Below are 72,089 nucleotides of genomic sequence, written 5' to 3'. Positions count from 1 at the left end.
TCGGCTCAGGTCATGATACCAGGGTCCTGGGATCGAGCCCTGCATTGGGCTCCCTGCTCAGCCAGGAGCCTGCTTCTAACCCTCTCCCGCTCCCCCTGCTTGTGTTCCCTCTCTCTCCGTGTCTCTCTCTGTCAAATAAATAAAATCTTTAAACAAAAAAAAGAAAAAGAAAAAGAAAACCTCGACTGTTATACAACTACATTACCCCAGCCTAAAAACCATTAAGTTCTAAAATTATCTTACCATACACAAAATCTTCAGAGAAAAGAAGAAACCAGAACTACCAAACTTTTTTTTTTTTTTAAGATTTTATTTATTTTTTGACAGAGACAGAGACAGTGAGAGAGGGAACACAAAGCAGGGGGAGCCCGAGAGGGAGAAGCAGGCTCCCCGCTGATCAGAGAGCCCGAAGCAGGGCTCAATCCCAGGACCCTGGGAACATGACCTGAGCCAAAGGCAGACGCTTAATGACTGAGCCACCCAGGTCCCCCCCCAACTTGTTTTATAAGGCCAAAGCATATTATATAAATGACAAGAGGGGAAAAAAAAGTAAAAGACAAGCTTATGTCATTAATAAGCCAAAAAACTGGCTTAAAGCTACACTGAACTTCTTTCTTTATTAATATTTATTGATCATCCCCAAAAGACTATTTCAGATTAAAAGATACACAGCTGTAGTCCCTACCTTCAAAGACTTAATGTAGTAAGAAAAATGGTGGAAAAGGATGCTCAAATATCCTAAGAAGCAAGGTCTACAAAATCCTGCCTATGCCAGGCCTAAGAACAACACAACAGCAAGGATAAGCCTGTGTTATGACAAAGGCTAGCCGTGATGACAGTGAGCTGACTAGAAATTTGCATAATTCTAAATATGAAACATAGTAAATGTTTCGATGAAAGCACCACCAATTGGCTTTTCTAAATTGCAGTATATCAAATGCTCACAAATGCTTTCAGTTTCTCCCCTTATCTGCTAGAATTTACTTGAGAAGTTGCTATGCCAATGTCCCAGTACTATTTTATTATTGAAATGATCATACTGGTCCCTAACAGTGTCAAGAAAGAATTGAAAGCTTATAGTTAATTTTCCCTAATATGTGCCTAGACCCTCTTTTATGTCTATAAACATAACAGTCATTTTAGCATTTTTTTTTATCTGAAGCTACTCTTCAGTATCATTTCCATTTTGCCTACATAATAAGTAATATTCTTGTTCTCAAAAATCAGAATTAAAATTAGCCTTTACAGAAAACCCTCTGAAACAGTCTTAGGAAAATCAACTTAAGAGACATCAAATGTCACCAGAACAACAATGATCATGAGAGGCCTTATATCAGGGCTCTTAACCCGTTACCAAGCATTGGCTTCTGGGAGTCCAAAAACATCCTGAAATAGTATGCTAAACTTAGTTGTGTTTTCTTTGCAGCAAATCCTTAATTCTAAATATGAAACATAGTAAATGTTTCGATGAAAGCACCACCAATTGGCTTTAATTTTCATCAGATGCTCACAGGTAAATGATGCCAAAAAAAAAAAAAACAACAACAAACACAACAACAACAACAACAAAAAACCTTTCCCCTTACCTGGTTATGAAGGTTAAGTATGATGGAAAACATACATTTAATGATAATGCAAACAATTCTGATGAAACATCTCAAGTTGTTTGTACACACGATTAGGGAAGGAAAGAGGAAAGAGGAAATAATAAAACAAGAACTTACTTGCTAAACACACATCCCTTTTCTACAAGGCAATGATCCCTTGAAGTAAATACTTGATTCCCTTCTATTACTCAGATCAATACATCTCTCTGCCAATCTCTTTCAGGTCAATACATCTCTTTGCCAAACAAGGTTGAAAAGCTGCCAGCAGGTTCCCTGTGTATGGGCAGTTTTCCCTGTAATTATTAGCATCTAAGAACCTGAAACCATGAGTATCACTGGACTCAAGCTATAAGGAAATTCCAATACATGAAAATGAAATCAAGTCACAGAGGCTACAGAACATAGCTCCTGGGAAGTGATACTAGACAGAAAGTGCAAGGAAAGACGCATAATTTTGGGGTACCGGCATACAACATGAACCTATATGATTAAAGGCATTCACTTGCTTTCCCAGCCACCACACACTCCAAAAAGCACCAGTGTCTGAACTGTGCCACCTGCCCATGCTAGTCACTCACTAAGTACAGCAAGCATCAGAAAACTCAAGTCAGTTTCACAGCAGTTTATCAGTACCGACTCCTGGACCCTCAGAGACAAGGGAAGACTAAGCAGGAATGTACTTGTGCCAAATTAGGTTAGCATCAGGGTCCACAGGAGAAGGAAACAGGGGATAAAGAGTCTAAGTTTCCTTGGGTAAACATCCCTCAAAAGTTCTAGCTCTAAGCGCATAAAATTAGCAACTTTAATTTTTAGTGAATAACTGACAGGGATCACCTATACATTCTGGCCAATCATTCATGCCAAAAATATTGAGAACTAATAACAGCTAATATTTATTGAGAACTTACTAGGTGCAAGGTTGCAGTAACCCTCACAATCCTCTGTGGTAAATACTATTATTAATTCAGAGATATTATGTAACTTGCCCAAAGTTATGTAGGTAATAAAAGGTGGGAACTGGGATTCCGAGCATGCTCACCTAATCACTATGCTATAATGCTTCAACCTGCCAGGTTATTTTTTCTATCCTATAAACCAAGGCGAGCCAATGAAAAAATTTAAGGACAGCAGTAATTATATTTACATGTTAGATCACACTGATCAACATTGTGGACAGCAGACCAATGGTGAAGTAAGCGAGGGTCCCAAAAGACAAGTCAAAATCTAAGTCAAAATGCTAAGGAAATGAACCAGAGAGATGCAGAGAATAAAAACCTAAAAACTTTGCCCAGTAAAATTAGCTAGACTTAGGAATGTACTGGATGTTGTAAGCATGGCAAGGAATGAAGGAGGCTACCTCTCATGTTACTGGTGTGGCCTCTGGTTAGTAATTATGGTCTATCAATTCAAAGACAGAAGGAGGACCTGGCAGTTTGGTTTAGTTTAGAGGAGGAGGAAGATGACAAGTCTACTTTTTAAATAATCAAAAACAAAACGAGAAAAACTTACTCTCTTACCTTCCCCACTGAAGATAAAATTCCCTTTATGGAAATCTTATCTTTGAAATGAGGAATTCCTGGGGCACCTGGGTTGCTCAGATGGTTAAGCGTCTGCCTTCGGCTCAGCTCATGACCCCACAGCCCTGGGATCAAGCCCCCACATCGGGCTCCTGGCTCAGCGCGGAGCCTGCTTCTCCCTCTCCCTCTCTCCCTCTCTCCCTGCTCATGCTCTCTGTGTGTCTCAAATGAATAAACAAAATCTTAAAAAAAAAAAAAAAAAAAAGAAATGAACTCCTAATGCTTTTTAAAAAATTAGAACTCACTTGAGCAAGGAGGGTCCTTCAACATTACTAAGCTCTCCTGCTACAGGTGAGGCACTGAGTGGCAGGGTTGTGTCGGGACCTTGCCTAGCAAAGAACCTGAAGGTTCTTCAGTGGAGAACCTTCCTTGGTTCTCAGAGAACCAAGACTAGAAACCAGCTCTTCTGGCTCCATTCTACTTACTGCTCCTTCTACTTCACTCACCCTCCAAATTCTACTAATGGGGACTCACATCACCAAGGAATAACCATGTAGTATTTTTAAAAAGCAACATAGACACGTAAGCTAAAATGTGAAGCTGACTGCATACACTTAATTTTCCTAAAATTTCTAGTTTTCTTTGCGTTAGTTTCTACTCACTGTAACGTTTCTGTATTTCCTGTCCTAAACAGACCAAAAAAAACCGCTTTAAGAAATGACTGGCTCTCTCTGCTTAGTGTTCCACCACAACAAACCAAAGCGCCACTGACAAGGCCCGTTCTGCCGAATCCGTGCCAATTAAGTCAGGGCTTCGGAAGCCACCTGAGCCTGGCGTAAAGCCGGAGCGCGAGACCGGCCTATACACGTTCCGCAGCCGGGCCCTGGCATCCCCAGCTTGCTCCGAGATCCTGCTCTCCAACGGCACGGCCGCCGGGAGAAGGAAGAAGCAGCTGAGGTGCTGCCCAGCCTCCACCGCCAACTTCCCGGTTGAGGCCCCCACACATCCATGTAGGCTCGGCCAGAAACTGCACCACGGAAATGGTATCGCCAGTCACACGTCTGGAAATTCTGAAAAACTGAATTACTTATACTCGGGGCCCGGTGTCTGGCGCTGTTTGAAACAATAAGCCCCTCGAGTTCTGTCTGGAGAGCAGCGGCGCTAGCAAAGCCCAGGGAGGAATCCAATGGCTGACCCCGGAAAGGACCGGCTTCCCGAGAGCCGGAGCCAATGCTCCACGTCTCCCCAAACCCCCGGGGCCGCAGGCGCCGGCCCAGCACCGCGCGGCTCCGCGCTCCGGCCCCGGCCAGCCTCCCCTGACCCCGGGCCTCGGGCGGAGCACCGCGGCCGGGACCCGCACCCGCGCTCACCGAGATGCAGCCGGAGGCCTGCGCGCCCGGGCGCTTCTCTGGCATGGCTCCCGCCGCGGGCTCCGACACCGCCTTGTTCTCTGGCTCCGGCGGCGGCTCCGCGCTCATGCCGCGGCCATGCCCGCGCCGGCTCGGGACGCTCCGGGACGACGGCGACGCCGCTGACGCGGCGGCGGGGCCCGCGCCCTCATGGGCTCCGCGGCCCGCGGCGGCCTGCGGGTCGGGCGGCGGCGCCAGCGGCGACGCCGAGAGCTGGAAGGGCGGCTGGGGCTGGAGTCGCTGACGAGGCGAAGAAGGGAGCGCAGGTGCAGAAGCCACCGGCCGCACCCGCCGCAACGACCGCGGCTCTCGCGGCTGCCAGCGGCGTCAGCGGCTGCCCCGGACGGTCAAGAGGCTCCGCCCGCCCCGCGCCTCAGCTCCCGCCTCAAGCTCCCCGCCCGCGCCCGAGGCCTCCAGCAGCGCCCCGCCCACCTCGGGCCCCGCCTCCACGTCTCCGGAGCCGCCGGGACGGCAGGCCCTCGCCGCGCGCCGGAAGTACGTCATCTCCCAGGACCTCCCCGGCCGTTCTGTTTCCTGAGACACCGCCCACTGTGGCAAACCGATGAATCTGAACCGGTTACTCAGAAGCGGAACTTCGTGTGTGAAATAGGAATAATAGCCTGCTCTGGGTAAGGTGATGAGGTACAGAAGTAAACTACCCTAATCTGGGCTTCATGAATGCTGCTATCGTGATTACTGGCCCTAAAGGACCTTGTGAGATACCACATCCTATTTTGCAGTTGCCAACCCAAGCTTCAAAAGGAAAGTGATAAGGTCACAAACAGGTAGGACTGTTGCACCAATTTGGAGTACAAATATAGTCATAATTTTTTTTTCTGCTAGATGGTTGAGCATTCAATGCCTCCTTGAAAGAAGAGGAATACCTTGAAAACCTGAAGACCTTATGTCTTTCTCCTTATTGGGGAGACCCAGATGGACTTAACTAACAATGAAAAAAGTCCAATCAGTCCACCACTGATTTACAACTGATTTACAACCATTGATTTACTATAAGAATTAGTAAATCAGAAGGGCGAGCTCTCATGCCCTTCACTTCCCGTCATCTGTAGGCCCAGCAGGAAGAGACTCACCTTGTAAGTGCATGGCGCTTTAGCTACTATATTATTCCAGCAGGAGGAAGAACGGTTCTCTCCCCAGGTCCACCAGCCCAACCAATGAAAAGCTATTATACTTTAAACCCCTGGTTTACTCCAGTGGACTTTTTGCTTGTAACAGCCCTCCCAACTTCCTCTGTAAGAGAACCTTCCTCTCCTTGGTTCTTGGGACTTGTCTATGGTTTTGACACTAGATTGCTTTCTTGCCCTGGATTGCAGTTCTCCGATATTTTGCTGGTAAGATAACTGGCAGTTTTATTTTTAAAGTTAACATTCCAGGGGCGCCTGGGTGGCTCAGCCGTTAAGCGTCTGCCTTCGGCTCGGGTCATGATCTCAGGGTTCTGGGATCGAGCCCCACATCGGGCTCCCTGCTCAGCGGGAAGCCTGCATCTTCCTCTCCCACTCTCCCTGCTTGTGTTCCCTCTCTCACTGTGTCTCTCGCTGTTAAAAAATAAATAAAATCTTGGGGCGCCTGGGTGGCTCAGTTGGTTAAGCGACTGCCTTCGGCTCAGGTCATGATCCTGGAGTCCCGGGATCGAGTCCCGCATCGGGCTCCCTGCTCGGCGAGGAGCCTGCTTCTCCCTCTGACCCTCCCCCCTCTCATGTGCTCTCTCTCATTCTCGCTCTCTCAAATAAATAAATAAAATCTTTAAAAAAAAATAAATAAATAAAATCTTAAAAAAAAAAAATAAAAAAAAAATAAAAAAAATAAAGTTAACATTCCAAACAGTTCATGCACAATTCTAAAGATTTTTGTGTGCTCCGACTTGGTCTACCCACTGGCTTAGGTCCCTCCCAGGACTTGAGCTAGTATAACTTTGGTGTTTTAGTGCAGGCTGTCCTAACAAAATACCATAGACTGGATGGCTTAAACAACAGAAATTTATTTCTTACAGTTCCAGTGGCTGGAAGTCTGAGCTCAGGGCGCCAGTAATCAGGTTCTGATGAGAGCTTTTTTTCCTGGCTTACAGATGGCCACCTTACTGTGTCCTCACAAGGACAAGCTCTCTGTTGGCACAAACCCATCATGAGCACTCCTGCCTACATGATCTTATCTAAACCTAACTACCTCTCCAAATAGCATCACACTGGGGGTTAAGGCTTCAACATCTAAATTTTGGGGAAGGATACAATTTAGTTCATAGCCCTTGATGTACAGAGCTATAGCTTAATTTATACTTACTGTTCAGACATTGTCTCCCAGAGTACATGGATCTCCAAAACTGGCTTTTCTTCCTGAAAGAACACCGTTCTTTTCTTGATCTCAAGTAACCAACCTGGATTGCCCCTTAATGCAGGGACTTTACTGCTACTTGGCCTTTCTTGAAGACCCTTTAGTTCACAATAGGAGACTGATTGGATTTTAGAAGTCAACAGCATTGAATTGAGAGTAGGAAATTTCCCAACAATATCTCAAGCAGGTTGTCATCTAACCTCTACTTAAATATAGCCAGAGAAGAGGTAATGTTAAATACACCCAGTTCACTTATGGATAGCTGTCATTTTTTTGAATTATGTTCTTTTTTGAGCTAAAGACTGCTTGATTCTTTCAGCTGTGCTTTGATCCTGCTTCTGCCTTCTATGTCTAATTGCAGTTGTTTAAAATGTCAAGATAAACCTGCCATCTTTCCTGATTATCCTCCAAACGCATACCAGTTTATGAAAATCCCACTTAAAATGCATTGCCAAAAATATAACACTATAAATAGCATTTGATGATGATACTGTAAGGTCAGGTGTCTTGATCTGGAGACTCATAAAAGTAATTTTAAAGAGGTGAATTGTATAATTACATTATGTTGACAGCTATACCATAGGAATTAAATAGACCATTATCCTTACCTTTTAATTAATTCTGTACTAATCAAGGTCAAAGACTTGGGAGTCCACATAATTTAATTCAACATCTTAGATTCTAGGAAAGTAATGGTGCTCACTGAAAGATACATGTGATACCTTGTTTCATCCAAGAGGGTTTAGATATCTCCATTGTTTGAAATCATATTGTTAAGGAAAAGATGCTCCTCTGTTAATAGGTATGCAAGAGCTGGTAGGAAATAACTTTGTGTGTTAAATAATAACAAATTTAAAATATTTTCTTTTTTATTGCCAGATTTCCTCTAGTTTTAATATGCTGATGGGTATCATGATTTTCCAAAGAGAAAATATAGTAAGCAGTGTTTCTCAAAGATTTTTATTCTTGAAACACTGATTAATATCTTGTAGATGTGTAGGACACAGTTTGGGAAGTGCTGCCTTTTTATCTTTATTGATTTTTAAAGATATACATGAACATGAAATACAGAAAGATATGCATACAATACTGTAGCACAGAAAGATTGCAAAACAATAATGTCTGATCTTTTTAAAAACATTAATCAAAAAAAGAACGAAAGTGTTTTTTTAATAATGATTGGCTCTAGAATCAAGAATATTTTTCATATAAATTTCTGATTTAGGGCTATGAATATGTAATAGTATACTTTTATAATAAGAAAAAGAAAACAGACCAATTTCCCAATCTAAAAAAATACAATGAATTATACACTTTTTATTAGTTTCCTATTGTTACAAAGCAAATTACCACAAACTTAGGGGCTTAAGTCAGCACCCAGGTATTATCTCAGTGTCTGTGGGGCAAGAATCTGGCAGATTTTAACTGGCTCTGCTGAGGGTCTCACAAGGGTAAAATCAAGATGTCAGCTGACTACATACTCATCTGGAAGCTCAGCTAAGTAAGGATCTGCTTCCAAGCTCTCTCAAGATGTTGCTGGAATTCATTTCCCTGTGGTCTTATGACTAACGGCCCCATATGCTTGCTGGCTGTTAGTCAGCCACTCCTCTCAGCATCTGGAGGCTGTTCTACTACTTGCTAAGTGGCCCTCCACCAACAGTTTGCTCCTTCTCACTTCTGAGACTTCACCTTCCTTTAAAGAGCTCATTGGAGTAGATCAAGTCCACCCAGGATTATCTCCCTTTTGATTAACCCAAAGTCAACTGATTAGTATCCTAATCACAGAAGTGATAACCTGTTATATTCACTGGTCTTGCCTGCAGTCAAGTGGAGGGATAATGCAGGGTATGCACACTAGAGTACAGCAATCATAAGGACCATCTTAGAATTCTGCCTATCATGCCATACACTTCTTTAGAACAAGGGACTTTTCTGACTTATCTTTGTAGTCCCATGGCCTGGCTCGGTGCCCAGAACGTAGGAGATGGTCAGTAAATGCTTGTAGAAGAAATTAAACCAGGTTAATACTGTTTCAAACAGGGTGTATTTGGGAAGGAAGGCCCCATAGTATGTATTGGAAGTCTTTCCTACTTCATTTTATTGGACTCATACAGTATATTGTGTGTTGCTGATCCTGTTTTGGAAGGCAGAAATGTTCATAGGTACAAGGGGAACAAGTGACAACCCAAAGAATTTTGAACAAGTGCATTCCTCTTGTTCTCACCTGGTATGTCTATGACAAGTTTTAGAACTTTAGCTGGAGGGGCGCCTGGTGGCTCAGTTGGTTAGGCGACTGCCTTCGGCTCAGGTCATGATCCTGGAGTCTCTGGATCGAGTCCCGCATCGGGCTCCCTGCTTGGCAGGGAGTCTGCTTCTCCCTCTGACCCTCCCGACCCTCCCCCCTCTCATTTGCTCTCTCTCTCAGTCTCTCTCTCAAATAAATAAATAAAATCTTTAAAAAAAAAAAAAAAAAGAACTTTAGCTGGAATTGTTAGTTGAGGCTCGTGTAGATCAGATATTTAATATTTTTTTAAAAAACCCTGTGGTTCTTTAATTGGAAACTCTTAAGAAATAGACAAAAGGAAGTGGTAGCAGTAGTAGTTGAAAGACTGACTTGAGCTGGGATCTGTTTCACCAGTTATTGCTTGTGTAACCTTGAAAAAGTGGTTTAACCTCTGTAATCCTCATTCTCCCCTTTTACAAATTTGGGGTGTTAATACCCACCTTATTGTTACTGTTGTGGTGATTACAGAAAGCACATTATATGATTCTATATACGTAGAGATAATTGCGATGTAAAGCTCTCAGTTATTTTCTCTTTCTGGATATTCTCTCTCTCCATTCAGTGACTCTGGGAAGAGTTGAGTAACATATGAAAATATTATACACGCACACTTTGCAGAAGCCTTTGACTTTGTTGCCTCTTTTAATGTGCTATTTACACTTCCTCCCTTGTTGAAATAGTATTGGGTTGTCAAAAATGTATTCCTGGGGCACCTGGGTGGCTCAGTCATTAGGCGTCTGCCTTCGGCTCAGGTCATGATCCCAGGGTCCTGGGATCGAGCCCCGCATCCGGCTCCCTGCTCAGCAGGGAGCCTGCTTCTCCCTCTCCCACTCCCCCTGCTTGTGTTCGCTCTCTCGCTGTCTCTCTCTCTGTGTCAAATAAATTAAAAAAAATCTTTAATAAAAAAAGGTACTCCTTAATCCCCATCACCTGTTTAACCCATCCCCCACCCACCTCCATTCTGGTAACCATCAGTGTGTTCTCTAGAGTTAAGAGTCTGTTTCATGAGGATTAAGGAGGGGGAATTGTGATGAGTACCAGGTGTTGTATTCACTATATGGTACTCCTGAAACTAATACTACACTGGATGTTAACTAGCTGGAATTTAAATAAAAACAACCCTGCCCAAAAAAACCCAAATTAAAATGCATTTTATTTATTTATTTTTTTATAACTTTATCCTTAGTCCCTGACAACAAAGGAGACTTTTTTTTTTTAAGATTTTATTTATTTATTTGAGAGAGAATGAGAGAGAGCAAGAGAGGGAGGAGGGTCAGAGGGAGAAGCAGACTCCCCACTGAGCAGGGAGCCCGATGCGGGGCTCGATCCCGGGACTCCAGGATCATGACCTGAGCCAAAGGCAGTCGCTTAACCAACTGAGCCACCCAGGTGCCCAAAATGAATTTTAAAGAAATAAATAGTTTTGGGTTTTGCTGTTTGTTGCATTACTTATGAGTAGGCTACATTTGCTCACATGCAAAAACAAGAGGAAATTTTTTTTTTAAGTAGACTTTCTCTAATGGCACATATACAAGTCCCAAGGTTCTATAAAATTGTCCCATTCTTCAAACCAATGGTCCTCAACCTGGGGTAATTTTGCTTCCTAGGGGGCGTTTGGCAATTTCTGGAAATGTTCTTTATTGTCATGATCATCAGAGAGGGGAGGTTGCTAAGAGGCCAGGGATGCTAATAAACATCCTACAATGCATAGGATAGTCCCTAACAGCAAAGAATTATGTAGTCCAAAATGTCAATGGTGCTAAGGTTGAGATGTCCTGTTTTACACAAAGGAATTAGTACAGTGAAATGGAGTCAATGTATTATTTTGGAAAGAAAATATATACATTATCTCCTAAATCATGGTGGCTTACATAGTGGAATACCATTCAGCAATGAAAACGAATGAATTTTAACTATTCGAATAGCATCACTGAATTTCAAGATGATGAACAAAAGAAGTCAAACATAACATAAAAGAATATAGATAATATGATTCCTTTTACATGATTCAAAAATACAAAAAATTAATTTGTGTTGTTCAAAGTCAGGGTAATCAGTATTGTAGAGGTTTCTACAGGGCCGATCATGTTCTCTTTCTGGATCTGGGTTCCGAGTACACAGATGTGTACATTTGGTGAAAATTCATCAGTTATATACTTAATGATTTGCCTACTTTTCTGTGAGTATTTAATTTCAACAAATAGTTTCCTAAACAAGAAGGAAAATATATGCACGATGTCATGCTATTTGATTATAACGATTATATCACTTATGAGCTAGATTATCATTTCCTGACTCCTGGGACCAAAAACCAGAAAAATTTGTAAGCCATTTTCTTAAGAGACTCTCACAATAGAGTTTTTCTAGAGGGAGCAATGGAGATTTTTGAAGTTTATTTTTTTCTTTACCATAGCATCCACTGAAATTTGCTATAACATTGGCAGGGTATATAGAACAAGGTATGATTCTACTAAGGCTAATCTTAAAATCAGTACAAATAAGGGTGCCATTATAATGCTGGTATGAGTGCCAACAGTGCTGACTGCATCTTTGGCCCTACATCTTGTTTATGCTTGTGCAGTGACCTCCCTCAGGGCTATGTGTTCCAAGCCCTTGGAAGGTTAATGTATGCCATGACCAGAATGAGGAAGGCTTGTTCTGATGTTCCCTAAAGTTCTTTAGATAACTAGTAGAGATAACATAGTTTCTTACCCTCCCTCCCCTCTGGTACACAGATGGCACCACTTTAATTTACTCTCTAAAATCTGTGGATTAAGGTCTGGACTTTTTTTTTTTTTTAAAGATTTTATTTATTTGATAGAGACAGCCAGAGAGGGAACACAAGCAGGGGGAGTGGGAGAGGGAGAACCAGGCTTCCTGCTGAGCAGGGAGCCCGACGCGGGGCTCGATCCCAGGTCCCTGGGATCATGACCTGAGCTGAAGGCAGACGCTTAACGACTGAGCCACCCAGGCGCCCCAAGGTCTGGACTTTTCAGAGAATAGCTGCACAGCACCTGGATGGTCATCTGCCTGATGTCCCCCCCCCCCCCCCCCACTGCCATTAAGTTACCCTGAATAAAACTGTGTAAACGGTATGGAGTGGCTTTCTTCATTTTTTTGGTCTTAAAGTGCCTTCTCAGTCTGGAGAATACTTGACTACCCCTCTTCCACCTTCTAACAATTGTTGATGATCAATATTACCATGTCAGAGCAAAATGTGCTAATACAGTTCTTTTTTTAAAAGATTTTATTTAGGGCGCCTGGGTGGCTCAGTTGGTTAAGCAACTGCCTTCAGCTCAGGTCATGATCCTGGAGTCCTGGGATCGAGTCCGGCATCGGGCTCCGTGCTCAGCGGAGAGTCTGCTTCTCCCTCTGACCCTCCCCTCTCTCATGCTCTCTGTCTCATTCTCTCTCTCAAATACATAAATAAAATCTTTAAAAAAATTTTTAAAAAAGATTTTATTTATTTGACAGAGTGAGAGAGAAAGAGAGAGAACAAGCAGGGGGAGTGGCAGGCAGAGGGAGAAGCAGGCTCCCTGCTGCGGGGCTCAATCCCAGGACCCTGAGATCATGACCAGGGCCTGAGGCAGACACTTAACTGACTGAGCCACCCAGGTGCCCCTGCTAATACAGTATGTTTTTCCTAGGAGGAGGAATATAAGAGTTTATTCATTTTGGTTATATATTTTTGTTGATTTTTTTCCACTTAAATGAATTAATCATGCTGTCTTACAGCTGAATTTTAAAAGCGAGGTAAGTTTAATACTGCATTACACTAAAATCAAGGAGTTTAATGATTCAGCCTGTGGTTGGGGTACTAAAGACCACCCTCAGGTTCAGTGTTTTACTAGAAGGACTTGAATTCAGAAAAGTGTTACAGGGGAGTAGTGTCAGCAAGATGGTAGACTACAAGATCCCAACCTTTGTCCTCCAATGAAAACAAATGTAACAACTACTTACCAAGGAAAACAGCTCAGAGAGTTCTGGAACACAGTGAAGCCACAGGAACCTAGTGGAGCAAAACAAAATAAAACAATAACCTGGGGATGTCTGCATAGAAAAGAATAGGAAGCATTTTAACTGTGTCACCCTGGACCTCAGTACTAAGAGGGATCCCCTCAGCTATAATTAACCCTGCTGGGGAAAAGAAGTGCAGGAGAACCCCAGCATTCTTTGTCACTGAGGACTCCAGCAGTCCTTGCTGCTACCATGTTCATCTGCAGCCTTGGCTGCCAACGACCTCTACAGTATTCACTGATGCTAACCTCAGCTGACAGAGCTACTGAGAGTCCACACTGCTGCACTCTCACAGAGCTGGAGCTGCCAAATCCCACCTCACCCAGCACCCTCACACCCAACTGTAGGTGAACATCTTTGCCCAGTAAAGGTAGTCTCTAAAGTCTGGAAAGGGGACTTCTCCTTCAAATGCAAGGTGATCAATGTAAGGCTATAAGAAACACACACGCACACAAGAAAATCAAGGAAATGGGATGCCTGGGTGGCTCAGTCGGTTAAGCGTCTGCCTTCGGCTCAGGTCATGATCTCAGGGTCCTGGGATTGAGTCCCACTTTGGGCTCCCTGCGTGGCAAGGAGCCTGCTTCTCCCTCTGCCTGCCACGCCCCCTGCTTGTGCTTTCTCTCTCTCTCCCTAATAAAGAAAATCTTTAAAAAAAAAATGAAGAAATAAGAAACCACCAACAAAAAAAGAATATTTTTCCAGTTACAGTCTCCAGTGGAAATCTGTGAATTTCCTGGGAAAGAATTAAAAATAATTATTTTAAAGAAGTTCAGTGAACACACAAAAGAACACAGACAACAAAATCAGGAAAACAATACATGTGTAAAATGAGTTCCACAGAGGGACAGAATTTGTAAAAGAGAACTAAAATTCTGGTGCTGAAGAAAACAATGAATGAAATGAAAAACACAAGAGAGACCTTCAACAACAGACTCATTCAAGAAGAAAGAATCTGCACCCTCAAAGGTCATTTGAAAGTATCCATTCAGAGGGGATAAAATGAAAATTAGTGAAGAAAGTCTGTGATATTAATGGGAAAGCATCAACAAAATAAAAATGTTTGAATATGGGATATGCAATATATCCTAGAAGGAGAAGAGAGAAAAGGGGGTAGAAAGTGTATTTAAAGAAATAATGGCTGAAATTTTCCCAAATCTTGGGAGGGAAATAGACATCCAAATTAATTAGGCTGAAAAGTTTCCAAATAGGATAAATCCAAAGAATAGACCAAGATACATTATAAAATCATATTGCCAAAAATTAAGGACAAAAATAGTATTTTGAAAACAACAAGAGAAAAGCCATTCATCACATATAAAGGAACTCCTTTAATATTATCAGTGGATTTCTCAGCACAAACCTTGCAAGCCAGGAGAGAATGGGAAGATATATTCAAAGTACTAAGAGAAAAAGCTGCCAACCAAGAATAACTATACCTTTGAAATGAAGCAAAATTTTCCTTTGAAAATGAAGGAGTGATAAAGACGTTCCAAGACAAACAAAACCTGAGGGAGTTCATCACCACTAGCCTTACAAGAAATGCTTAAAGGAGCCCCACATCGGGCTCCCTGCTCTGCGGGAAGCCTGCTTCTCCCTCTCCCGCTACCCCTGCTTGTGTTCCCTCTCTGGCTGTCTCTCTGTGTCAAAAAAAAAAAATCTTAAAAAAAAAAAAAAAGAAATGCTTAAAGGAGTCATCAAATTGAAATGAAAACATGCTCAACAGGAGCATGAAATCCTAAATCTCACTGGTAAAGGTAAATATACAACAAATGGTACACTGTAATGGTTATTTATAAATTACTTTTAACCCTAACTTAAGGGTTAAGAGAAAAATTTGTTCATGGATACACAATATAAAATGAAGTAAACTCTGAGTACAAGAACACAAAGTATGTGGGGGAGGATAAAAGTGTAGAGTTTTTGTATGCAATTGAAATTTAAAACCGGGGGTTATAACTACAGGATATTCTATGCAAGCCTCAAGTTAAGTGCCAGAGTCCAGCTCCAGCTGGGGTGGGTCTCTCGTAGGAAAGGACGGCGTCAGCGAATGAGGAGACACAGACACAGGATCAGGTTGCAAGCATCTCCTCCTGACAGCCTCGGAGGAACTTTATTTATATGTTAGGATATTTTTGTTTTTCCAAATCTTAGATCATTTTCTGGATTACAGCCATAGCCTTCTTTCATTTTTCCTTTGTAATGATTAACATGACCTTTATTGATTTCCGCTTATTGGCTTTCGCTAAAACTAAAAAACAGTACGCAAAGAGAAAGGTGCTAGACAGAGCGTGACCATCTTGTTATTTTGTTCTATAGAAACTAATTCTTCGTGGAATTAGTTTCATTATGATTGCTTAGATAGACGTAACTAAGATGAGTAGTCATTTTATCATGAAACCCCAGAAATATTCCCACAATTATAAAGATTGCCATAAACAAAATGAAAGAGAATATCAGGAGCCAGCTGTGGAGTCTCCTGTTTTCAGGATCGTCCCCCATACTTGGACTTTATCAAACAGCATGAGTAGCTTGGCTTGCGCCAGTTAACTACAAAAAAAACCTATAGTAAATACACAAAAGAAAATCACTAAAATCATCAAATAACAAAGGAAGATAGCAAGAGTGGAAGAGAGAGACAAAACAACTGAGAAACAAAACAAAAGAGGGGCGCCTGGGTGGCTCAGTCGGTTGAGTGGCCTTCTTGATTTTGGCTCAGGTCATGATCTCAGGGTCCTGGGATTGAGTCTCATGTCTGGCTCCGTGCTCAGCGGGGAGTCCGCTTGAGGATTCTCTCCCTGTCCCTCTGTCCCTCCCGCTCACCCTCTCTCTATAAAATAAATAATCTTTAAAAAAAAAATTTTTTTTTTAAATAAAAGGGATGGGGATCCAGGGTTGCTCAGTTGTTAAGCGTCTGCCTTAGGCCTCAAGTCATGATCCCAGGGTCCTAGGATCGGGCCCCACATTGGGCTCCCTGATCAGTGGTGAGCCTGCTTCTTCCTCTCCCTCCGCCGCTCCCCCTGCTTGTGCTCTCTCGCTCGTTCTCTCCTTCTCTCTCTTAAATAAAATCTTAATAAGTAAATAAATGGGCTATATTAAGTCCTAATTTATCAATAATTAAATATACTTGAATTAAGCACACCAGTCAAAAGGCATAGAGTGATTGAATGGTTAAAAAAATATGATGTAGTGGTATGCTGTCTACAAGGGACCCCCCCTTTAGATTTAAAGACACATAGGCTAAGAGCGAAAGGATGGGAGGGGCGCCTAGTTGGCTCAGTCAGAAGAGCGTGCAACTCTTGATGTTGGGATTATGAATTCATGGGGCTTGAATGTGAAGATTACTTAAAAAATAAATCTTTAAACAAAACTTTTTAAAAGAGAAAGAAAAAAAGAAAAGATGGGGAAAATATTATATACAAACGGTAACCAATGGAAAGTAGGGGTGGTATAATTATATTATACAAAATAGACTTTAAGTCAAAACCTGTCTTTAAAGACAAGGTCATAATGATGAAATGGTCAATTCAACAGTAAGATACAACAATTACAAAAATATACACACCCAGCATCTGAGCACCTAAAGTACAGGCCAATATTCTTAATGAATACAGATGTAAAACTCCTCAGTAAAATATTAGCAAACTGAATTCAAGAGCACATTAAAAGGACCATACACCATGACCAATGGAATTTATCCCTGGGACACAAGGATGGTTCAGTGTACACAATAAATATGATACACCACATAAACAAAATGAAAGAAAAAAAACCCACCACATAATCATCTAAACAGATACAGAGAAAACATTTGACAAAATGCAGTATCTTTCATCATTAAAACTCAACAAAATAGGCATAGAAGGAGCCTAACTCAACACAATAAAGACCATATATGAAAAGCCCTAATCTAACATCATAACAAACGGGGAAAAAATGAAAACTTCCCATCTAAGATCTGGCACAAGGCAAGGATGCCCACTTTAGCCACCTCTCTTTAATGTAATACTGGAAGTTCTAGCCAGAGAAACTTGACAAGAAAAAGAAATAAAAGACATCTAAATGACAGGTGAAGTAAAATTACCTTTGCAGATGACATGATATTATATAGAGAAAACCCTGATGACACAACAACAAAATTAACTATTAGAAATAATAAACACGGGGCGCCTGGGTGGCTCAGTCAGTTAAGGGCCTGCCTTTGGCGCAGGTCATGATCCCAGGGTCCTGGGATTGAGCCCCACATTGGGCTCCCTGCTCAGTGGGGAGTCTGCTTCTCCCTCTCCATCTCCCTCTGCCCCTCCCCCGCTTGTGCTCACTCTCTCTCTCAAATAAATAAATAAAATCTTAAAGAAATAATAAACACATTCGGTGAAGTTGCAGGACACAAAAATCAACATGCAGAAGTTGATCAATATTCCCAAAGGAAATAATAAAACAAATAGACTTCCCCCCAATCATTCCATAGCTTTGTAGGGAATGAATTTGAGAAGGGTGAGAACAAAAGTAAGAGAACCAGGTACGAGGCTACTTCAGTGGTCCATGTAAGTTGTGGTGGTGACTTGAATAGGGTGATGGCAGTGGGGATGGAAAGATACAGATTGGAGGCAGAACCAAAAGGGCTTATTTAAAAACTGGATATAGGAGCAGTGTGCTTAGAATAGCCGGGTTGCTCAGATCCTCTGTGCACAAGTGAAATACCTAGAATGGTGGGATTTTCACTGAGACTAGGGTCTGGGAATTGCTTACTAAAGACAGTGGTGCTTCTGGTGGAGTCATGGGCCTTGAAAGCGAAATAGAGCAATTGCTGAGGTTCTATGAGTGTAACACCACGGCAGACATTAAGAAAACAAAAAGTAAAAGGAACTGTACTCAGGAGTGCAGGAGTGAAACACACTAGGATCCCATCACCGGTGCAAGACTTAATTCCTTTGATACCCCAGCATACCTTCTCACTCCACATCACCTTCCCCTTAACACACACGCATATGTGCACACCTGCTCAAAAATACTTCTTTAGGGGTGCCTGGGTGGCTCAGTTGGTTAAGCGACTGCCTTCGGCTCAGGTCATGATCCTGGAGTCCCAGGATCAAGTCCCGCATCGGGCTCCCTGCTCAGCAGGGAGTCTGCTTCTCCCTCTGACCCTCCCCCCCATGTGCTCTCTCTCTCTCTCTCTCAAATAAATAAATAAAATCTTTAAAAAAAAAAAAAGTACTTCTTTAACTGCACACACAGACTTGCAGTATTTCTTCTAGGCAGCTCCTAGAAGAGGTCTTTGAAGGCAAGGTGCCTAGTAAAATGCCAGTTCTGAAGAAATAGCTTCTATATACCATATATTTTCTAAGAAGAATAACTGAATCAGCCATTCAGGTTATACAATGAAATCCTGCTGTGGTTTCCATTGGAGTTAGTATAGTAATTTATAATAAGATGTCAAAGATGAAAATTGCCCTGGATGGGATTAATGACATTTTAGACTTGGCAGAAAAGAGTAGTGAACTTGAAAATAGCAATAGAGGCTACGCAAAATAACACAGATTGAAAACAGAAACTGGAAACAAAGTGGAGCGCCTCGGTGTGTGCAGATCCATACATTAGCTTAAAATACAGTTCAAGGCCCTAGAGGAGAATGCGAGGGGCACAGAAAGTGTTTGAAGAAATAATAGCCAAAATTTTACAAATTTGATGAAGTCTATAAACTCACAGATCCAAGAAGCTCCAGAATCCCTAAGGACAAGAAACATGAAGAAAACTACAGCAAAGCACATCATAATTAAATTGTTTAAAACTAATTATAAACAGAAAATCTTAAAAGCAGCCCCCAGAAAGAGACACATCATATACAGAAGAGCAAAAATGAGAACGAGAGCATATTTTTTTGGTAACAATGCGAGCTAGAAGACAGTGGAGCAATATTTTTAAAGTATTGAAAGAAGAGGAAAGGTCAACCTCAACCTAGAATTCTTTTTTTTTTTTTTTAAAGATTTTATTTATTTATTTGACAGAGACAGAGACAGCGAGAGCAGGAACACAAGCAGGGGGAGTGGGAGAGGGAGAAGCAGGCTTCCTGCTGAGCTGGGAGCCCGATGTGGGACTCGATCCCAGGACCCTGGGATCATGACCTGAGCCGAAGGCAGTCGCTTAACCAACTGAGCCACCCAGGCGCCCTCAACCTAGAATTCTAACATTTATTTTGTTCAAGTTGTTTCATCTTTGGCCACTGGGGCTCTTTCAGGTTTTCTCCCATGTCCTCTAGAGAAATCACTTTTTTAAAGAACTTTGTTATTTTCTGACACTACCAGATGCCCCAGTTTCATCTTGTATTTTCTCAGCCCAGCCCTGGAGTCAGTTGTTTCTGATTCCTTTTATTAGAGCGGTACTTAAAAACCAAGATTTGGGTGGTGGGGTGCTTGTTGCTACTGAGGTGTCAATGTATCTTGGCCCTTTCATGTGTGCACATATCTGTATTTCTATATCTGTCTGTTGTTTGAAAGGATTCACTTCAGTTGGTCCCCCCTTTTTTTCATGGAGAACTATCCTTAATTAATCTTCCTAATTCCTTGCATTACAGAGTAATTCCATTTAGCAAATTTGGTTAAAAGGTAAATGTGATTTACCTTTTGTTTTTGTTTTTTTTTTTAAACGTTTTTTTAAGATTTTATTTATTTATTTATTTATCAGAGAGAGAGAGAGGCAGAAGAGAGAGAGAGAGAGCACAAGCGGGTGTGTGTGGGGGGGGGGCGCGGACAGCAGGCTGAGGGAGAAGCAGGCTACTCGCTGAGCAGGGAGCCTGATTCAGGACTTGATCCCAGGACCCTGGGACCATGACCTGAGCTGAAGGCAGATGCTTAACTGACTGAGCCACCCAGGTGTCCCGTGATTTACCTTTTTGAAAAAAAGTGTATGTTAGGCTGTAGTGGATACTAGGATGATTCAAAATCAGATGGGACAGGCAAACATTTCAGAAGGAAGGATGGAATTTTGAGTGAGCCAGGGAGACAAAGAGTTTATTCTATAATGTGTGTGAACTATGTAAAAGGCGAGGAACTTAAGGACTTTCTTCCTTGCCCTACTTCTCTCTGTTTCACATGCTAAATGTGTGTTGCTGCCACCTGATACAATCTCTATGCCTAACGCAGGAATTATTGCTGATGTAGGTCAGCTCCTCCTTTTCCTTGCCACCCCCTCATAATCAGTTATTGAATGTTACTTACAGCCTTTCTCACCTACCTCTCTTTCCCTACCCACACATCCAAGCAACCATCATGCCCTATTTATTCTATATCTCAAGTTCATTCTGCACCTGCTCACTCCCACTGCCACTGCCCTAGTTCATAACACATAATACTGAGAGATGAGAACATCTCTCAGTAATTTAGTGTCTTTATCTTTGGGTTTACTTCCATCTATGTATGCACTCTTCAAACAAAATTGGTATTTCCAATAAAAATCCATCTTAGGTCATTTCCTTGCTAGAAATTCTTCAAGGTATCCTATTTTTATGCAAGGTAAATTTCTCTGCCAACATGTAATTGTCTAAATGTTTAAAAACATAATTCTCACCCAAAGGGTTAGTGAGCAAATGCCAATATTTCATTTATTTTATTTTAATTCCAGTTAGTTAACATACAGTGTTATGTTAGTTTCAGGTGTACAAGATAGTGATTCCACACTTCCATACATCAGCCGGTGCTCCTCACAACAAGTGCACTCCTTACTCCCCGTCACCTATTTCACCCATCCCTCCCCCACTTCCCTTCTGCTAACCATCAGTGTGTTCTCTATAATGAAGGGAGTCTGTTTCTTGGTTTCGCTCTCTCTCTTTTTTTCCCCTTTGCTCGTTTGTTTTGTTTCTTAAATTCCGCATATGAGTGAAATCATTTATTTTATTAATAAGGGAACACAAAGTGAGTTCAGAAGAGAATCTGAAAAAGTAGGTGAGAACAAAAGTGAGTGAGAACAAAAGGAATAATGATTGCTAAATTAGAGGCAGACTTAGTTAATGTCCTGTAGGGCAATTAAACTGTAATATTTGGGGTTATCTAATGTTCCCACCATAGAAAAAAGCAACTGATCAGTTTCTTATAGTCTAACTTCTAACTTTACAGGGCTGTACATGTCTGGGCCTAATCAACAATAAACAGTTAAAAATAAATAATCAGTTCTTTTCCTAGAGAGTTAGCTGACCCTTAGGTGGGATTGTTGAGCAATTGTCCTCTAGTACAATGTTGATGGATATGGCATCTCTCTTTTTAATTTCCAAGTTGGGGAAATTTTTCCTAGCACTATCAGTGACTACTCTGATACTGTACTTTTTAATCCACTCAATCCAGGCACACACTACAAACTTAAGGGAACTTAGGTCACTGGTGTTCAAACAGGGATATGTATACCCCATGGGATTTGGGAAGACTTCCAGAGGTTCCATGGCCATGAATAGCTTTTAGATAACCAATTTCCAGATTCTCACCTTAGGTGTGTACTCTTTTCTACAGCTAACCTGCTCTAAAAAGCATCTCTGTTCTGCAAGTTCTTCTTTCTCACCTTCGCTTCCACAGCCACCTTTCTCCTACTTCACCAAAGCCCCTCACCCATTCCAGATCTGATTGTGGAGCATGGATTTAAATACTTCTGAGGGCTAAACAAGGGGATAGTTTGAGAATGCCTCACCCCTGAGAGAGTGTTTTATCTAAGCAACAGGCTCTTGTCAAGTCTCCCGTCACAGACTTTTAATACCGTGTTCATTTGAATTAAACAAAAAAATTAAGATTTTTCTGTCAGAACGTGAGTTGGATTTGGCTGATTGGTTTGACGATGAGGACCGGCTTTAGCAAGTAGGTCAAAGGGTGGTTATTTTCTATAAAGCAGACGAGTCAAATTGGTTCCAAGAGTTTGACAATACTATGTTAAAAGCCTGTCTGCAATACCTGGCAAATAAATTCTTTGTATATGTAAACTAAGGATAAGGCAATTTAAATAACCTAAAAATGTGTGTGGTGTTGAAGAGGTTGTTTGTTTGCTTGTTATTTAACATTCCTTTAAGGAACAATGATCAGAACCCTGAAGCCAATTGCCTGGGAAGAAAATTCAAGAACTCCAAACTCCATCTGACGCCATAGCCAACACCCTCATCTTCCTGCCGTTGACTCACTGAGCACTGTGGTGCTTTCCTTGTTTAGTGCTGCTTCTTCCCTCAGCCTGGTCAGCTGATCTTAGCTCCACCGATATGACTTTAGCACTCTGAATGTTGGCTCAAAGCTCACCTTTCTGTCCCCATTTATCACTGTCTCTGGTTGAACAGTAGAATGCTCCTAGGACTTGATCCCATTCTGGCTTTCTGTGGAGTGTGGTTGGGAAGGGCAGGTCAACCAATGTAGCCTCGCCCATATTACTGTGGAAATCAATAAAAGGAAACCTCACTAAAGTAGACTTGAGAGGCTGGAAGGGGAAGCTCAAAGGGGAGAGCAGTACTATTCAACATTAATTATAGAAAGAAATGTCAATTACAGGCTCCAGCAGAAGAATCTTCAGCAGGAAAGAATTGTCAATTTCAGGCCCCAAAAGAAAAAGATGTTGACTGCATCTCCCCAAGAAATCAACTATCACTGCAACTCAGCCAGTGAGAAACTCACCACCTTGAACTCTTGCTTTTCTTCAATGGATGTTCATTCAAAACAACCCCTCCCAACTTCCTCCATCTTTTTCATGAAATCATAGTTCCCTCTTTGTTTGTTGGACTCGCCTTTGGTTTTGCTATAGCTTGCATGTTCTGAATTGCGATTCTGTTATTCCCAAATAAAACCATTTTGCTGGTAAAATAACTGACAGTTTTATTTTTAAGGTTAACATTACAATAAAATTTAAAGTTCCTGGTGTCTTTCTCTGTGGCTGCTACCTTTTACCTTGTGCACACTTCTTTTTTATTGTACTCATTACAACTATTTGTTTACCAAACAGCCTGTATTTCTTTGTAGACTCTCATCTTTTTGAGAAAAATACTTTTTATAATTATCCATTGACAAATAGTTGAATTGGAATAAACTCAACTGACCCAAATAAGCTGAACTGAACTAGAAATATCTTAAGAACAAGTCTGTGTCTTATTCACAATTTGTGCCAATGTCAACACGCAGAAAGAATAATAGCACATTTACTGAGAGTTAACTGAATGTCCGGCCTGTACTAACCCATTAATACACAGTCGGTGCATCAGGAGAAACCTGTGGACGTTGTCTGCACTTAAAATGCAGGAAAACAGAAATAGATTGGTTATGGCACTTAAAGCCATGCCACCAATAATGAGTGGTACTGCCAGGGCTCAAACTGGGGTAGAATGACCCCGGAGTTCCTTACCACAATTTGATATTATCTCACAAATTGGATTTTTCGAATTGGATAAGTAATGAACAAAACAGCTCCATGTTACGGATATGGTTTCAACAGGCTTTGGGAAGATTGTGGCTCAGATGACCCACTGTGACCTGAATTAAGAGAGGAACATTCATCTCATCTGAGAGCTGTGGGGCAACAAGGAAGCTGAACCTCTACCATTGGCCTTGCATCCAGGGCTTCAAGGGCACGAGAGCATCACGGTGAAGAATACCACCACCTGAGAGAGGCCCTAGAGTACAACGGGCTTACATCAAATCCAGATGTGAGCGGGTGTTTGTGGTGGTAGGGTGCTCAGAGCTGTGAGACTGGCATTCATGTTCACATGGGAGCACTGTGTTACTAACAGCTGGGAAATCTTGGGATACTCTGTTTTCACTACAATTCCTTAAGAAATTATGAAAGTATTCCATAGTTCTCTGAGTGCATCAACCTCATTTATACTTATTTTAAATCTTTTGCAAAAAAAAGTGCTGAATAAAGTTCTCTCTCATTTCCTATCAGAACATTTTTGCTGTTGTATTTATGAAGTCCTCACACTCATACATTGACTTAACAGCTTGAAACTGGATCACAACACCACTGTAAATCTCCAGAAATGCTCTGATTATTTTCCAGTTTTCAAAGTTCAGCCACTAAAACCAGTGTCACTTTGACCAAGTTACTTCATATCCATGAAACACAGTGTTCTTATCTATTAAACAAGGATGATCTGTATTCTACTATTCTTTCATAATCTCAAAGACAATGACAGAGATCATGACCAACATAAATGTTCAAGGTGGATTACTACAGTATTTTTGCCTTTAAGACATTACTTAACAGGTTATGATTTGTTTGTTGTTAGTGAGCCTTTGGTTAGAGTGCAATCCCAAGTTCAGCTTTGTTTCCATAAAAATGCAACTATATACACCTGAAACCAACATAACACTGTATGTTTATTATAACGGAAGTAAATAAATAAGTAACTACCATGTTCTGAATTAAGACCAATGGCCAGTTGTACCCTGTATAGAAAGCTAGGGTTTCTTATAATCCAACTTGAAAGCCATTGGCCCTATTGAAACCCATAAAACAGAGACGAGAAACTCAGCGGAAAATACAATCTAAATTGCCAAAATGGATGTATACGTCATCCATTGATTACTGAATACACTTCATCCAAATAGGTGTGTTGAAAGATTATAGATAATAAAATATTGAATGGCCAGGGAAATTATCAGGGATTTTATCAAATTTTCAAAGAGTGATGTGGTTTTGGGGCGCCTCGGTGTCTCAGTCGGTTAAGCAGCTGCCTTTGTCTCAGGTCATGATCCCAGGGTCCTGGGATCGAGCCCCATGTTGGGGTCCTTCCTCAGCAGGGAGCCTGCTTCTCCCTCTCCCTCTGCTGCTCCCCCTGCTTGTGCTCACTCTTTCTCTCTCTCTTTGTCAAATAAATAAATAAAATCTTTTAAAAAATGTATGGAAGATTCATACATGTTTATCCTGGGACTTTTATGCTTGCATGTAAGGTTCTCCCAGGCAGTCCTAGAGCTGCATGGTGGAGAGGGCTAAGGAATCAGTCATACCTCTGGGGCATCCACCTCCTCATTGGAACCATAACTCCAGGTGATCTTGCTTCCTGAGGGCAGGCAGAGGCCGCTGGGCAGTTGGGGCAGGGCTCTCCTGGGTGACTTTTGTCTTTGATACTCTTGCCTTCACTGTCGACAGCCTTGGCTCCTACCCCCAGCAGGGCCCCTGCACGTATTTCCTTGACTCATGCCCACAGACACTCCCCTACAGGGACTACTTGCTCTCAGCATGCTTTTAGCTCGTTGACGATTATGCCAACTACTGAAGCTCAAGGCATGGCCTCTTCAGGGGTGTTGAGGTTATATCTGATCACCCTGGCCTGTTTTCAGCAGGAATCCTGTTAGGATTCAGCAGGATCCTCTTTGGCCAGAATCCCCTCTGCCCTTGATGTTTCCTCTTAGTTTTCTATCTACTGACTTGCTGGGCTATAAGTTCCCATTTTTCTCTGTTGTATTCTGAGTCAACCCTCTCTCTCTCCCCCAACAATACAACGCTGTTGTAGTAGCCACCTTAAATAAAGTCTTCCTTACTATCTTTAACAAAAGTCATAACTAATTTTTCATTAATAACATAAACACACATTCACACATGCTCAGTTTTATGTATGTGCAAAACTGTTATCCCTATATATTCATTCTTATCATGGACATTTAAAAAAATTTTACGATCTTATTTTTTTCTCCTATTTCTTGCCTTCCCCATGCTCAGGGAAACCAGTGTGAGCAATTTGTTGTGTTACTTTTTTCTCTTCCTCCGTGTTTTGATTCCCCATTGTGGGCTGGGCATTGTTCTAATCACAAGCCAGAGTCCTGCCCACAAGAGCTTATATTCTTCTGAAAAGATAAGGAATAAACATTTAAACAAAAATATAAGATCTTGTAGGGCACTGCTAATTACCATGGGAAAGATAAGAACTTGTGAAAGTGCTTTTTATCTGATGTTTGAGGTGGCCTCTCTGAAAAGCAGATACTTTAAGATCTGAACGATGATGAGGAAGTAGCTCTGGGGAGATCTGAAAGATGAGTGTTGGGAACACAAGCAACAGCCTGTGTAAGGCCCCCAGAAAGGGAATGAGTTTGGGGTGACTGAGAGACTACTGAGAACAACAGAGAGGAAGATAAAGCAAAGAGGGGTGGCCTCCATGAGGCAATGTCAACTTCTCTCCAAATGCGGTGGAGTCCAACAGAGGTTTCAAGAATGACACAATAATTTGCGTTGTGAAACGACCTCTCCAATACTCGTGTGGCAAATAGGATATAGGGGCAGAGTGGACACAAGGGGACTGGTTAGGAGGCGTTACCAGGGTCTAGGTGAGAAATGACCGTGGGGATGGTAAGCTGCTGAATTCTAAAGTGTTTCAGAGGAAACGTCTGATGATTAGGCTGTGAGGCCAAGTCCGATCAAGGCAGAGTATGTGGATCTTCACTATATAAGGATGCTGGTATCCTCTGCTGTGACAAAGGGGAGCAGGACAGGAGGACAGTATGGATGGAGGTCAGAGCTCACCAGTTTCAGCAAGGAAGCAACTGCCAAGTTGTTCGATGCCCTGGTGGTGGTGTTATTCTCTAGAGAACCAAGCCCGGGGAAGCCGGCATGGCCCTGACCCTCTCGTGAGCATCCACGTATCTCAGTCTGCATACATCCTCACTTAACTCATCTTTCTTCTGTGGGTAGGCATTAACTTGTTTCTAATTTATTTTCAGTTTTTTATTTTTTGAGTGTTTTTTTGTGGGGGGTGGGCACATCATTAGTCAGTCTGCACATACATTTTTATAGTGCCTGAAATGGGTGCCTGGGTGTAAAGATGTGTTGTCAATTATAATTAATTAATAGTGTCAAGTTGCCTTCCAAAAAATGTAGTCATGGAAATCTTACGGGCTTACTAATGTTCTATGCACAATGTTTATTATGAAAATATAGATGTTTTGGCTGAGAAGGGAGCAGAGGATGTTTTAGAGCCTACGACTACACAGGATTGTACATCACTGGATGCTAGTAACTGACAGCTGATAGTCTGTTGGATAAGAATTTGGTCCCTGGGGCACCTAGGTGGCTCAGTCGGTTAAGCGTCGGCTCCAGTCATGATCTCAGGGTCCTGGGATGGGGCTCTGCGCTCAGTGGGGAGCTTGCTTTTCCTTCACCCTCTGCCTCTGCCCCTCCCTCTGCTTCTGCTCTCTTGTGCTCTCGCAAATAAATAAATAAATAAGTCTTTTTTTTTTTAAGGGTTTTGTCCTTAATCTTAGGCTTCCTTCACTACTTTGTAAAGGAATTTAGCAAGCTCCTGATGGTCCCATTAATTAGGGCTAATCATGTGAAGGCAAATTAGCGCTAATCATGTGAGGTCTCGGTGAGCTCCTAGCATTTGGAGTACATTCTATCTATTTCAGTATTTAGGCCTTCACCAGGTGTGGGCAGTAAGACACCTAGGAGTCAATTCCCACAGCTGGTACTTATCCAATATTAAAAGTGAAACTGTTGTGGAGTATACAAGAAACTACCAGAAGAAGACACAAAAAACTCCTTAAGCCATGTTTTTCTGACTCCTTTTTAAATTTTTTGTGGAGAATTTTTATGGACCATAAGTGACCAACTAGTATCTGAAAATAGAAGGATTAAAACCAAACCAAAACAGGGGCACCTGGATGGCTCAGTGGGTTAAGCCTCTGACTGTTGATCTCTGCTCAGGTCTTGATCTCAAGGTCATGAATTCAAGCCCTACGTTGGACTCTACATTGGGAGCTATGCTGGGTGTGGAGCCTACCAAAAAACCCCAAAGAACAACAACAATTTGAATGGATTATAATGAAGGAATTGCAGTGATGCTCCCCACTCTGGGTTTAGATGGGGTTGGGCTCTGACTCAGCAGCTTTCTTTTCCGTGCTCCCTAGTGACGTGCGTGTGAGTGTTCAATAAGGTCTCTTCCTTTGCAGCTGGGACCAAGCCCTCTTCTCTATCTCTCACTCACTCAGATACATATCAGTATTTTTACTACCTCCTACGTGCCAGATAGTGTTCTTGGTATTAGCCAACATCCTATCCACATGGAGCCTGTGTCCCATGGGTCTCCCCAGCTGGACTTTGGTGTCGTCACCAACAATCCTGGATACCCCAGAGAGTCCATGTGCATGGTGCTAGGGCAGGCTGCCACCAACCAGAACTAATGAGTTTCCACCAAGCTCCAGCCTTCCCAGGAAACTCCTACTGTGGCCCTTTTCATATGATCTCTCCTGAAACTTTTGGGATTTCAAAGGCAAGGATTGTGAGCCAGATTTTGAGATGCTGGTCTGACCTTTGTGTGAATTCCGCTCCCTAAATATGATGGGAGAGTTGTTGCCAAGAGAATTGTCAGTCTTCTCGGGATTGGCAGGTGCTGTACCTGGAGGCATGCACTATGTTCTCGGCCATGAGCCTTTCCAGAATTCGACTCCACAGGCAGATTTCTGCCATATGTGTGTGCATCTCAGTATAAACCAGATGTCCCCAAGTTCTCTAGATTTCCACATAATAAGAGTCTATCTAGCCCACCTGAGTGAATGCTGGAAGTCTAGCCTTTTCTCAGGCCTCTGAATGTGTGCTTGTCCCGCAGGTTTTCCGGAAGGCTGTCTGCATCTTTACTTTCAACTCTTGCTCCATTTCTGCATATCACCTCTTCTCCAGGCCAAAGCTGTGTGCAATACACAATTCCTTTTCTTGGTTTTCCAAGCATCTCCGTTCTCAAGATAAGATATTGATTGCAACAGTGAAGAAAGCAGGAGTACAGACTTGGGGATAACACTAGGTACTTATGATAAGAAAATAACAAAATAAAACCTGAGTTTCAGATAAGGATGACAAAGGTCAACGCCTGCTCAATAAGGGAGGCCGGCTGGCTGAGGGACCTCTTCTCAGCTCCTAGCCTGCACACCTATATTGTTCCAAAGATCTCTTTTTTCTTTTCTTTTTCATGATCTGTGCACTGATCTCCAGGCCTTTCCTCACCATGAAGGAGCCTGTCCCGCCCCCCACCTATTTTTTTAAAGATGAGGTGAAATTTATGGAACATAAAATTAGCCATTTTAAAGTATACAGTTCAGGGGCACCTGGGTGGTTCAGTTGATTGAGCGTCTGACTCTTGATTTTGGCTCAGGTCATGATCTCAGGTTTGTGGGATCAAGCCCTACGTCTGGCTCCACATTCGGTGGGGAGTCTGCTTGGGATTCTCTCTCCCTCTTCTTCTGCCCCTCCCCCTGCTTGTGATCTCATTCTCGCTCGCTCTATCTCTATAAAATAAAGAAATAAATCTTTAAAAAGATAAAGCATAGGGTTCAGTGGCATGTAGTACATTCAGAAGGTTGTGCAACCATCCCCTCTACCCAGCTCCACATCATTTGTATTACGCCAAAGGTGACTGGGTTCCCATCAAGCAATCATTCCCCAGCAGTAATTGCTCACTTCTCTGTCCCCCAGCCTGTGACAACCAGCATTCTATTGTCTGTCTCTATGAATCTGACTACTCTAGGAAGCTCATAAATTGGAAATATGTAGTAGTGTGTGTATGTGTATGTGTGTGAATGGCCTATTTCACTTAGCACAATGTTTTCAAGTTTCATTCATGCTGTAGCATATCGCAGAATTTTCTGGTTTTTTTTAAACTAAATAACATTCTATTGTATTTGCATACAACATTTATTTATTTGTGTATCATGTGATGGGTGTTTGGGCTTTTTCTACCTTTCGAATGTCATTGATAGTGCTATGATGAACATTTGCATACAAAGTTTTTTCAGTTCTTTCAGGTATATACCTAGGAATGCAATTGCTGGTTCATAATTCTATGTTTAACTTTTTGGGAAACCTCCAAACCGTTTTCCACACTGGCTACACCATTTAAATTTCTGCCAGCCATGTAAGAGGGTTCCAATTTCTCTACACTCTCTCCCATACTTATTCTCTGTTTTTCTTATTTTTGTTATAGTTGTGTGAAAACAGATAAGAAGGCCTCAGTTGGGGCGCCTGGGTGGCTCAGTCGTTAAGCGTCTGCCTTCGGCTCAGGTCATGATCCCAGGGTCCTGGGATCGAGCCCCACATCGGGCTCTCTGCTCAGCGGGGAGCCTGCTTCTCCCTCTCCCACTCCCCCTGCTTGTGTTCCCTCTCTCGCTGTGTTTCTCTCTGTCAAATAAATAAATAAAATCTTTAAAAAAAAAAAAAAAGAAGCCCTCAGTTAAGAACGGAGTTGGGAAGCCCTGGGTGGGCACCACTTGCTGCTGCCTGCATAACCAGCCGCAAGAAGGAAGAGAATTCCTTTCTCGACAAGGGAGGACACAGGTTAAAAAAAGAAGGAGGCTCTCTCTTTGCCCCAGCAGCACACTAATCACTGCTTGCTGATGAGAAACCACCACAACCTCAGAGTCTTATTCTTCTCAAATAAACTTTTGTTCAAAACAAGTTTCCCCAATTTCCTCTTAAAACCTCGTTAAGGTTGACCTTCCTGGGGCACCTGGGTGGTGCAGTCGTTTAAGCGTGCGACTCTTGGTTTCAGCTCAGGTCATGATCTCAGGGTCGTGAGATCAAACTCTGTGGTGGGCTCCCCACTCAGCATGGACTGTGCTTATGATTCTCTCTTCCCCTACCCCTCCCCCCTCAAATAAATAAATAAATCTTTAAAAAAAAGTTGACCTTCCCTTTGTTCTCCAGGCTTGCGCGCGGTTTACATAGTTTGCTTGTCCCAAATCGCAATTCCTCTGCTATTACTGAATAAACTCATTTTGCTAGTATGGTAACCGGCTCTTTTATTTTTAATGCTGACAATTATTATGTGTGTGAAATGGTACCTCACTGTAGCTTTGATTTTCATTTTCCTAACAATTAATAATGCTGTACATCTTTTCATGGGATTGTTGAGTGTTTGTAGGTCTTCTTCAGAGAAATGTCCATTCAAGTCTATGTTCACATCTTAATTGGGTTCTTTGTCTTTTTATTGTTGACTTGTAGGGGTTCTTTTATTTTAATTCTTGAAAGATGATTTTTCCCAGATTTATTAAGATATAGTTGATATATACTATCGTATAAGTTGTACAACAGGAGATTTTGAGGCAGGGAAACTAAAGGGACCCCATGAATGGCTGCTTTTTTGCTCCCTTTCCTGCTTCTTCCCTTGCTAGGACCTGCACCCCCACCTTACACATGCCTTATAGGACAGATAATGTGTGTCCTCCTTGTAAAGGTCAAAGAGTTAATGATTTCTTTGAAGTCTCCCAGCACAATAGAGAACACCTAAGGAGTGACGAGGCGGGTCATCATGCCAAGACCACTGACTCACCAGACCCCTGGCTCCAGGGATCTTATGGAGGACTTACAGAGGACACCGAAACACTCGTCTTTGCTGCTGGATGCGAGAGGACACGTGCACCAGAACATAACCCTCAATAGAAACCCCAGATACCAAGCGAAGATGAGACTCACTCTTCTTTCCTTTCTGAGTCTCCCCGACCCTCTGTCTGTATCTGCTCTCTTTCTAGAGCTTCCATAAACTCTGCTCTCACCTCCTCTCAGCTCACATTTGATTTCCATCCTGCACAAAGCCAAGCACCCTCTTGGCGGGTCCTGTGGGACCCCCTGTGGTCCTTGGACCCAGACAGCCTGCATCAACCTGATACATGTATATATTGCAAAATGATGACCACAATCAGGTTAGCTAACACTTCCATCACCTCACGTAATTACCATTGTTTGGTGTATGGTAAAACATTTAAGATTTACTCTTAGCAGCTTTCAAGTACATAATACAGTACTGCTAACTGTGGTCACTGTCTCTGTAGTACATCCCCAGAACTTAGTCATCCCATCACTTGCAGTTTGTGCCTTTTGATCAACTCTTCCCACTTCCTGTACCACCCACACAATCTGGCTGCCCCTGGCAACCACCATTCTATTCTGTGAGAGTTCTTGACATATCCTGCATACTAGACCCAGGATTCCCTCTAAAGGAGATCTTGGGCCATGGAGTCTTCCCTGGGAGTCTAGACTCTCAAGTGTCTCAACACTGGTTAGAGAAGAAAAACTTCCCCTTCATTCTCTATATTCTAGGACAAAGGAGAGTCTTGCTAGCCTAGTCTTTCTTTTCTCTCCTTTTCCACTGAAGGCCTGGTTGCCTTGACTTCTTGTGAGATTGGCTGGAAATGCAGTCGAACCATCCGTAAATGTTAGCTAGATGGTAAGTTTCCAATCCTGGATAATGAGCCTGGTTCCTGGGGAAAAACAACTCCAAATATAGTTTAGACTATGTCAAATTATCTTGTTACAGTCTTTGTTACCTGAGACAGTGGTGAACTTTCAGATCTGAAACCCAGGCAAACCTGATAAGTCAGAGCCCCAGGGCATTGGCACCTGCCCTAACTTTGCATTGCCCAACATTCACAGAGGCAGGGAAATCTGTTCTTTCTGATGCTGCAATCAGTCCCAATTTATATATATGCAGATTACCTAATGCCATTCTCAAATAAGCTGCTTATTGATTTCACAGTTTCTGAGGAGGTAAGGCTTTCTGAGTTACAGACTGTAAATGGGTTCTAAGCAAAACAGTTCTGCCCACACAACATTGCAGTTATGACCTGCAGTTATGGAAACATCTTTTCAACCAAGATGAGTTATTTCTTTTTCTTTTTTTTTTTTTAAAGATTTTATTTATTTGACAGAGAGAGACACAGCCAGAGAGGGAACACAAGCAGGGGGAGTGCGAGAGGGAGAAGCAGGCTTCCCGCGGAGCAGGGAGCCCGATGCAGGGCTCGATCCCAGGACCCTGGGATCATGACCTGAGCTGAAGGCAGACGCTTAACGACTGAGCCACCCAGGTGCCCCAAGGTGAGTTATTTCTTACAAGTATTTCTTCTTACAACAAATATTACTTACTCAAATAATGACAGCGTTAAAGTTTTGATGGCAGATAATTAATATTCTTAATCCCAAAAAATGAAAATAACATCTTTGGCATGTTCCTGGGCAATTCATTGCTGGAAATCATAAATCAAAGTGTTCCTCTAACTACAATAAACATCGAAGTTTGACTTTAAAGATTATGACTGTATATCATAATCACACAATAAATATGTTAAATGATGAATATTTTTTAGAAAATTAATCATACAAAGAAAAGCACTTCCTCTGGTGCCAAGTTATAACATAGGCCAGTGGTTTTCAAAGTGTGGTCTAGGGAAGCCAAAGGGTCCCCAACACTTTTCTGGGGGGACATGAGGTCAGACTCTTCTCAGAATAATACTAATATTTGTCTAATTTACTCTTATCTAATGAGTGTACAATTGAATTTTTCTGAGACTACATGATGTGCAAAACCAAAAGAGATTGAATGCAGAAGCAGATATGAGAATCCAATTGTCATCTATCAAGGCAGACATTAAAGAAATTTGCAAAATTGTAAGACAATGCCAACTTTCTCACTACATTTTTTTTTCTTTTGGGAATATTGTAACCAAGTCCAAGCCTTTTTTACTTGCCACACAACACACCAGTCAGTCGAGAGGCAAGATGTTGGGGCAGGGAAAGAGACTGTAATTGGAAAGCTAGCAAACCAAGGAGATGGCAGACTATTGTCCCAAAAAACCATCTCCCTGAGCATGAGATTTGAGCAGGGAAGTGGGAGGGGTGGGAGTCAAAGGGTGACTGATGTCTGTTGACAACTGAGGGAGGGTTTGTAGCTTCTTTGTCTTGGGTCAGTTGATTTTTGTTACAGGATTCTGGTCATGTCATTCCCGTAAACCTTAAACATAGCATAGTCGTTTCTGTGTGTAATTTCTTACCTCCTTGGATGAGGTAGGTTTTGGGTAAGAAATCAATTTTGTAATTCATGGCTGCAAGCAAAATTCCTTTGATGACACCAGGCCTACGTGCAGGGCTAAGCAGATGTTTCTAAGCTATAGGTCACAGCACCAAGGGAAATAGAAACAAATGGAGTCAGACATGCCCAGTTTCTCCTTGTTACAATATAACTACTTTCCACAAGCTGTGTTATTTATATTAACATGTAATAGATTTATTATTGTTATTTTGTGTTCTATAATTTAATTTTTTAAAGTTAATTTACAGTAAAACTGAACTCTTTGGGGGTGCACAATGCCATAAGTTTTTTAAAATATAGATTTGTATAGTCACCACCATAATCAGGATACAGACCCATCACCCTAAGAAATTCCCTGGTACTGCGCTTTTGTAGTCACACCCTTCCTACAAACTCTCCCCCGAAGTCCTGGCAACCTCTGGTCAGTTCTCCATCATTATAGTTTTGTCTTTTTGAGATTGTCATGTAAATGAAATCATGTAGCATGTAACCTTTGAGACTGGCTTTTTCCAATCAACATTATGTCTTTGAGATCCAGTCAAGTTGTTGGTTCCTTTTATTGTTGAGTCATATTCCATTCGTTGGATGGCTATGAGTAAGGAAAGGGTTAAGGTATAGGCAGGGAGACTTGGGGGGGGTGGGGGGCGTGCTTACTAGGCTCTGAAACTATCCCTGGCAGCAAAAGCGCTAAGACAAGAGATAAGGGAATAGACCAGACCACCCGGCCCTGGATGTTAAGGAGTATTTTTCTTTGGCGGCTGCATTGTAATCACAGAAGATGCCCAAACCTCCAAGAAGTAAGGCATTAAGGATGTTATCAACAGTCCTTGCTCAGACCAAGGTGGCACCAGAATCTCAGAATCTCGAGGCCACAAGTTTCCCGGTCAGTTCTCAATAAAGACCACCGGTGACAGCCCTCGGTGGCCACCCATTCGGGATCCCTGTCACTCTAGAGAGCTTTTCCTTTCCTTTCTGCTCTCACCTTCATTCAACAAACTTTCACTTCACTTTAGCCTTTTGTGTCTGTGAGATTCATTCTTGGACTTGGTGAGACAAGAACCCTGCAAGCCCCTTACAGCTACACCACAATTTGTTTATCCATTCCCCCCACGAAGGGCTCTCAGTTGTTTCCTATTTTTGGATATTATAAGTAAAGCTGCTACGAAACATTCCTGTGCAAGGTTTTTTGTAAACATAAGTTTTCATTTTTCCTGGGTAAATACCTAGGAGTAGGATTCTGGATCATATAGTATGTGTACGTTTAGCTTTACTTAAAAAGTAGTGAAACATTTTCTAGAGTGGCTGCACCATTTTGCCTTCACACTGGCAATTCTTGCCAATTCCAGTCGCTCTACATTCTTGACAGCCCTTGGTAATGTCAGTGTTTTCTACTTTGGTCCTTCTAGTGTTGTGTGGGCTCAGTATGTTTTTATTTGCACTTCCCTGATGGCTGATGATGTTGATAATCTTTTCATGTGCTCATTTGCCATCTGTATATCCTCTTTGAAGAAGTATCTGTTCAAGTCTTTTGCATATTTTTTACTTGAAGTCTTTGTTGTCCAATGTTGTAATCTGAGAGGTTTTTACATACTCTGGATACTAGTTTCTGCCAGATAAGGGATTTGTAAATATTTTCCCTAGTCTGTGGCTTGTCTTTTTATTCTCCTAACAGTGTATTGTGCAGAGCAAAGGTTTTTAATTTTATGAAGTTCCATTTATCAATTATTGAATGGATCAGGCTTCTCACATCATATTCAAGGACTTCTTGCCTAAAGTCAGGTAATGAAGATTTTCTTCTCTGTTTTCTTCAAAAAATATTGTAATTTTACCTCTTACATTTACGTTTATGATAAATTTTTATTTTTTATTTATTTTTTTATTTTTTTTAAAGATTTAATTTATTTATTTGAGAGAGAGAGAAACAGCATGAGAGGGGAGAGGGTCAGAGGGAGAAGCAGGCTCCCCGCTGAGCCGGGAGCCCGATGTGGGACTCGATCCCAGGACTCTGGGACCATGACCTGAGCCGAAGGCAGTCGCTTAACCAACTGAGCCACCCAGGCGCCCCGTTTATGATAAATTTTTAGTTAATTTTTGTATAAAGTGAGGTTTAGGTCAAGGTTCATTTGTGTTCCAGGATGACCTGTGTTACAACACTATTTTTACAAAGGCAAATTCATTTTTTGGCAGGGGGGAGGGGGTATTTGTCTTTTTTTTTTTTAAGATTTATTTTTATTTTGGCTGGAGAGGGGCAGGGGGAGAGAGAGAGTCTCAAGCAGACTCCACGCTGATTGCAGACCCCAGTGCAGGGCTGGATCCCAGGACCCTGAGATCATGACCTGAATGGAAACCAAGAGTCAGACGCTTAATCGACTGTGTCACCCAAGTGCCCCTATCTTTTTTAATTGAAAAGCTAACAGACTATCTAGTTATATTTCCTTCCAAACCACAAACTGAGTAGTCACTGAGTCTCCAGCCAACATATTCAAAGCTGAAGATTAAAAATGCAAAAAGTCCTTAGATCCAATTAAGGGAGCCTTGTTACATAACAGGCTAATCGATTCTGCTGGTACTCCTTAACCATAGAAAGCTGGAAGACAACCTAATAACCCCACCCAAAACATTTACCTCAATTAGCCTTCTTCCAGTTTCCAACTCATGAATAAAGATACATTGTTAATTCTATTTCAGAAAATGTTTTGCAACATATTTTATCTACAATGCCAACTTTAAAAAGGTCATTAAACTAAAGTTAACTACACAATAAACTAGGCAGAAATCACTCTACAAAGAGAGGGAAAGCCCCAAATGCCACCTTCTATAGAGAATCCATAGTTCAGTTTTATTCAGGGCAAAGAAAAAAGAAACTTTTGATCATACTGGAAGAAACTCAGCGATAAATTTGGAATCTATTCAAACTACACATGCAAGGAAGACAGTATTTTGCTCAAGCAACTGATTTTCTGCTGCATTTGTCTACTATTTGTCTAATATTAACAATTATAAGCAGAGCAGTGCAACTAGTAATTGGAACTATCCTTACAGTGTTACAGTGTCAGGCCCCACACTTCACTTCTCTTCACACCACTGGTTCTCTTTGTTACCTCAGCTTCCTCTTCTTCAGTAAAGTCATTCTTGATATTGAAGGTCTCGTGAACCTCCTCAGAAGTTTTCCCCTTGATCATATTGACATCATGCAAACCTTTGATGTCTAAGTAGCTCGCAGCCAGAATAAGTTAAAAAAGTGTTTCTGGGTCAACTTTCAGGAATTCTGGGTCCCAAACAAGGATATCATCTGTTTGCTTTTCTTTGTTCTCATCATCCTCAGGAGGAGGAGGTTCATCCTTGTGGTGTGTGAACCACTGAATTGATCTTTTGTAATATTGCTGTGTTGACATTTGGTAGAGGAACTGGGTCATTATCTCCTCCCTCATCCATTCCCAAATCTTCCAAAATGGGTCTTGATAATCACAGACTGTTTGGCAATTCCAACATCAACCTCCAATATCTCTCCATCAGAACTCTGCCGCTTAATTGAAGGCATGGTGCTCCCTCTCAAGGAGGCTGCAGGCCAGAGGCTGACAAGAGCAGAACAGCCTCAGCGACAAGAAGAGAAAGGTGGAGAACAAGACCGCTCAGCAAATTCTCTTTGAATTGCTTTTTGCACCTTTGCCAACAATCAGTTTGCCATCAACTCACACCCATCAGAAAGGCTACTATCAAAAAACCCACAAAAATAACAATAAAGTTAAGCACAAAACCCCAGAAGATAAAAAGTGTTGGAGCGGATGTGGAGACACTGGAATCCGTGCACTTTGGGAGGAAATGTAAACTGGCACAGCCATTGTGGAAAATAGTAGGCGGGTTCGTAAAAACTTGACAACAGAATCACCACATGATCCAGCAATTCCACTTCTGGATATATACCCATAATAATTAAAATCAGGGTATATAAGAGATATTTGTACACCCATTTTGGAAATTTTTTACTTCAATTCAATTTAGTTAGCATACAGTGTATTATTAGTTTCAGGGGTAGAGTTCAGTGATTGATCAGTTGCATATAACACCCGGTGCTCATTATTTCAGGTGCCCGCCTTAATGCCCTTCACCCAATTACCCCATCCCCCCCCCCACTTTCCCTCCAGCAACCCTCCCTTTGTTTCCTAGAGTTAAGAATCTCTTGTGGTTTGTCTCCCTCTCTGATTTCATCTTATTTTATTTTTCCCTCCCTTCCCCTATGATCCTCTATTTTGTTTCTTAAATTCCACATGAGTGAAATCATATGGTATTTGTCTTTCTCTGACTGACTTATTTTGATTAGCATAATCCCCTCTAGTTCCATCCATGTCATTGCAAATGGCAAGATTTCATTCTTTTTAGTGCCTGAGTAGTATTCCATTGTATATATACCACCTCTTCTTTATCCATTCATCTGTCAATGGACATCTGGGCTCTTTTCATGTTTTGGCTATTGTGGACATAAGCTGCTATAAACATTGGGGTGCATGTGTCCCTTCGAATCACTATGTTTATATCTTTTGGATAAATACCTAGTAGTGCAATTGCTGGGTCGTAGGGTAGCTCTATTTTCAACTTTTTGAGGAACCTCCATACTGTTTTCCAGAGTGGCTGCACCAGCATGCATTCCCACCAACAGTGTAGGAGGGTTCCCCTTTCTCCACATCCTTGCCAATATCTGTTGTTTCCTGAGTTGTTCATTTTAGCCACTCTGACCGGTTTGAGGTTGTATCTCATTGTAATCACACAATTCTTTAAGTATGATAAGAAGGAAATGAAATGAAATTTCTCATTTAATCTTACTCAAGACTTATCCTTTCTCTGGGAAGATTGCGTTCTGTGGTGGTGCACAGAGATTGAAGAGGGATGCATGCCTAGTTGGGGAGGAAGAAGGGAGCAAAGTGACCTGGATTAGCAGAACATACTCTTGAGAAGTGATGGGAAAATGCCATTTGCAGCCTGATCTTTCTCATATATCCAGCATTACTAAAGGATAATAATTTTCCTGAATGTGATGAGAAAAAAAAAGTACGGTTGTAGACTATGACATGAGTACGGTAGTTCCCTCCCAGTGTGCTCACCAGCAGGGCACTGGAAGCAGTTGTAACAGGGAGACAATTGCATTCGTTTTTCTCTTTTAGTGGGCATCTCCTTTGCCTGATATTTTGTTTTTCAACTTAAAATGGTTTTCATTTTTATACCTGTAAGATAGGTAGCTATTCAACATTCCTTCATATCTCTATCTCTATCTATCTATCTATCTATCTATCTATCTATCTATCCATCTATCTGTCATCTATCTATATAATTACACACACACACACACACACAAAATCCTGTAAAGCAGCAAAACATTTGTACAAGTTCCTCTCACCAGGGTTTTATCTTTTCTCAACTACCTTCTTATTTCTTACTGATAGGATAATGTTAAAACATATCATTGCTTTATTCTAGTGGTGCATTATGATACTGGTGTTTTCCTTGGACGAGTTAGCATTTTATTTTTGCCCTCCTTCACTTTGGTGAATGCTTCCTTTATGAGGCACATTTAAAAATCTGTCAGGAAGTTATTTCAGCAGGTGTCTCCGTATCTCTGTGTGTGTGCATGACACTGAACCGTGGTTTGTTTTTATTTGCTCCTCCAAGCAGGTGTGAGTCAGGGGATATACCCTGTTGTTGCACATTTAGATGGTCTCAGATACTTTTATAATTAATCCCATTAAGAAATTTTCTGAGCATAGATTTTTGTTGTGGATACCAGAGAACACATCCTAAGAGGAAATCAAAGGAGGTATAAAATAGTGTGAAATACCACATCTCCTATTCACATTTTATGAACATTTATTTTAGGCCAGTTTTGTACCAATTTCTTTCATACATCAATGGGTCTACACCCAAACCCAATTCAGATTTTGAAAGTCTTAGAATACTTAAAAATGTGCTGTATTCCTGAACATTTGCATATGAAGGAACTGAAATGCTCATTCTCTGATGTCTATTTGGTTGGTATATAACTATGCTTCTTCAGTACTAAGCAGCTGGATGAAAATGGTCATCAGACCCGCCTTAGAGCTGACAATTTGTTGAGTCCAGTGTCATTAACTCTTCAAGATAGCTTTCAGAAACATGATAATTAACCTAATGTTGATGGATGTCTGAGATTCATATAATACCAAAATATCCTTTTCTTTATACCTTTCCTTATAGTACTTTAAAGTTTGCATTATCGTGCTTGGACCTGTCATTGCTTTGAGAATGTATCTGTCTTTATCTCCAAGTTCTTATCCATTTTAATTATTGTATCATAGAGAGTGATGTCAATATTACACTTTGTACATAGATTACTCAACTGGATAACTTATTAAAGTGTTTATTCTGATTAAAATGTTAATAGTGGAAAGAGCCGAGATGCCCTTCAACAGATGAATGAATGAAGAAGATGTGGTCCATATATACAATGGAATATTACTCAGCCATCAGAAAGGATGAATACCCAACTTTTACATCAACATGGATGGGACTGGAGGAGATTATGCTAAGTGAAATAAGTCAAGCAGAGAAAGCCAATTATCATATGGTTTCACTTATTTGTGGAACATAAGGAATAGCATGGAGACATTAGGAGAAGGAAGGGAAAAATGAAGGGGGAGAAATCGGAGGGAGAGATGAACCATGAGAGACTATGGACTCTGAGAAACAAACAGGGTTTTAGAGGGGAGGGGGGTGGGGGGATGGGTTAGCCCGGTGATGGGTATTAAGGAGGGCACGTACTGCATGGAGCACTGGGTGTTATATGAAAACAATGAATCATGGATCACTACATCAGAAACTAATGATGTATGGTGATTAACACAACATAATAAAATTTAAAAAAATGTTAATAGTGAATAATCCAAACTCAGGAATTTTATGTACTTTACTTTGGTAATGTGTGAAACAGAAATCTGCAGAAGGAAGAGGAAAGTGTTGGCCACTGCATTTGATAGTTCTGATTCCAACTGAGGGTATAGGGCCAATGAATTTTCAGAGTTCCTGATAAATTGGTATGGTAATTTTAAGCATCTTTTGGGCAAAAGTTAAGCACTGTGATTGAATGGTGTTGTTTTCAGGTTCTCTCTGATCAAGTATTTAATTGTTTTACTGCCACACAAAAAGACAAAAACCAAACATGTAGCTTTCAAAAATACATTAGAGGTAATTCTGACACAATGTTTATATAAAGAACTAGTGGTGATATTTTACCCATGATTGAATCCTTTGTATAAGTACATTCTAGGTCATAAATTCCTATCTCTGAATGTATTTTCTTCAAGATTATGTTGTATTCTGTTTTATTGCATGTGAGGTATGTGCAAATCCAGTTGTGTAGAATCATGAGATACATATTTACAATAAAGTCTCTCCCTCTGTCTGCATCTCTTCCTGATTCTTTCTGATTGCTCTGCCTCTTTTTCCCTCATCCCCATTCTCTCTAAAATGTATGTATGTTTTTACAGTACTTTAAGTCCTATTAAGCTCAGACTGAAAGGTCTTTTATACCTATGACTGATGCCAACACAAGGTCCAGTATTTGATTTTTTGTATATTAAATCATAATGATTTCCTTTTTATGATAATGTGGAACTAAATTAGTAATAACCTATGTAATTTCAATGAGTACATCATTTATTCAGTAGTTACTGATGAAATCCCATGGCCATGTCTTACGATAAATCCACCCGCCCCATTTTTTTTTTTTTTTTTTAAGATTTCTTTTAAAAATTGCTAAATGCTTGGGACTCTTGCTTGGCTTAGTCGGTGAAGCGTCCATCTCTTCATCTCGGCTCAGGTTGTGATCTCTGGGTGGTGAGATTGAGCCCCATGTTGGGCTCGGTGCTCAGCAGGGAGTCAGAGCTTGCTTGAGATTCTCTCCCTCTGCTTCTGCCTCATCCCGTTTGTGTGCTCTCTCTCTCTCTAAAATAAATCAATAAATCTTTAGAAAATAAATTGCTAAATGCTTGTTGTTTTTTTTTAAAGATTTTATTTATTTATTTGACAGAGAGAGACACAGTGAGAGAGGGAACACAAATGGGGGGAGTGGGAGAGGGAGAAGCAGGCTTCCCGCTGAGCAGGGAGCCCGATGTGGGGCTTGATCCCAGGACTCTGGGATCATGACCTGAGCCGAGGGCAGACGCTTAACGACTGAGCCACCCAGGCGCCCCAAAATGTTCGTTGTTTTTTTTTTCAAGATTTTGTTTGAGAGAGACAGAGAGCATGAGCCGGGGGGAGGGGCAGAGGGACAGGGACAAGCAGACAACCGCTGAGCAAGGAGCCTGGTCCCAGGACCCCGAGATCATGACCTGAGCTGAAGTCAAACACTTAACCGACTGAGCCACCCAGGCACCCCCAACTACACTTTAAGTACTTGGTTGTCAAGGGACATTTCTATCACTGCAGAAAGTTCTATGAGACAGTGATATGTGAGCTCTGATATGAGGGGGAATTCAGTACTTCACAAATCAGAACACAGCAGCTGTTTGGCCAAAAGTTCTCACATTTATTACTGAACCCACCTACTGGTGTAGAGGCACAGTAACAGACAAAAATCATTTCCCTGATAAAACATGTCTATTGGCCAGGTAGGAGGGATGTTTACAGAGTGATAAGATAGGAACACATGATCTTCATGCAGCTTAAATATGTGTGCCAATTATGTGTGTCATCTCATGATGTGCGATGCCTTATAGACTAAGCCTGGTTCTCCAGTGCCTCCTCTTGGAGTTGTGCCTGATTTTATTACCAGTTTTCATCCAAATCCACTGGGGAATGGGACAATTCTGCTTTTGTTTCTTGGTCAGGAATCACTTGATGCTGATAGTCTTGTGAGAAGACATGGCGAGGAACAGTCAACCACACACACCAGGATGGTGGCAAAAAGGAGAAAGGAGCTAAATGCTTGGTCTTGACAGGAAACATGTGCTAACAGAGGATGGAACAGAAAAATGGCACTCTTTCACTGGGTTTATCCTGCTGGGTTTCTCTGAGCGGCCTCAACTGGAGCTAGTCCTCTTTGTGGTTCTTCTGATCTTCTATATGTTTACTCTGCTGGGAAACACCACTGTCATTGCATTTTCCCAACTGGACCCACGTCTTCAGACTCCATGTACTTTTTCCTCTCCAATCTAAGCTTTCTGGGCTTGTGTTACACGACCAGCACTGTCCCACAGCTCCTGGTTCAGCTCAGTGGAGTCAACAAGTCTATCTCCTTTGGTGGGTGTGTAGTTCAGCTGTTCCTCTCCCTAAGGTTGAGAGGCACAGAATGCATTCTCTTAGGGGTCCAGGCCCCTGCACTGCACAGTGATGATGCACCCCCATCTCTGTGCCTTGCTGGCTTCTGCATCCTGGTTCCTTGGTTTTGCCAACTCCTCATTGCAGACAGTGCTCATCTTCCTTGTACCACTTTGTGGGAGAAATAAACTAGATCACTTTTTTTGTAAGGTCCCCTGGCTGCTCAGGCTTGCCTGTGTTGGCACCACTGTTGATGAGTCAGAGATCTTCTTTGTCACTGTAATCATTCTCCTCACACCTGTGGCATTAATGACATTCTCCAACAGTCAGATTGTCTTAAGAAGAAGGTCAGCTGCAGGGCAGAGGAAAGGTTTGGGACATGTGGGTCCCACATCACAGTGGTCTCCCTGTTCTATGGCACGTCCATCTACATTTTACCAAGCTCAAAATGACTGGGCAAAACCTCAAAACACAGGCTCTATTTCTGGCCCAAGCACATATTGTACATCTGCTTCAAGAACAAAAAGATAACTTAAGAAAAGCCATTGCAAACATAAAGATAAGAAAAACGAAAGAACCTCTTTGGCTCCCAAAAGGTTAAAGTCATACCAACTTGCACACATTGAAAACATAAGAAGTCTGTAACTTTCTGGAATGTTCTTCCTCACGATGATGTATAACTCTGTATGTAAAACAAAACAGAACAAATATATAAACCTGACCCAAATGTTCCTCCCCGGGGAACTCCCTTCTTCGTGAAGATTGTGTCTCCCAGGCCGCCGTCCTGACTTGGGTTTGAATAAAACTCTCTTCCTTTCTCTCTAAACTATTTAAAAAGTTCCGCTCATTCAGTGTCGACAATAACAATGTGTTTTCTTTTTAAGTGAAAAATAAATGTTCCTGGTTCACAACTCCAACAGCACAGAAGGGCGGCTGTTCTTCATCCTGGAGCTTCCCTGCAGAACGAAGCGTATGTATATATATATTCCAGCACAAACGGGCTCATCCTAGAAGGATGCCTTGAAGGTCCAAGAAGCACTATCCAGTCCATGGGTGAGACCAGAAGGCGAAGCTCTTCCCGTTTAGAGCATTAGTTTTTGGGTTTAAAACTGCCTTGGAAATGCGTGAAACCATTGCATTTCCTAAAGCCCAAAGCTTCGGAAGGTCCGAGCGCAGCTGCCCTTGCCGGGAGCCGGGAACAGCTCTGCAGGCAGGGGTTGGTGCAGGAAGGGAAGGGGCAGGGCTCTGGGGGTGGTCTGCAGCCAGAGGCGGCCGCGGAATGGGCCGGGTGTGTGGGGGGGGGCGGACCCCGCCCATAGCCCCCGCCCACGCCTGCGCCGCCAAGCCAGGTGTTGGCGTGAGGAGGGGCCTCCTGGACCACCTGCAATCGCCGGGAAGCGCGGATGTAAGGACGGGTCGCCCAGTACAGGCAGGCGCAGCATCCAATGGGCTCGGGGCACCACCCTCCCCGACCAATCACCGCATGGGGGTGGAGCTACCTCTCTGTGGGACAACCCGGAGCTGCCCCGGAATGCAGAGATGGGGCAGGTGAAGAGGCGCTCTGAGAGAGTGGACCTGTGAAGTTCCCGGCTGGGTGAGTACACTCTGTGGGCCGGTGTGGGGGTCCTGGGGATAGGGTGCACCCTGGGTGGGAGGCGGGGTCCTCGAAGGGCGTGGCGACTCAGATGAGTTTTCTTTTTCCCTTGAAAGTCTCTTCTGCCGATGTTGGTCAACTGGCTGTACCCCTAGACCCGTGAACTCCAGGGCGCCCGCTCACCCGAGCTTTTGTGGGATGGGTTGCAGACATTTCAGGGTTTCCCGTGTTCCCCGGGAAGAGTGCACGTAAGGACTGCACACAGTCCCCAACTTCAGTGCGGTGCCCCCGTCCCCTGGCACAGACAGTGCAGGTAATGGACCTTGAGCGGCTCCCCAAGTTCAGCAGGGTGTCCCCTGTTCCCCCAGGTACAGGTGTGGCGGTAACAAGCCCCAGAGCCGTCCTCCAACTTCAGCATTGTGCCCCGTGTCCGTAGGGGGATGGTGGTAATGGTCCGTCAGGATCGTCTGGGAGGGTCCTCCAGGTTCCTGCTCCCCCAGGCACAGGTGTGGCGGTAACAAGCCCCAGAGCCATCCCCCAACTTCAGCATTGTGCCCTGTGTCCCCCCAGGGATAGTGGTAATGGGCTGTCAGGATTGTGCAGGAGGGTCCTCCAGGTGGGGGCCTGGAGGCTGGAGTAAACCAGACCCCACTCAAGTTGCATGAGGAACAGGTGAGTTGAGGCGTTCATTTGGAAGAATAATTTTGCTTTTCCAAAAAAGACAAAGTCATTGGTCTACTTTAAAATGAAGATAATTACTACTTAAGAAACAAGTACGTGTTTCCCTTTCTCCCAGAAACCGAAGCAGGTGTGCAGGCTATAGGTGGGAAGTCCTACTTATCCCCAGCTGACAGCATTTCTCTGCTCTGGCTCCAGGAGACCCGAAATTTTGAACATCAGCGTGTGAGTCAGTGATGCAGCTTGTCACAGGACGACAGCGTTCAGAGAAAGCAGCAGGTACAATTGGCACAATGTCATCTTCATGTCAGGGACTCACTTTTGCTAGAGGTAAAACTTCTCATTAACCCCAAACCTCCTGAGCTTTTCTCTTTTCTGTAGTTGAACCACAGAGTAAAACTTAAGTAGCTGTCAGCCTTCTGGATTTGGTGCAAGAGTTACTTAATTTCCCTGCAGGTAGAGCATTGCAGGGTATAACATTTTATCTGTTCATTTATTGCTTAGAAAATGTATTCTGAATATCTGTTTCCTAGAAATAACTTATTAGAAAGGGAAGGTGAAATTTACTCTTTGTGCCTCTTTAACATTTAATTTGTTCCTTAATCTAACAGTGTTTATTCAGCTGGGCCTAGGATATTGGTTTAGTGTCTAATATATGGAGTTAGGTGGCTTTTTGTCATCGGATACAGACTTGGATGATGTCTTGTCATTTATCAAAGGTGATGTTCATAATTGATTAGTCTTTCCATCAAAAGAGTTACAATTAGGATAGAGGGAAAATTCAAAATTATTCAAAGTAACCTTTACCATTTTAAAGTTGAGCTTGACTTTCAAGTTTTACTAAATGTATCATCTAGATATTTTGAGGTGCCATATTTTCTCTGTAGTTTCTTTGGTGGTGGAGTCAGAAGGAGAGTCTTTGGGAATTCTTTTGGATAGAGGCATGCTGGTGGCTTCAAGGGGCTTGGCGTCAGGAGCCCTGGGGTGAATTTTGGAACTGCTTGCCTGACACTGGGTCAGTCAGGTCATCCCACAGAGTTTCTGTTGCCTCCTTATGAAATTGCTGGCAGATAATGTTCTGCTTAAAGGGGAACCCTCCCATCCTGTTGGTGGGAATGCAGGCTGGTGCAGCCACTCTGGAAAACAGTGTGGAGGTTCCTCAAAAAGTTAAAAATTGAGCAACCATATGATCTAGCAATTGCACTATTAGGTATTTACCCAAAGGATACAAAAATGCAGATTTGAAGGGGTACCGTATCGTGATGTTGATAGCAGCATTATCAACAATAGCCAAACTATGGAGAGAATCCCAAAGTCCATGCACTGATGAATGGATAAAGAAGATGTGGGGTACATATATATATATGATGAAATATGACCCAGCTTCAAAAAGAATTAAATCTTACCATTTGCAAGGATGTGGGTGGATCTAGGGTATAGTAAGCTAAGCAAAATCAGTAAGTCAGAGAAAGACAAATACTCTATGATTTCACTCATATCAAATTTCAGAAAGAAAACAGATGAACATGGGGTGGGGGAGAGGCAAACGAGGAAACAGACTCAACCTTAGAGAACAAACTGAGGGTTGCTGGAGGGCAGATGCGTGGGGAGAAGGGTTATATGGGTGATGGGTATTAGGGAGGGCATTTGTTGGGATGAACACCAGGTGTTATATACAGGTGAGGATTCACTAGATCCTACGCCTGAAGTGAATATTACACTGCATGTTAACTAACTGGAATTTAAAAGAAGAAAAGAGAAAGACAATGTTCCGCTTCATGAAGAGTGAGGTAAAAATGTAGTGATTTTGGCTGTACTATTCTGTAGATGATAGTTTTAAAACACCCTGTTTTAGGATACACTAGTCCTCGGAAGGCTGCGATGAAAGATTTAGATCTCAGAGCATGTTCATGTTCCATTGATATGTTACTTACAGTTTGCACAGGTGGGAAGGTAAGTGGAGAGAAATAAGACAGAAGGAGAAAGTAGGTGTGAACCATTCATTAGGTAGCCTTCCACCTTTCTAATGAGAGCCTTGGGGCAGTGTCATTTTGGAAGAAGAGGGGGAATCGTGGAGCTCTGCAGCAGATGGGGGAGTTCCAGGTCTGGGTGAAGCTGACAGGGGTCCCGCAGGAGAGCTGAGTGCATTCTGCAGGAGGGTGTGGGCAGGGCGGGCTCCAGGGTTGGCTGTGGGTCTCCCGTGTGAGAGTTGTGACACGTGAGGGCCGTGAGCAGGTTCCTGGCTGAGGACAGGTGAGGCACAGGTGGAGAGCTGGCCGAGCACCTTCTTCTGTGCCACCAGCCTCACCCAACACACACAACCTCATCGTCTGTCCCTGTCAGTCCAGTTCAGACTCCTCAGAGTAGCCAGGCTGAGATGTTTGTTTGTGCTTCTTTCTTTGCATGTGTGTGAAGTTTAAAAACTTAGATGATGGAAATGACGGGTCATCAGAACATCTGTTACTCTTTTATTTCCTGCTCTTCTTTCAATCACCAAAGTGAATCATACCTGCTAGTGGAAGGGGCTATCTGTGTGTTTTCATTTCCTGTTTTAATTAAACAATGGGAAAACAATCTTCTGAAATAGTAAAAGAATCCTTTGTGGGTGTTCATGTTTTTCTCTTATGTGAACCACATTCCAATATTAGAAAGTATGTTTTAAAGTAAACACAGCCTCAGAGCTGTGACAGGGTGCGGTGGCCTTTCTGAGGGGGAGAAATGGAGATGGAGTGTAGGTTCTTTAGGAGCTCGGGGAGTGGCTCATCGTGCTCCCAAAGGAAATCAAGCCCCCGGTTGGCCTTTCCTGAGGGGGCTGCTTACCTGGCGGCCCATCGTGGGCTCTGGAAGCTTGACCTCATGAGTCCCTTGCGACTTGAGCTGGGGAATTTATGAAGAAAACAGAAGGAATCCTGGAGGGTGCCTGCATCCTTTGTACTTGGACAACTGCATGCAGCAAAGGAACCCATCACCTGTGAGGCGTGTCGGAATCCCTGAGGGTGTGGGCTTCGCTTCCTGGGCTGAGGTTGTGTCTTCATCATTATCTGGACCAGAGCCACGGTGTGTGGCTATGGAGATCCAGACCCTTATATGACCATGTCATTATTAATATTATTATTTTAAGAAAGCAATATAGACCTTGACTTCCAGATACAAATATCAAAAGGAAAAACACAAGGTCAAATATATATATATAATGATTGAACTTGTGGCCTCTCTCATTAGTATGGGTAACGTAGGACTGCACTTAGGAGAAAGACCAAGGAATTACATTTGATAGAAGTGTGCTGTGCACACATAGTGTTTTATTCTATCATTTGCCTTATTTCTCTGAAGGGAAAATGGAGCGGTGACTGGAGCTTGGTTTCTGATTTTAAGGAATGGGAGACAAGTGAATTGAAAGAGCAGTGTTGATGCTGACATGGTGCTCAGTGCCCAGTGAGTGAAGGTTTGAAGCCTGGACTTGGAAGCGTTGGTGTTCAGGGAGGATGTTGTCCGAGTTTCCAGCACATCGAGTCACTTGGCTGGTGTGCCTAATCGGGGCAGTTCCTGCCTTCCTTAGGGCAGCTTGGAAGTGGCTTAAAACCCTAGGGCATTTGTGGAGTGGTCTGGATGGGACACCTGTGTGGGCCAATGTAGACACCACCCAGGGAATTCCAGAGCTAACGATAAGCACATTTGTGAGGCTGGAGTTGGCATCTCTGTGAGAAGCATTGATCTGGAGTGGAAAGAAGTCGCTGGGTCTTATGACTCCCTGTGTGAGCAGGTCTGAGCCTGGCAGGGTAGTCGGATCAGATAGCTGAGAGGTTGTGACGCCGTGGTGGTGGACCGTCGCTCATGATGGGCAGGCCAGCTTGCTCCAGGGACAGGGACTGGGCTCTCCTCCCTGGCCAGCCCTCCTGCTGCAGATGTGATCAGAGAGTTGCTTCCTGTTTGGTTCTCCAGCCCTCGGCTCAGCAGGGTGGTTGGTGGGAAGCGGCCCACACACAGCATTATCGATTCTTGCCCAGTGTGCCCCCTGCTTCCTCAGAGGAGGCACAGCGGATGTCCTCTGCCTGGTGTCTGTGAATTCAGCCGGCAGAAGCACTTCTTCCAGAGCCACACCCCTGAGAAACCCTCTCTCCACGTTCCTGTGCTGTGTGCAAGAGGTCACTTTTCACTTGGAACTGAAATCTCAGCTCCTGCCGTTAGGTTCCGAGGCCACACAAGACACCAGTCTCTATGAAGATCTAGTTCCAAGTGGAACCTGAGGTGTGAGACTGAGGCCGAACCTGGGCGGCCTGCTGACCCAGCTGCAGGCTCCTTCCTGAAAACTGTGCAGCAAAGCCTGGTTTGTGATGACGTCACAGGAGAGAGGGACAGATGCAGCATTCTGCCTGACCATAGGAGGATTCTGGACATCAGTCTCAGGTGGTTGGTGCAAGGAGGAGAGATGTCTGTTTCCCAGGACCTTGGCGACAGGGAGATTTGGATCCTGGGATGGGTCTCTGATCAGCTTTCTCAGATGAAAATCTCAGACAAGGAGAGGAAGTGTGTGTGCTCACCTGTCATCGAGGAGGGTGTCTGGTTTCAGGTTTCATGTGCAGGTGGATTCCTCGTGTGGCTCCTTTTCCTGATGGAGTTCAGGGTGCAGTAGGTGGACCCCCTGGACCTGGGTATCCTGGCTGTGCAAGAGCCCTGGGGCACCTTTTCCCCGGGGCTTTGGACCAGGAAATCGGAGTCAGTCAGTGGTGAAACCATCAGTGTAGGCCTCTGTTTCTGCCCTGCCGAGATGGACTGATGACTCTGATAGCTGCTATGGAAATACAGAGCAGGAGAGAGGGCTGGGGTACTGAAAGTGAGGTGGGGGTGGTGCTTGCTATTCACATAAGGGCCAGGTGGGACTTCACTAGGAAGGTGATCCTTGAGTCAAGATCTAAAGAAGGTGAGTGATACCAAGTCAAGCACACTATAAACGGAAGGGAAAGTATGTGCAAAGACCCTGGGGCAGGAGCATACCAGGTATGCCCAGGAGCAGCAAGAAGGCCCTGTGGTCACAGGAGACAGCTTAGGACAGACCTCAGGGAGGTGACAGAGGGAGACAGAAAGCCATGGCAGGGCTGTGACCACATGGGACCCTGTTTCACTGAGCCATCCTGGCTACAATGTTGAGAATAGATGACAGAGGGTTGAGGATGGTCAAGGGGGGTCCACGGTGAAGCTTTTCCAGGAACTCAGGCAAGAGAAGGGCTCTGGTGTGGACCAGACAAGTGGCCTTGGAAGGAGTGGTCAGTCCTATTCTGGGTACGTATTGAAGATGGAGCTCACAGAATTTGCCAATGGGTTAGATATTGGGAATGGGAGAAAGGAGGAATTGGGGTAACTCCCAGCTCTACTTGGGTGTCCTGAGGAAGGGGAAGGAGGAGGTTTCTGGGGGTAAGAGGTAGTCCATGTTCCCCATGCTGAGGAAGGTGCCTTTCATGGTGGATCTGCTGATGCGTGTGTCTGGGAGAATATTTAACATCTACTCTCTCAGCAACTTTCAAGTACGCGTATCCCCCACTTTTTAAAAGTTGAAGGTAAGACACTTGGCTTTTTTTGAAAGATCTACGTCATTACCCGGCTTCAGTAACAGGAAGAAACCTGAAGAGGATTTCCCTCTTATGTAAAAATTCGAAAAGTGAGCATCGCGTTCAGCATCTGTTTTGCGGGGACCCACTACAGAGGCGGCGTGCACCCCAACCAGCTTCCTGGGAACCGCTCTCTGCGTCCAGCCCCCAGCACTTTGAATTGTGTCTGTGAGCATATGCTGTGCTTTATCTCCATTTATTTTGGGCATCCCTTAGGAAGTTGTGTCCTGAGGCCTAGGAAAAGCCAAAGAGAAGTCATTTTTGGAGTGTGAGCACGCTCACTATTTTTTCTGTGTAAATAATGGTAATTCCTCCCTTGGTTTACACCATTTCTGCTGTGAAAGGTTTCCTAGGAACACTGTACTTTCAAATAGCGGGGGAACCTGTACCCCATCCTGCAGGGTGAGCTTAGTCTCCATGCTGCACAGAACGTTTCATGACTTACGCATTTTATCACTCAAACATTGTGTCTTTGACCACCTTCCCCTGTCTCCCTCCATCCCCGAATCTGGCAACCACCAATCTGTTCTCAGTATCTATGCGTTCGGTATTTTTTTTTTTCCACGTGGAATGTCCATGAGCATCTGGTATTTGTCTTTCTGTGTCTGAGTTACTTAGCATAAGCCCCCAAGGTCTCTGTTTCTATGTCTGGTTACTGTGAATAATGCTGCAGTGAACATGGGAGTGCATCTATCTTTTTGAGGTAGTGTTTTTGTGTTCTCCAAATAAATCCACCCATTAGAGCAATTCCTGGGTCATGTGGTAGTGGTATTCATTTTTTCCAGGAACTTCCATACTGTTTGTCACAGTGGCTGCACGAATTTACATTCCCACCAACAGTGCACAGGGTCCCCTTGTCTACACACCCTTGACCACACCTGGTGTCTGTCTCTGGGACAATTGCCGTTCCAACAGTTGTGAGATGATAGCGGATTGTGGGTTTGACTCAGGTTTCTCTGACGACGATTAGTGATGTTGAACATTTTCTGTGTCTGTTGGCCACCGTGTGCCATCTTTGAAAAGTATTCATATATTCTCCCCATTCTTTTATACAGGTTTTTTTGTTTGTTTTGATTTGTAGGAGTGTTTTCTGTATTTTGGATATTAGCCTCTTTTTACACATATGATTTGCAGATTTTTTTTTTCTCATTGGGTAGGTTGCCTTTTAAGTTTTGATGGTTTCTTTTGCCATGCAGAAGATTTCAGTTTGATGTCGTCCACTTGTTTATTTTTGCATTTGTTGCCTTTGCTTTTGGTGTCTGATCTAAAAGACTCTTTCCCCAAACCCATGTTGAGTAACTTACTACCTGTGTTTCCTTCTCAGTGGTTTATGGATTCAGGTCTTATATTCATGTCATTCATCCATTTAAAATTTTTGTGTGTGCTGTAAGAAAGTGATCCAGTTGCATTCTTCTGCATTTAGTGTCCAGTTTTCCCAGTACTGTTCATTGAAGAGACAGTCTTTTTCCCATTGTATATATTCTGCTCCTGTGTCATAAGTTAAGACCATATATGTGTGGGTTAGTTTCTCAGCTTCCTCCTCCTCCTCCTCCATTTTTTTTGTGTTACAGTTTATTTTTTGGGAAAATATTTTTCCTTTTGGAATATATGCAGTGTGGACTTTACTGATTACATGTTCATACTATTTGTTAGGACATTTCTCTGACATCTGTGTTTTTGTAAATGAGTAGCTGGATCTACAGCTTTCAACAGGTTTAACATTTGGGCAGAACTACTCAATAAATGTTGTATTCTTCCATCAGATCAGGGATTGTGTCTGTCTTTTGTAATCCTATCAGATGTGATGATTGGTATCTCTATTTCCTTTAACATGATAGGGTTATTAAAGTGATTTTAATATTTCTTAAAAATGTGGATTCTAAATCATCCTTATTTAATAATATATATTCATATAAAACAAGTTTAAAGAAATGCATTTATTGGAATCAGCTGTTGAAACAGGACATAAATATTAATTCCCATTCGGAGTTAATAATAATTATATCAGAGCAAAGTTTAAATATACCTTTAATGTACTGACTCTAATGAATAAACTTTGCCAAAAGTGCTATGATTATCATTTTCTGAGCTTTCTATTCTGTTCCATTGACCTGTGTGTCTGTTTCTAGGCCAGTACCATACTGTTTGGATGACTACAGCTTTGTAATCTAGCTTGAAATCCGGGAGTGTGGTGACTCCTGCTCTCTTCTTCTCTCTCCCGATTGCTCTGGGTATTTGGTGTCTTTTGTGATTCCATACGAATTTTAGGACTGACTTCTATTTCTTTGAATAATGCCATTAGAATTCAGAGAGGGATTTCATCACATCTGTAGATTGCTTTGGTTGCAATAGACATGTTAACACTATTAACTCTTCGGTTAATGAGCATGGCATATGCTTCCATTTATTTGTGTCATCCTCCGTTTCTTTGACTCATACATCCCCCCTCAACATACACGTGTTATTCCTTCCTTTTCCACCATGTGTTCAATGTACCAGGTCTTTCTCATTCGTGGTTACTTTTATTCCTAGATTTTTTTCCTTGATGCTATTGTAAATGGCATTGCTTTCTTATTTTCTCTTTGTGAAGGCTTGTAATCAGTACACAGAAATGCAACAAGTTGGGGCGCCTGGGTGGCTCAGTCAGTTAAGCGTCTGCCTTTGGCTCAGGTCATGATCCCGGGGTCCTGGGATCGAGACCTGCCCTGGGCTCCCTACTCAGTGGGGAGTCTGCTGAATGCTTTCTGTAGTTCCAAATGGCGTATTTTCCTAATTAGTGGCAGGCTGAGTCCTCTGGTATTGGTCAGGTGTCCCAAATCCCTGGGGCTTTGGAGCCAGGCCTCTGGGGACAGACCCCCCCCCAGAAGCCTCCCAAGGGTTACAGTTAGGGCCTGGGGACATGGCACGCCCGAACTGCCTGCGCTGTGGCAGAGTTATGGGTGGTTTGACTTAAGGGCGTTCATCAGGGTGAGTGGCAAGTTCATGATTTGCGGCCAAGAGGCCGATGAATGTGGGAGTTTGCTTGGATGGACATGCAGTGTACTCATGTTCTGAATGCTTTCCCGAGTTCCAAATGGCGTGTTTTCCTCCTGGGTGACAGGATGAGTCTTCTGATCTTGCTCAGGTGTCCCCACCTTGGTGGCTTTGGAGCCAGGCTTCTGGGGACAGACCCTGCAGAAGTCAACCTATGGTTAGGGGTAGGGCCTAGGGTCATTTTGACCCGGACCTGCCCATGCTGTGCGAGCTTCCCTGGGGTCTGAGTGGAGGGCATGAGTTGGGATGAGTATCAGGCTCAGGGTTTGCCACCAGGGGGCCGCTCAATGTGGGGTTTCGCTTGGATGGGCATGCACATTTCTCCTGCTCTGAATGCTTTGCAGAGTTCCAAATGGTGCCTTTTCTGTCTGGGTGGCAGGCTGAGTCCCCTGGTATCGCACAGGTGTCCCCGAATCCTGGGTCTTTAGAGCCAGGCCTCTGGGGAAAGAGCCCTCAAAAGACAAACCAGGGTGAGGGTTGGGGCATAGGGGCATGGGAGGCCTGATCTGCCAGCGCTGTGTCGAGCTTCCCGGGGGTGTGAGTTGAGGGCGTGGGTCAGCATGAGTGTCAGCCTCTTCTTTTCGGCCAGGGGACCACTGACAGTGTGGGTTTGCTGGGATGGGCATGCAGAGTTCTGCTCTGAATCCTTTCCGGAGTTCCAAATGGTGGGGTTTCTTTCTGGGTGGCAGGCTGAGTCCTCTGGTATTGCTCAGGTGTCCCCAGTCCCTGGGGACTCGCTCTGGAGCAAGGCCTCTGGGAAGAAAGCACTCAGGAGCCAACCTAGGGTTAGGGTTAGGGCCTAGGGGCAGGGCAGGCCAGATCTGCTGGCGCTGTGGCCAGCTTCCTGGGGGTGTGAGTTGAGCACATGGATCAGGGTGCGAGTCAGACTCAGGGTATGCAGACAGGGAGCCGTTTAATGTGGGGGTTCGCTGGGATGGGCATGCAGTGTACTCATGCTCTGAATGCTTTCCCGAGTTCCAAATGGTATGTTTTCCTTCTGGGTGACAGGCTGAGTCTTCTGGTCTTGCTCAGTTGTCCCCACCACGGAGGCTTGGGAGCGAGGCTTCTGGGGACAGACCCCTCAGAAGTCAACCTAGGGTTAGGGTGAGGGCCTAGGGTCATTTCGGCACGGATCTGCCCATGCTGTGTGAGCTTCCCTGAGGTCTGAGTGGAGCCCGTGGGTCAGGATGACTGTTAGGCTCAGGGTTTGCCACCAGGAGGCGGCTGAATGTGCGGTTTTGCTGGGATGGACGTGCACATTTCTCCTGCTCTGAATGCTTTCCCGAGTTCCAAATGGCGCATTTTCCTTTTTAGTGGCAGGCTGAGTCCTCTGGTCTTGTACAGGTGTACCAATTCCCCGGAGTTTTGCATCCAGGCTTCTGGGGACAGAACCTCAGAAGCCAACCTAGGGATAAGCTTACAGGCTAGGGTCATTTCAGCTCTGACGTTACCAAGCTGTGGCAAGCCTCAGGGCGGTCTGAGTTGAGGGCGTGGGTCAGGGTGAGTGTCAGGATCAGGGTGTGCAGGCAGGGTCCGTTGAAAGTGGGATTTCGCAGGGATGGGCACACAGAGTTCTCGTACTCTGAAAGCTTTCCGGAAATCCAAATGGCGCAGTTTCCTTTTGGGGGGCAGGCTGATCCTCTGGTATAGCTCATGACCCCCAATCCCTGTGGCTTTAGAGCCAGGCCTCTCCGAAGAGAGCCCTCAGAAGCCAAGCAAGGCTTAGGGTCAGGGCCTAGGGGCATGGCAGACCCTATGTGCCCGCACTGCGGCCAGCTTACCGGTGGTTTGTCTTGAGGGGGTGGGTCAGCTTGAGTGTCAGGCTCAGGGTTTGCCACCAGAGGGCACAGAAAGTGTGTGTTCACTGGGATGGACATTCACAGTTCTCCTGCTCTGAATGCCTTCTGGACTTCCAAATGGCGGGGTTTCCTTTTGGTTGGCAGCCTGAGTCCCTTGATATTGCTCAGGGCTCCCGAATCCTTGGGGCTATGGAGCCAGGCTCTGGGGACAGACCACTCAGAAGCCAACTTGGGGTTAGGGTTAGGGCTTAGGGGCATGACAGGCCTTACCTCCCAGTGCTCTGATGAGCTTCCCGGGCTCTTGGTTGAGGCCGTGGGTCAGGCGGAGTGTCAGGCTCAGGGATTGCGGCCAGGGTACATTGAACTTGGGGCTTCCTTGGGATGGACACGCACAGTTCTCCTGGTGTGAATGCCTACCAGAGTTCCAAATGGCGTGTTTTGCTTTTGAGTGGCAGGCTGAGTCCTCTGGTATTGCTCAGGTGTCCCAAATCCCTGGGGTTTGGAGCCAGGGCTCTGGGGACAGACCCCTCAGAAGACTCCCTAGGGTGATGCTCAGAGCCCGGGACATGAAGTCCTATACTGCCGGCGCTGTGGCAAGGTTCAGGTGGTTTGGCTTAAGGGCATTCATGAGTGTGATTGGCAAGCTCATGGATCGCGGCCAAGGTGCCAATGAAAGTGGGGGTTCGCCTGGATGGGCATGCAGTGTACTCATTCTCGAGATGCTTCCAAACTTCCAAACTCATTCTATGAGGCCAGCATTACCTTAATCCCCAAACGAGGCAAAGACCCCATCAAAAAGGAGAATTTCAGACCGATATCCCTGATGAATATGGATTCCAAAATCCTCAACAAAATCCTAGCTAATAGGATCCAACAATACATTAAAAGGATCATCCACCACGACCAAGTGGGATTTATCCCCGGGATGCAAGGGTGGTTCAACATTTGCAAATCAATCAGTGTGATAGAACACATTAATAAGAGGAGGGAGAAGAACCATATGGTCCTCTCAATTGATGCAGAAAAAGCATTTGACAAAATACAACATCCTTTCCTGATTTAAACTCTTCAGAGTATAGGGATAGAGGGAACATTCCTCAAGTTCATAAAATCCATCTATGAAAAACCCACAGTGAATATCATCCTCAATGGGGAAAAGCTGAGAGCCTATCCCTTAAGATCAGGAACACGTCAAGGATGCCCACTCTCGCCACTATTGTTCAACATAGTACTAGAAGTCCTAGCAACAGCAGTCAGACAACAAAAAGAAATAAAAGGTATTCAAATTGGCAAAGAAGAAGTCAAACTCTCTCTTTTCACAGACGACATGATACTTGATGTGGAAAACCCAAAAGACTCCACCCCCAAATTACTAGAACTCATACAGCAATTCAGTAATGTGGCAGGATACAAAATCAATGCACAGAAATCAGTTGCTTTCTTATACACTAACAATACAACTGTAGAAAGAGAAATTAGAGAAAGATTCCATTTACAATAGCACCAAAAACGATAAGATACCTTGGAATAAACCTAACCAAAGAGGTAAAGGATCTATACTCTAGGAACTACAAAACACTCATGAAAGAAATTGAAGAAGACACAAAAAGATGGAAAAATATTCCATGCTCATGGATCGGAAGAATAAACATTGTTAAAATGTCTATGTTACCCAGAGCAATCTATACCTTCAGTGCCATCCCAATCAAAATTCCAATGACATTTTTCAAAGTGCTGGAACAAACAATCCTAAAATTTATATGGAATCAGAAAAGACCCCAAATAGCCAAGGAAATGTTGAAAAAGAAAAGCAAAGCTGGGGGCATCACGTTGCCCGATTTCAAGCTATATTACAAAGCCGTGATCACCAAGACAGCATGGTACTGGCACAAAAACAGACATATAGACCAATGAAACAGAATAGAGAACCCAGATATGGACCCTCAACTCTATGGTCAAATAATCTTTGACAAAGCAGGAAAAAACATGCAATGGAAAAAAGACAGTCTCTTCAATAAATGGTGCTGGGAAAACTGGACAGCCACATGCAGAAGAATGAAACTCGACCGTTCTCTAACACCATTCACAAAGATAAACTCAAAGTGGATGAAAGACCTCAATGTGACACAGGAATCCATCAAAATCCTAGAGAAGAACATAGGCAGTAACCTCTTTGACATCGCCTACAGCAACTTCTTTCAAGATACATCTCCAAAAGCTAGTAAAACAAAAGCAAAAATGAACTTTTGGGACTTCATCAAGATAAAAAGCTTCTGCACAGCAAAGGAAACAGTCAACAAAACAAAGAGGCAACCCACAGAATGGGAGAAGATATTTGCAAATGACATTACAGATAAAGGGCTGGTATCCAAGATCTACAAAGAACTTCTCAAACTCAACACCCAAAAAACAAATAATCAAGTCAAAAAGTGGGCAGAAGAGATGAACAGACACTTCTCTGAAGAAGACATACAAACAGCTAACAGACACATGAAAAAATGTTCATCATCATTAGCCATCAGGGAAATCCAAATCAAAACCACATTGAGATACCACCTTACACCAGTTAGAATGGCAAAATGGACAGGGAAAGAAACAGCAAATGTTGGAGAGGTTGTGGAGAAAGGCGAACCCTCTCACACTGTTGGTGGGAATGCAAGTTGGCACAGCCACTTTGGAAAACAGTGTGGAGGTTCCTCAAAAATTTAAAAATAGAGCTACCCTATGACCCAGCAATTGCACTCCTGGGTATTTACCCCAAAGACACAGAGGTAGTGAAAAGAAGGGCCACATGCACCCCAGTGTTCATAGCAGCAATGTCCGCAATAGCCAAACTGTGGAAAGAGCCGAGATGCCCTTCAACAGATGAATGGATAAAGAAGATGTGGTCCATATATACAATGGAATATTACTCAGCCATCAGAAAGGATGAATACCCAACTTTTACATCAACATGGATAGGACTGGAGGAGATTATGCTAAGTGAAATAAGTCAAGCAGAGATAGCCAATTATCATATGGTTTCACTTATTTGTGGAACATAAGGAATAGCATGGAGACATTAGGAGAAGGAAGGGAAAAATGAAGGGGGAGAAATCGGAGGGAGAGATGAACCATGAGAGACTATGGACTCTGAGAAACAAACAGGGCTTTAGAGGGGAGGGGGGTGGGGGGATGGGTTAGCCCAGTGATGGGTATTAAGGAGGGCACGTACTGCATGGAGCACTGGGTATTATATGAAAACAATGGATCGTGGATCACCACATCAAAAACCAATGATGTACTGTATGGTGACTAACATAACATTAAAAAAAAAAAAAAAAAGCCAAGTGTCTTACCGTGACCTTTTAAAAATTGGGGGACACTTGTACGTGAAAGTTGCTGAGGGAGTAGATGTTAAATGTTCTCCCGGACACAAACATCAGCAGATCCACCGTGAAAGGCACCTTCCTCAGCATGGGGAACACAGATGACCTCCTACCCCCAGAAACCTCCTCCTTCCCCTCGCTCAGGACAACCAACCACAGCTGGGAGTTACCCCAATTCCTCCTTTCTTTCATGCCCAAGACCTAACCCATCAGCAAATTTGGTGAGCTCCATTTTCAAAACATACCCAAAATAGGACTCACCACTCCTTCCAAGGCCACCTGTCTGGTCCACACTGGAGCCCATCTCTTGCCTAAGTTCCTGGAAAAGCTTCATCATGGACCTCCCTTGCGCATCCTCAACCTCTGTCATCTGTTCTCAACACTGTAGTCAGGAAGGCCCAGTGAAACAGGGTCCCATGGGGTCACAGCCCTGCAATGGCTTTCTGTCTCCCCTGTCACCTCCCTGAGGTCATGTCCTAAGCTGTCTCCTGTGGCCACAGGCCCTTATGCTGCTCCTGGACATACCTGGTATGCTCCTGCCCCCGGGCCTTTGCACATTCTTTCTCTTCCATTTAGAATGCTCTTGAAGTGATATCACTTTCTTTCTTTCTTTCTTTCTTTTTCTTTATTTTTAAGATTTTATTTATTTATGTGACAGAGACAGAGATAATGAGAGCAGGAACACAAGCAGCGGGAGTGGGAGAGGGAGAAGCAGGCCTCCCGCCGAGCAGGGAACCTGATGTGGGACTCGATCCCAGGACCCTGGGATCATGACCTGAGCCGAAGGCAGACGCTTAACGACTGAGCCACCCAGGCACCCAATCACTCACCTTTAGATCTTGACTCAAGTATCACGTTCCTAGTGAAGTCCCACCTGGCCCCTATGTGAATAGCAAGCACCACCCCCACCTCACTTTGGCACCCCAGCCCTGTCTCCTGCTCTGTATTTCCACAGCAGTTATCACAGTCACCAGTCTATCTCGGCAGGGCAGAAACAGAGGCCTACACTGATGGTTTCACCACTGACTCCCTCTGACTTCCTGGTCCAAAGCCCGGGGGAAAAGGTGCCCCAGGGCTCTTGCACAGCCAGGATACCCAGGTCCAGGGGGTCCACCTACTGCACCCTGAACTCCATCAGGAAAAGGAGCCACACGAGGAATCCACCTGCACATGAAACCTGAAACCAGACACCCTCCTCGATGACAGGTGAGCACACACACTTCCTCTCCTTGTCTGAGATTTTCATCTGAGAAAGCTGATCAGAGACCCATCCCAGGATCCAAATCTCCCTGTCGCCAAGGTCCTGGGAAACAGACATCTCTCCTCCTTGCACCAACCACCTGAGACTGATGTCCAGAATCCTCCTATGGTCAGGCAGAATGCTGCATCTGTCCCTCTCTCCTGTGACGTCATCACAAACCAGGCTTTGCTGCACAGTTTTCAGGAAGGAGCCTGCAGCTGGGTCAGCAGGCCGCCCAGGTTCGGCCTCAGTCTCACACCTCAGGTTCCACTTGGAACTAGATCTTCATAGAGACTGGTGTCTTGTGTGGCCTCGGAACCTAACGGCAGGAGCTGAGATTTCAGTTCCAAGTGAAAAGTGACCTCTTGCACACAGCACAGGAACGTGGAGAGAGGGTTTCTCAGGGGTGTGGCTCTGGAAGAAGTGCTTCTGCCGGCTGAATTCACAGACACCAGGCAGAGGACATCCGCTGTGCCTCCTCTGAGGAAGCAGGGGGCACACTGGGCAAGAATCGATAATGCTGTGTGTGGGCCGCTTCCCACCAACCACCCTGCTGAGCCGAGGGCTGGAGAACCAAACAGGAAGCAACTCTCTGATCACATCTGCAGCAGGAGGGCTGGCCAGGGAGGAGAGCCCAGTCCCTGTCCCTGGAGCAAGCTGGCCTGCCCATCATGAGCGACGGTCCACCACCACGGCGTCACAACCTCTCAGCTATCTGATCCGACTACCCTGCCAGGCTCAGACCTGCTCACACAGGGAGTCATAAGACCCAGCGACTTCTTTCCACTCCAGATCAATGCTTCTCACAGAGAAGCCAACTCCAGCCTCACAAATGTGCTCATCGTTAGCTCTGGAATTCCCTGAGTGGTGTCTACACTTGTCCACACAGGTGTCCCATCCAGACCACTCCACAAATGCCCTAGGGTTTTAAGCCACTTCCAAGCTGCCCTAAGGAAGGCAGGAACTGCCCCGATTAGGCACACCAGCCAAGTGACTCGATGTGCTGGAAACTCGGACAACATCCTCCCTGAACACCAACGCTTCCAAGTCCAGGCTTCAAACCTTCACTCACTGGGCACTGAGCACCATGTCAGCATCAACACTGCTCTTTCAATTCACTTGTCTCCCATGTCGGACCAGTCACCACTCCATTTTCCCTTCAGAGAAGTAAGGCAAATGACAGAATAAAACACTACGTGTACACAGCACACTTCCATCAAAATATAATTCCTTGGTCGGGGCGCCTGGGTGGTTCAGTTGGTTAAGCGACTGCCTTCGGCTCAGGTCATGATCCTGGAGTCCCTGGATCGAGTCCCACATCGGGCTCCCTGCTCGGCATGGAGTCTGCTTCTCCCTCCGACCCTCCCCCCTTTCATGCTCTGTCTCTCTCAGTCTCTCTCTCTCAAATAAATAAATAAAATCTTAAAAAAAAAAATTCCTTGGTCTTTCTCATATGGGCAGCTCTACATTACCATGCTAATGAGAGATACCACAAGTTCAATCATTATATATATTATATAAATCATTACATACATATAAATCATATATCATGTATATAAATCATTATATTTTATTATATATAATGTATATATTGTGTTTTTTGAATTGATATTTCTCTCTCGAAGTCAATGTCTATATTGCTTTCCTAAAATAACAGTAATAAAAATGACATGGTCACATAAGGGTCTGGATCTCCATAGCCAGACAACATGTCTCTGGTCCAGATAAGGATGACTACACAACCTCAGCCCATGAAGCAAAGCCCACACCCTCAGGGATCCCGACACGCCTCACAGGTGATGGGTTCCTTTGCTATATGGAGTTGTCTGCGTACAAAGGATACAGGCACCCTCCAGCATTCATTCTGTTTTCTTCATAAATTCCCCAGTTCAAGTCGCAAGTGACTCACTGGGTCAAGCTTCTAGAGCCCAGGATGGGCCACCAGGTAAGCAGCCCCCTTGGGGAAGGCTAAAAGGGGCCTCGATTTCCTTTGGGAACACAATGAGCCACTCCCTGAGCTCCTAAAGAACCTACACTCCATCTCCATGTGCCCCTCTCAAAAGGGCACCGCATCCTGTCACCGCTCTGAGGCTGTGTTTTACTTTAAAACATAATCTCTAATATCGGAATGTGGTTCACGGGAGAGAAAAACATGAACACCCACAAGAATTCTTTTACTATTTCAGAAGATTGTTTTCCCATTGTTTAATTAAAAGAGGAAATAAAAACACACAGATAGCTCCTTCCACTAGCAGGTCTGATTCACTTCACTGATTGAAATAAGAGCAGGGGGGAGGAGCAAGATGGCGGAGGAGTAGGAGACCTGGATTTCTTCTGGTCCCAGGAATATAGCTGGATAGGGATCAAACCATTCTGAACACCTACGAACTCAACAGGAGATTGAAGAAAAGAACAGCAACAACTCTCTGAACAGAAAAGCGACCACTTTCTGGAAGGTAGGACTTGCGGAGAAGTGAATCTGAGGCAATATTGGGGAGGATAGATGGCGGGGGAGGGGGCCTCCATCCGCCGCTTCTGGCAAGTGATAGAGCAGCGGAGCACAAAATCAGAACTTTTAAAAGTCTGCTCTGCTGAGGAACAGCGCTCCAGTGGCTAAGCAGGGGGTGGAACCCTCTCTGGGACAGTGTGGTCTCAGGACCCTTGGGGTCACAGGAAGACCAGGGGTGCCTGAGTGCGGCAGATCTCCCAGGTATCAGACCGGGGAAGCCGGCTGCAGAGACGGAGGCGAGGAGTGGGCTCACAGCTCGTGGTTGCCATAAACCATGATCAGCAGCACAGTTGGGCCACTGCTCTTCCAGCAGGGACCCAATAAGTGGCAGATCCAGGGAGAGTCCCCTTCCTCCCCCGGGAGGAGTGGTGCGGGAATGCGCTGCAGGGATCTGCTAGGTTTGGAGACTCCACACAGGGCCTGGTGCCAGAGATAGAAATGCTCAGTCACAGGCCGGGTGAGCACGGAGTGCAGCCAGAGACCAGGGAGATGGGAGTGACTGACTGCTTTTCTCTGGGGGCTCACTGAGGAGTGGGGCCCTGAGTTCTTGGCTCCTCTGGGGTGGAGATTAGGAGGCCACCATTTTCACTCTTGGCCTCCAAAGCTGTACGGAAAGCTTGCAGGGAACAAAAGCTCCCGAGAGCAAACCCGAGCAGATTACTTAGCCCGGACCTGGCAAGGGCGGGGCAATTCCGCCTCCGGCAAAGACATTTGGGAACCACGGCAACAGGTCCCTCCCCCAGAAGATCAGCAAGAACAGCCAGCCAAGACCAAGTTTACCTATCAATGATAACGGCAGAACTCCAGCGCTAGGGGAATACTGCACATAGAATTCATGGTTTTTTTTTTACCATGATTCTTTAGTCTTTCAAAGTTAATTTTTTTTTACTCTTTTTTTAAATTTTTCTTTTTCCCTTTTTCAACCAACATCTTATCAATCCCCCTTTTTAAAAAAAATCTTTTTTATTTTTCATTTTTAGAGTCATATTCTATCCCTTTATAGTAGTTACCCTTATTTTTGGTATATATATATATATATATATATATATATATATATATATATAGTTTTCTCTTTAAAATTTTGGGATACAGCTTCTTCTAGCAGATCAAAATATACCCTAAATCTCTAGTGTATGGCTTTGTTCTAGTCTCTTGCCTGAACACATTCTCTCCCCCTTTTTTTTTTTAAATCCTCTTCTTTCTTTTTTCAACCAACTTCTTATCAATTCCTTTTATAAAATCTTTTATAATTTTCATCTTTACAGCCATATTCCATCCCTTCATCATATTAACCCTTATTTTTGTACATATATAAGTTTTTCTTTCTTTAAAATTTTGGGAGGCACTTTCTTCTAACAGACCAAAATACGCCCTAAATCTAGTGTGTGGCACTGATCTATGCATCAGCCTGATCATATTTGATCATATTCTGTTTGTTTTGTTTTGTTTTTGTTTGTTTTTATCTTTTCTTTTTTTTTTCTTTTTTCTTTCTTTCCCTTTCTTTTCCCCTGGTTTCAGGTCTTTTCTGATTTGTTTAGTGGATATTTTCTGGGGATGTTGTTACCCTTTTAGCATTTTGTTCTCTCATTCATCTATTCTCCTCTGGACAAAATGACAAGACGGAAAAAATCACCTCAACAAAAAGAACAAGAGGCAGTACCGACTGCCAGGGACCTAATCAATATGGACATTAGTAAGATGTCGGAACTAGAGTTCAGAATGATGATTTTAAAGATACTAGCTGGGCTTGAAAAAAGCATGGAAGTTATTAGAGAAACTCTTTCTGGAGAAATAAGAGAACTAAAATCTAACCAAGTTGAAATCAAAAAGGCTATTCATGAAGTGCAATAAAAAATGGAGGCTCTGGGCGCCTGGGTGGCTCAGTCGTTAAGCGTCTGCCTTCGGCTCAGGTCATGATCCCAGGGTCCTGGGATCAAGCCCCGTTTTGGGCTCCCTGCTCAACAGGAAGTCTGCTTCTCCCTCTCCCACCCCCCCTGCTTGTGTTCCCTCTCTCACTGTGTCTCTGTCAAATAAATAAATAAAATCTTAAAAAAAAAAAAATGGAGGCTCTAACTGCTAGGATAAATGAGGCGGAAGAGAGAATTAGTGATATAGAAGACCAAATGATGGAAAATAAAGAAGCTGAGAAAAAGAGAGATAAACAACTACTGGATCACGAGGGCAGAATTCAAGAGATAAATGATACCATAAGACGAAACAACATTAGAATAATTGGGATCCCAGAAGAAGAAGAGAGAGAGAGGGGGGCAGAAGGTATATTGGAGCAAATTATAGCAGAGAACTTTCCTAATTTGGGGAAGGAAACAGGCATCAAAATCCAGGAGGCACAGAAAACCCCTCTCAAAATCAATAAAAATAGGTCAACACCCCGACATCTAATAGTAAAACTTATGAGTCTCAGAGACAAAGAGAAAATCCAGAAAGCAGCTCGGGAGAAGAGATATGTAACCTACAATGGTAGAAACATTAGATTGGCAACAGACCTATCCACAGAGACCTGGCAGGCCAGAAAGGACTGGCATGATATAGTCAGAGCACAGAAACTTCCAAACTCGTTTTATGAGGCCACCATTACCTTGATCCCCAAACCAGACAAAGACCCCAACAAAAAAGAGAATTACAGACCAATATCCTTGATGAACATGGATGCAAAAATTCTTTTTTTTTTTTTAAAGATTTTATTTATTTATTTGTGTGAGAGAGAATGAGAGAGAGCACATGAGAGGGGGGAGGGTCAGATGGAGAAGCAGACTCCCCGCCAAGCAGGGAGCCCGATGTGGGACTCGATCCAGGGACTCCGGGATCATGACCTGAGCCGAAGGCAGTCGCCTAACCAACTGAGCCACCCAGGCGCCCCTGGATGCAAAAATTCTCACCAAAATACTAGCCAATAGGACCCAACAATACATTAAAAGGATTATTCACCATGACAAGTGGGATTTATCCCTGGGCTGCAAGGTTGGTTCAACATCCGCAAATCAATCAGTGTGATACAATACATTAATAAAAGAAAGAACAAGAACCACATGATCCTCTCAACAGATGCAGAAAAAGCATTTGACAAAGTACAGCATCCCTTCTTGATCAAAACTCTTCAGACTATAGGGACAGAGGGTACATACCTCAATATCATAAAAGCCATCTATGAAAAACCCACAGCAAATATCATTCTCAATGGAGAAAAACTGAGAGCTTTCTCACTAAGGTCAGGAACATGGCAGGGATGTCCATTATCACCACTGCTATTCAACGTAGTATTAGAAGTCCTAGCAGCAATCAGACAACATAAAAATAAAAGGCATCCAATTCAGCAAAGAAAAAGTCAAACTCTCACTCTTTGCAGATGATATGATACTTTATGTGGAAAACCCCAAAGACTCCACCCCAAAACTGCTAGAACTCATACAGGAATTCAGTAAAGTGGCAGGATATAAAATCAATGCACAGAAATCAGTGGCATTCCTATACACCAACAAGACAGAAGAAAGAGAAATTAAGGAGTCGATCCCATTTACAATTGCACCCAAAACCATAAGATACCTAGGAATAAATCCAACCAAAGAGGCAAAGAATCTGTACTCAGAGAACTATAAAATACGCATGAAAGAAACTGAGGAAGACACAAAGAAATGGAAAAACGTTCCATGCTCATGGATTGGAAGAACAAATACTGTGAAGATGTCAATGCTACCTAGAGCAATCTACACATTCAATGCAATCCCCATCAAAATACCATCCACTTTTTTCAAAGAAATGGAACAAATAATCCTAAAAGTTGTATGGAACCAGAAAAGACCTCGAATAGCCAGAGGAATGTTGAAAAAGAAAAGCAAAGCCGGCGGCATCACAATTCCAGACTTCCAGCTCTATTACAAAGCTGTCATCATCAAGACAGTATGATACTGGCATAAAAACAGACACATAGATCAATGGAACAGAATAGAGAGCCCAGAAATGGACCCTCAACTCTATGGTCAACTAATCTTCCACAAAGCAAGAAAGAATGTCCTATGGAAAAGACAGTCTCTTCAACAAATGGTGTTGGGAAAATTGGACGGCCACATGCAGAAGAATGAAACTGGACTATTTCCTTACACCACATACAAAAATAGACTCCAAATGGTTGAAAGACCTCAATGTGAGACAGGAGTCCATCAAAATCCTAAAGGAGAACACAGGCAGCAACCTCTTCGACCTCAGCCGCAGCAACTTCTTCCTAGAAACATCGCCAAAGGCAAGGGAAGCAAGGGCAAAATTGAACTATTGGGAATTCATCAAGATAAAAAGCTTTTGTACAGCAAAAGAAACAGTCAACAAAACCAAAAGACAACCGAAAGAATGGGAGAAGATATTTGCAAATGACATGTCAGATAAAGGGCTAGTATCCAAAATCTATAAAGAACTTATCAAACTTAACACCCAAAGAACAAATGATCCAATCAAGAAATGGGCAGAAGACAGGAACAGACATTTTTCCAAAGAAGACATCCAAATGGCCAACAGACACATGAAAAAGTGCTCAACATCTCTCGGCATCAGGGAAATCCAAATCAAAATCTCAATGAGATGTCACCTCACACCAGTCAGAATGGCTAAAATTAACAAGTCAGGAAACCTGCTGCTGATTTGTGGAGAATGGGTGAGGATGGGAACTTCCTGCCAGGGACAGGCACTGCTTCAGCAGCTTCTTCCAGGGCTGTGGCAGGGCTGCTGATGACAGATGTTGGCGGGGATGTGGAGAAAGGGGAACCCTCCTACACTGTTGGTGGGAATGCAAGCTGTTGCAGCCACTCTGGAAAACAGTATGGAGGTTCCTCAAAAAGTTGAAAATAGAGCTACCCTACGACCCAGCAATTGCACTACTGGGTATTTACCCCGAAGATACAAATGTAGGGACCCGAAGGGGTATGTGCACCCCAACGTTTATAGCAGCAATGTCCACAATAGCCAAACTGTGGAAAGAGCCAAGTTGTCCATCGACAGTTGAATGGATAAAGAAGATGTGGTATATATATACAATGGAATATTATGCAGCCATCAAAAGGAATGAGATCTTGCCATTTGCAACGACGTGGATGGAACTGGAGGGTATTATGCTGAGTGAAATAAGTCAATCAGAGAAAGACATGTATCATATGACGTCACTGATATGAGGAATTCTTAATCTCAGGAAACAAACTGAGGGTTGCTGGAGTGGTGGTAGGTGGGAGGGATGGGGAGGCTGGGTGATAGACATTGGGGAGGGTATGTGCTATGGTGAGCACTGTGAATTGTGTAAGACTGATGAATCACCTGTACCTCTGAAACAAATAATACATTATATGTTAAAAAAAAAAAAAAGAAGAAGATAGCAGGAGGGGAAGAATGAAGGGGGGAAATCGGAGGGGTAGACAAACCATGAGAGACTATGGACTCTGAAAAACAAACAGGGTTCTAGAGGGGAGGGGGGTGGGGGAATAAGTTAGCCTGGTGATGGGTATTAAAGAGGGCATGTTCTGCATGGAGCACTGGGTATTATATGTAAACAATGAATCATGGAACACTACATCAAAAACTAATGATGTAATGAAGAAGCACGAAGAAACGTCTCAGCCTGGCAACTCTGAGGAATCTGAATTGGAGTGACAGGGACAGATGAGGTTGTGTGTGTTGGGTGAGGCTGGTGGCACAGAAGAAAGTGATCTGCCAGCTCTCCACTTGTGCCTCAGTTGAGCTCTAAGGCTGAGTCTGTTTCCTCATTTGCCTCTCTCTTCCCCCACCCCCCCCACTATGTTCATGTTTTCTTTCTGAAATTCCACATATGAGTGAAGTCGTAGGGTATTTGTCTTTCCTTACTAATTTTGGTTAGCTTAATCCACTCTAGATCCATCCACATCCTTGCCAATGGTAAGATTTCATTCTTACTCCATTGTATATATATCTCTCACATCTTCTTTATCCATTCATCAGTGCATGGACTTTGGGACTCTCTCCATAGTTTGGCTATTGTTGATAATGCTGCTATAAATATCACGGTGCTTGTACCCTTCGAATCTGCATTTTTGTATCCTTTGGGTAAATACCTAGGAGTGCAATTGCTGGATCATAGGGTTCTTCGATCTTTAGCTTTTGGAGGAACCTCCATACTCTTTTCCAGAGTGCTGCACCAGCCTGCATTCCCACCAACAGAGTGAAAGGGTTCCACTTTAAGCAGAATATTATCTGCCAGCAATTTCATAAGGACACAATGGAAATTCTGTGGGATGACCTGACTCACCCAGTGTCAGGCAAGCAGTTCCAGAATTCACCCCAGTGCTTCTGACGCCAAGCCCCTTGAAGCCACCAGCATGCCTCTATCCAGGATAATTCTCAAAGACTCCCCTTCTGACTTCCCCACAAAAGAAGAATACAGAGAAAATATGGCATGTCAAAATATCTAGATGATACATTTCATCCAACTAGAAAGTCAAGCTAAACTTTTAAATGGTAAAAGTCTACTTTGAATCATTTTGAATCTTCTTCCCTCTGCCCTCATTGTAACTCTTTGAATGAAAAGACTAATAAATTATGAAACATCACCTTTGACAAATGACAAGACATCATCCAAGTCTGTATCTGACGACAAAAGCCACCTAACTCTAGATGCTGGCCACTCAACCATATCCTAGGCCCAGTTGAATAAACACTGCTAGATGAAGGAACAAATGATATGTTAAAAACACACACAGAGTAAATCTCATCTTCCCTAATACAAGTGATTTCTAGGAAAGAGATGTTCAGAATACATTCGTAAGCCATAAAGGAACAGAGAAAATGGGATCCCCTGCAGTGTTCTACCTGCAGGGAAATTAAGTAACTCTTGCACCAAATCCAGAATGCTGACAGCTACTTAAGTTTTACTTTGTGGCTCAACTAGAGAAAAGAGAAAAGCCCAGGAGGTTTTGGGTTAATGAGAGGTTTAACCTCCAGTCCTAACCTGGATGTGACATTGCGCCAATTGTACCTGCTGCTTCCTCTGAACGCTGACGTCCTGTGACAAGTGGCATCACTGACTCAGATGCTGGTGTTCAAAACATCGGGTCTCATGGAGCACAGTGCGAGCAGAGAGGTGCTGTCAGGTGGGGATGAGAAGGCACCTCCGACCTATAGTCTGCACACCTGCTTCAGTTTCTGGGAGAAGGGGAAACACATATTGTTTCTTAAGTAGTAATTATCTTCATTCTAGTGTAGACCAATGACATTGTCTCTTTTGGAAAAGCGAAATTATTCTTCAAATAAACCCTCAACTCATCTGTTCCTCATGCAGCTTGAGTGGGGTCTGGTTACTGCAGCCTCCATTCCTTCACCTGGAAGACCCTCCTACACAATCCTGACAGCCCTTAAGCCCCAACCCCGGAGACACAGGGCACATTGCTGAGTTGGTGGACGGCTCAGGGGGTTGTTACTGCCACACCTGTGCCTGGGGGAACAGAGACTACAGCTCACCACTGCCTCCTGAGGAACAAGCCACACTGTCACACCTTCCTGCGCCTCTCCAACTGCAGCTCACCACAACTTCCAGGGGCAGCAAGCTGCACTGTCACGGCTTCCTGTTCTGTGGCCCACTGCCCCTCAGCACTGCCTCCAGTGGCGGGAGGCTGCAGTTTATCGCTTCTGCCTTTGCTCACACTGCCGCTCAGCACTGCCTCCAGTGGCGGGAGGCTGCAGTTCATCGCTTCCACCTTTGCTCACACTGCCGCTCAGCACTGCCTCCAGGGGCAGGAAGCTGCATTTCATCCCTTCCACCGTCTCACACTGCAGCTCAGCAGTGCCTCCAGTGGCGGGAAGCTGCAGTTTATCGCTTCCGCCTTTGCTCACACTGCCGCTCAGCACTGCCTCCAGTGGCGGGAGGCTGCAGTTCATCGCTTCTGCCTTTGCTCACACTGCTGCTCAGCACTGCCTCCAGTGGTGGGAAGCTGCACTGCCTTGGCCTCCTGTCTGTTGTGTTGTGTGGAGACAGGAAGACAGCAGTCTCTGGCCAGGCAGGAGGGTCGCAGCGGACCGCCACCAGAGGGGCAGTGTGCGGTGGGAACCACTGCTTGGTTTCCATGAAAACTGACCAGGATCTGTGACTGTGATTCCTAGCAGCTGCATGGGGAGAGGAGGGTGGTGGTGGTGCACACCGTCCTTTCTGATGGCTGAAGAATATACACCACATCTTCTTATCCATTCATCTGTCCATGGACGTCTGGACTCTTTCCATAGTTTGGCTATAGTGGATATTGCTGCTATGAACAGTGGGGGGCACTGTTCATACTTTTCACTTAATCTATATTTGGGGGGTAAATACCCAGTAGTGCAATTGCTGGGTCATAGTGGAGCTTTTTTTAACTTCTTGAAGAAACTTGATACCATTTTACAGACTGGCTGTACGAGATTTCATTCCCAGTGTAAGAGGGTTCTCCTTTCTATGCATCCTCACCAACATTTGTTGTTCACTGACTTGTTAATTTTAGCCATTTTAACTGGTGTGAGGTGGTATCTCATTGTGGTTTTGAATGTATTTCCCTGATGGATAGTGATGTTGAGCACTTTTTCGGATGTCTGTTGATTGCTTGTTAGTCGTCTTCATAGAAAGGTGTGTTCATGTTTACACACATGTCTTGAGCTAGGGTTATGGAGAGGGCCAGGAGCATGGAAGATATGATCTGCTGAGGTGTAGAGACCTTCATAGAGGTCTGATATGAAGGCTAGAGTTAGGGAGATATCAGGCTCAGGGTTTGTATTCAGTACAGTATTGAAGTATATATAAGCAGGGATTGGCTCAAGATTTCATTCAGATTTCTCTTGTTCTAAATCATTTCTGGAGTTCCAAAATGCATGATTTTATACTCTGTTGAAAAATGTGTCCTCTGGTATTCCACAGGCATCCCCAATCCCTGGGGCTTTGGAGCCAGACCTCTGGAGGTGGTCCTTTAAAAACCCAACATAGGGTTAGGGTTAGGGCTGAAGAGCATTGCAGGTCTG

General features: G+C 43.7%; 1 protein-coding gene and 2 pseudogenes across 2 annotated transcripts in view; 1 reads left to right on the top strand and 2 right to left on the bottom strand.

Moving 5' to 3' along the window:
• The window catches only part of MFSD14B (major facilitator superfamily domain containing 14B), a 77,482-nt gene extending 72,611 nt beyond the window's left edge, over positions 1-4,871 (bottom strand). For both annotated transcript variants that reach the window (XM_021694449.2, XM_021694450.2), the window contains exon 1: positions 4,495-4,871. In XM_021694449.2, the coding sequence (XP_021550124.1) occupies positions 4,495-4,602 (108 nt within the window). In that variant the 5' untranslated portion in view covers positions 4,603-4,871. The remainder of the gene's footprint in view (positions 1-4,494) is intronic.
• Positions 4,872-37,037: 32,166 nt separating this feature from the next.
• LOC110584377 lies at positions 37,038-37,512 on the bottom strand (annotated as a pseudogene).
• Positions 37,513-42,957: 5,445 nt separating this feature from the next.
• Positions 42,958-43,708, top strand: LOC123326507 (annotated as a pseudogene).
• Positions 43,709-72,089: the final 28,381 nt, after the last annotated feature.

This window comes from Neomonachus schauinslandi, chromosome 13, assembly GCF_002201575.2.
Source record: "Neomonachus schauinslandi chromosome 13, ASM220157v2, whole genome shotgun sequence".
Taxonomy (NCBI): domain Eukaryota; kingdom Metazoa; phylum Chordata; class Mammalia; order Carnivora; family Phocidae; genus Neomonachus; species Neomonachus schauinslandi.
Note: the sequence above shows the minus strand (reverse complement) of the source record. Positions and strands in the feature narration are given on the sequence as shown.